This window comes from Lycorma delicatula, chromosome 6 (assembly GCF_047948215.1).
Source record: "Lycorma delicatula isolate Av1 chromosome 6, ASM4794821v1, whole genome shotgun sequence".
In the NCBI taxonomy this organism is placed as follows: domain Eukaryota; kingdom Metazoa; phylum Arthropoda; class Insecta; order Hemiptera; family Fulgoridae; genus Lycorma; species Lycorma delicatula.
The window spans coordinates 84783821-84855909 of NC_134460.1; the positions used below are offsets into that span (position 1 = coordinate 84783821).

General features: G+C 28.9%; 1 protein-coding gene across 3 annotated transcripts; it reads right to left on the reverse strand.

Moving 5' to 3' along the window:
• Positions 1-721: 721 nt before the first annotated feature.
• LOC142325987 (synaptic vesicle glycoprotein 2C-like) lies at positions 722-34113 on the reverse strand. Of its 3 annotated transcripts, none has more exons than XM_075368015.1 (11): positions 28420-28517; positions 25167-25221; positions 21760-21921; positions 19410-19572; positions 18113-18234; positions 17686-17927; positions 12736-12908; positions 9825-10168; positions 8046-8205; positions 2351-2478; positions 722-2224 (listed from the first exon to the last, which is right to left on the reverse strand). In XM_075368015.1, exons 2-11 carry the CDS (start codon positions 25213-25215, stop codon positions 2112-2114), a joined length of 1656 nt encoding a protein of 551 aa, XP_075224130.1. In that variant the 5' UTR covers positions 25216-25221; positions 28420-28517; the 3' UTR covers positions 722-2111. The 3 variants fall into 3 exon arrangements, with proteins under 3 accessions (XP_075224130.1, XP_075224129.1, XP_075224131.1); XM_075368014.1 differs by lacking the exon at positions 28420-28517 and adding an exon at positions 33821-34112 and having other exon boundaries at positions 723-2224; XM_075368016.1 differs by lacking the exons at positions 722-2224; positions 2351-2478; positions 28420-28517 and adding exons at positions 6247-6745; positions 33821-34113.
• Positions 34114-72089: the final 37976 nt, after the last annotated feature.

Genomic DNA, 72089 nt, shown 5'->3' on the forward strand with positions numbered 1-72089 from the left:
AATCATTCCAAAGTGCTTCTAAATTTTGTTTTATAAGCATATTCCTACTTTAGATCTTTGATAGTAATAATAATAGAAACACTAATAATATATTATTGACCATAAAATAAGTTATTACTTTTTTTTTATATTACCTTATATTACTTATATTGATGGAAGGGGATACAAGTTTTTAAAAAATTAGGATTTTAGCCTGTCACAGATAATATGAATGTATACTTCATAAATTCATTAATTTTAATAAATTAAAAATCCATATTTAACTATTAATAACCACTTTTTTAATTATTACAAAGTTGAATACATACAAATTAACAGACAATTTTTGTCTTTTAGTCAATGTAAATTTTTCACTCATATAAATCTTGATATATTATTGAGAAGATAATCAAATAAAGCTGAATTTTATATGATATTATATGTTCAAAATTTTAAATAAAATAAATGTCTATTAAAATTACAATGTCCAGGTTCATCTTAAAAGCCTTAATTACTTTTCATTGTTCAACATCTGCATTACATATTTAATTTTCTTTAAAGAATTTATAAAACAGAGAATTCATTATTTGCAACCATTTGATGAGATCGTATTTCATACAAGTTTGAAGAAATAATTCTATATGTGGATCAATAATAATCTATTCAGTACATTATAATAAAAACACTAGTACTTTATTTTATGATGGATTAAATTAACTAGACTAGAAATGATCAAAAACTTCTATTCAGTTAAAAAATGTATACTTTATTTTACTTTTATCATTAAATACTGTTATACATACATTAGCAATTTCAGATAAAATGTTAAATGTTGTTTGCAGATAATTTTTGTAATTTACAATGTATGCTTATAAAAATAAAATGAAGAATATATTCTTTTAATTAGGTTTTTTTTGGTCAGACATGCAAATTATATCATGTGATTTATTTATTTTGTATAAATTATTTCTTCATTGCTACATTACACGTGTGTGCAATGTATGTGATTTTTTACATGTAAGCCAGTGATGTAAACTGCTTTAACTAAAATATTGTGTCACATATTTTGATAATATAATAATAATAAAATAAATTACAGAAACTGGATGTTATTTGTTATAACACATTAAATTTGTTCTATGTGTATTGTATTGTACAGTACTGAGCATACTGATGCTCAATAAAAAATTAAAAAAGGTGGATGTAATAATTAATCTGAGCAAAATAATGCCATTTGTACTATGGACATTGAAAGGATTAAAACAAGAGAAAGACATAAAATAAAATAAGTTAAATGATAGAAAAAACTATTGAAAAATCTGATGTAAAAGAATATAAAAATCTTAAACATATGTATCTATGACATACAATTTTATATAATCTATGAGATATACTTCATATTATATAGAGTATTTGCTTTCTTTGATTTTATGTCTGGTTGTTTAATGAATTTTTACAATGTGTTAAATTTAGCTTTTGAATTAAAAATATGACTTTACATCAACACTATCAATGGTGCTCTGTAACTCAAAACAGGGATCACCAGGTTTCTGTCCACAACTATCCTCCAAATTATTAAATTTTCATTGTCAGATTCTTCTGTATGTTTCTTCTACACTTATTTCATGAAGTTATAATACAGTAATAATACATGGTATTTTTATTTTATATATGTTATAAATTTCTACTTAAAAATTATTCATATTTTATCCCATGAGCTAATTATTTAATAATTAATTTTAAATTAACTGATTAGTAGGAGTTTTAAAGTAATTCAATGATCAGTTTTTATCTAAGGTATTTTTCTTTTTCATTGATGATTACTTCACTACAAAAGTTTTAAGCTTGATTGTGAGCGTATATTCAAAGAATCAAATTTTTTTAGAATATGAAAAATGCCATGTCTGACCAAGATTTAAACCCAGGACTTTCAAGATGAAATGTTGATATTACCTCCCCACTACTTAGATGAGCAGAGTAGAGTATATTACCTTGTAATTTACTTTATTATTGTTTTTTTTTGTTCTGATTTTTACATATTCTGCTCTTAACTGATAAGAACCAATGATTGGTATTTAGTGGACTTGTTTTATGAGTTATTAAATATTTTCCCAGATTACAATGGATATCAGTTAAACTTGATTTTGTTCTTGGCTTTCACAACCTTCATTAAATTTTGGTTTTTTGCCATTTTCATTTGATTCTGTTGCAGATCCAGGTAAAAATGCCACTAATACTGTACATACTGCAACATAAAGAAAAAAAATCAGTGATGTTAGTTTTAAAAATAGAAAGTAGCTTCTATATGTATAACTATGTAAAACAATATTATTTTAAAAAATGTTATTAAAAAAAAACATATTTTACTAACCTGTTAGTAATGCTATGAAACAGTACACAATAATATTGCATTTTGTATCTAACACAGTACCAACTATTTGACTGGAAATTATTGTACCTAATCTACCTGACAGTAGAGATAAACACACAGCCATCGCCCTGTAAAAAAAAAAATTATAATGATATTTATTGTTTTATTTCATTAATTTAATCTCTGTTATTATCAGTAAAACAGTTATTACCTTATTTATTTTTATTTCAAGATTAAACTGCTTACTGATGGTATTGATTTCCTCTGTGATGTTTTTCAGTTCTTGAACTGATCTTGGTTTCTCTTCATAAAACTTTGTTTTAAAATAATTTCACAGTGTTAAAGAGACTACGTATCTATTTAAACAAGTAAATAAATATTTAATTTTAACTGATATATAAAAATACATAACACAGGTCAAATTAGAAATGGGTAGGTGTGCTACTCAAAAACTACTACTCAAAAATGGTTTGGTCTAGTGGTGAATGCGTCTTCGCAAATAAACTGATTTCGAAGTCGAGAGTTCCAACGTTCAAATCCTAGTAAAGGCAGTCACTTTTATATGGATTTGATTACTAGATCGTGGATACCGGTGTTCTTTGGTGGTTGGGTTTCAATTAACCAATCATCTCAGAAATGCCTGAGACTGCATAAGACTACACTTCACTTACACTCATACATATCATCCTCTGAAGTAATACCGGAAGGTGATTCCCAGAGGCTAAACAGGAAAAAAGTGTGCTACTCCAAATATAAAAAAAGATTGTTCCAATATTTGTCAGAATAGTTCAAGACAAACCATGGTAAAATCTCGGTAAAAGCATGTCACAAAATAAATATTTTTAAAATGAGAATTAAAGTCCACGTTAAAACTTAAAAATAATAAATACATAAACTAGTACTATTACTCAACAACGTTTAGAAAACGCACATTGTTGGGATGGATTGCTGGACCAGTAGAGAGGCAAGAAGAGTATTTCTGCTTTGTAAACATTTTAACATTACTTGTTTTCTGCAATTTACATTCTACATCTTATAATGTTTTACATTATCTCAGCGAGCATTGACAGTTACCAAGAGTTAGAAAATTTTGGTTTCCATCAGTTTTGCAGAATTAATTTTTCCAGCAAATTATTAATTCTCAGCATTCATGTTCTTCTTTCTGGCCCAATTTAAAAATCAAAAGTTCATTTGCAATTTCTCTTGGAGTACTGCCGGCATACATTATCTGCTTCAATTATTTAAATATGGGTATTTTGTAGCCAGCCATTACCAGAATCAGCAGTCCAGCCTTATCATTTTACATACATTGAACAAATGTATAACTCGTCTGAAAAAGTAATTGACTTTCCTTTCCATCCTTATAATTTCATTTGTTTAAAATAGTTTTTTTAAATCATATTTCATGTTTTCTACCAAAATTTTCCCATTATTTTTAGTTTTCTTCCATCTAAAAATCATAATCCTCAGAATTTTCCGCAAAATCTTTTGCATGCAATTTATCTGCTGATCCAAGTTTTCTGTTTTCAATACTGCTCATAACTTTTTTAAATATAGGCAATATTTTATGGTGTATTTGAAAATTGTATACATAGTCTCTTAATGTACATCTTTGAAAGTTATCAATGTTAAATTTTTTTTCATTCTTTTACAAGATTTTCTGGGCGTATTGAAATATTAATTTTCTCCCAATTTATTTAATTCTGTTGTAACTTTACGCTCAATATGGGCAGAGTACAGCAAAGATTAGCTACAAGAATTAGAATTTCTGAACTTAGCATTTCTGGATTTTCTTTATTTATTTTGTTCTAAACGTTCATTACCATACATTTTCTTTAACTTTTTAAAGCCACATCTTGTCCTAATTTGCACTTTAATATTAGCTGAAACATTGCAAAAGTAAGCATTATTGGGAGGACGGTTTAAAAAAGAAAAAGGTTAGTAAAAAGTATTAGTAAAAAACGTGGAAACGAAAAACACAAAATTAACAAGTCGAGTTCAACAAAGCGTCTGGCTTCTTGCTTTTACAGTATCCTGTCGCGGGTACACTACCTCAGACACACTAGGTAGAACTACTTACTTTTCATATGTGTGCACATCTCTTAAACTTCGACAGCTATAAATACATGAAAAAATAAACAAATAAAATAAGCTTTAATAATATAGTTTCGAAAATTCCACTTATTTATGGACAAGGATTTTAGGCACATATTTGTCCTCAAATATTTGTTAAACCAAACAAGTAGAAAATTCAGGTTCTTCTTTGTTAATTTAGTATTAATTAAAAAACCGACAGAATTATATTGGTTCCAAAAAAAAAAAAAAAGTTTAATTCTATTTTTATTAAATTTGTGGGAAGCTGTTTTAAATAGGCCAATAATTTACTAAAAGTAGTAATGCTTTCATAATATTTTTGTCTTATATTGTAGTACAATAATTTATGAAAAATATTAGTATAATATAATAATTTGGCGTACCAAATCAAATAAGAGAATTGCACAGTATAACACAATGATAATTTCATGAAAACCGTCCTTTTATCGATTTAATAGACTGATATATATATATGTCAGCATAGTAAAAATTTAATAATGATGACAACAAAGTTTTATAAAAAACTCTTCAAAGTAAACCTGTACAGTTAGATTTTGTTGAAGACCTTGAACTGTTCGTGGCCCTAAAAACTTCACCGAACTACGTAAAGAAGAGAAAATACGCAAAAAAGGACGTAAAGTACTTAGATAAGTTTACAAACTTACCTGACTTATAAATTTCCCTCTCATTTGAGTTTTTATAATGGTTAAACTCAACTCGTGCCGTGACTGAAATATTTACAAACATGTAATGTTTGAAAATGTTTAATAATTAATTTTATGGAATTCTACGCATTTCATCGGGTAGAGAACCATAAGAAGAGCTGGGAATTGTTAATATTTTGCGAATTTTCTTCCATCGAGAAATCATTTGCACCCACCAGCTCATTGCATCGACCAAACACTAGGGCCCCAGAAAAATGCATTCCTACTGTAATTTGGGTGTGAGCTTCGTTCACCATGCTGGGTGAACGAAGCTCATACGCGACTATTCTCCCAGGTCATCCACGGTCAAACAATTTCTTCCCAGTCTAAAGGATTGGAACGCAACAAATAATTCCATCCATAAATTAAACAAAATAAATGAAACCGCCATTAAAAAAATAGTTACCCGCCCAATAAAACAAAGATACAGCAGCAAAGGACTTTTGTCCAGATTCTGCGGTTAGTAGGGAGATACATAAATCTCCCACTGTTCTTGTGTTCCGTTCCGTTACTAATCTTTAGCCACCCACCCACCAGGTTGGTCCAGTGGTGAACACGTCTTCCAAATCAGCTGATTTGGAAGTCGAGAGTTCCAGCGCTGAAGTCCTAGTAAAAGCATTTACTTTTATACGGATCTGAATATTAGATCGTGGATACCGGTGTTCTTTGGTGGTTGGGTTTCGGTAATTCTCGGAGGCTAAACAGGTAAAAAAAAAAGGGAGAAGGAAAAAAGGGCTTAAACCCACTTGCCTTACTCGTTTACAATTAAAAGTTATAACTTGTGATAGCAGTGTGAAATTAAATACTTAACGAGAATTAACATGCTTACATACAACAGATAAGATACCGTAATAACAATGCTTAATTTATTTTTCATTGCGAATATGAAACTTGAAAAGTTATGTACATGAAACTTCTAGTTTGTAACTTACCTTGTAACTAACAAGATATATCTTAGCAAGAAAATTTCAGAATTAGCGTATTTTTGAACATACATATTTGTATATTTTATTTATTATTCTATGTATTTTTTTTATTATTATACTTCAAAAGAAAAAATTCAGGTAAGATAAGTAAAATTAAATTATTTGTCTTGTTGGATAATTTTTAATGTCATTTTAATTTTAATACTACTATAAATTATCAAGATAAAAACACAATGCCTGAGCTGAAAAAATGTACAGCTTTTCATTTACTCATTTGGAAGATATAGATGACTGCGGTGTAGGTCTACAAGTTACTGATTTGTTTTTTGTTGGCGTTATATCGCATAAACATTCAACTATTAAAAAAAATATATATATATCCATGACCTATTGCGCTTAGCATTTGTATTATTGTATACTATGTTTTAACATGCGAAAAATTCCGGTCCAGTTCCTATCATTGAGTAAAACATTCGTTCTCTTTGTATTTTATGCTGTCACCATTTTTTCATATTTGTATCTTACATAAAGAATTATTTAATCTTTTATCAAAAAATGTCCTTTGGTAGAACTGTACTTTGATGCAAAACAATGGTTCTTTGTCCTAACAACTGGATTTCACTTAGAGCAATAAAATCTCATTTGTTTTTTTGTTTTTAGAAAAAGATCTGCTGTAAGTAAAAAAAAAAAACAAATATTTTATAATGTTACTGTATATTGTCAGAACTGATCATTTGATTTCTTTAAATCTTATTTACATAGAAATAAAACAAGTAATCATAACACAGAAGTTGCTTGTAGCATATAACAGGGAATGATCAAAGCATAGCTGGTAAGGTGTATTACTACTACTCTTGTTAAAATGTTTACGCCTTGTTCCATTCCATGCATTTCTAGAGATTATCCAAAATGATCATGAACCATTTATTGAAATAGATGTTGATACACCATGCAAAATTTGTTCATTGTTTGGAGAAGATCATATAAATGTAGATTATGTAGGATTATGTAAGATCATGGAAATTATAGCTATTTTGGCTTGCAGACAGGTAGTTGATTTATCAAGATGGCATTTGAATACACCCATGAGTTATGCCTAGGTCAAGAAATAATCTTCAGTGGTAATGAAATGTTTAAAATCTGACTTGGTCTTTGCAGAATCTTTTTATAGCTATGGTTTAGAAGATGATTTAATTAGAAAGAAATGCTGGATGTAATTATACTAATTGTCGATAAGTAGTTTAGTTTCTGTTTGATTCTGTTATTTTAGATACCAATTGCAATTATTATTGATGTGTTATTGAATTCATTTATTTTCTTCCTGCCTTATGACAATTAATTTCAGGAATACACCTGATTACAAACAAGTAACTTGAACCAGCCTACTTAATTTAACACTGATATGAAAAAAGATGTTTTAAGAAATATGATGACTAATGTTAGTCAGCTTCATATAGTAGGTGGTTGAGCATGGCTGGAAAACACCCAACATTGGGTCTCTCCCTGCTTGGTTTAGGTTGGTAATTCTAACCTCTAATAGTTAGTAATACTACCTATAGTAGTTCAGCTGATCAGAACGATCAATTGTAGGCAAATTACTGTTCCAACCCATCAAATTGTTAAATATGTTCAAATTTATTATAATAAAGATGCAAATAAAATTGTTTTTTGAACTAATGACCATAACTGTTGATGCCTACTCTTTCATAATAAAAAAAAAAAATTGTTTTTTAAATTGTAGAAATAAAAATAACAATTTTTTTCCTAAAACTTTTTTAATATTCATGTTCTTCCAACATTAACTTACTATATTATGAATTCAAAGTTTGATCTAACTGGCTGAATATAACACATTTATTATGATGTTAAAAATTACTTAATTGAATCAATGATATACAGTGTTATAAAAATGTATAAATATTCTATATTAGTTTTTTTTTTAATCAGAATATTAAAATTGTTGATATTTACCTGAGATTTGTTGGGAATAAGTCAACTACAGCACTGGTAACAACAGGTATTCCTGAACCAGTTAATACTATCATAACTGTTATAGTAGTAAATACATAATCTATTTCATTTAATAGAAGTACTGTTACCGTTGTTAGAACACTGCAGAATGCAAAAGCAGCTGAAAAAATATAAGAAATGACTTAAAAAAATTAAGTTTTTACTTTTTTATAAGTTTTTATAAGTAGAATGATTTCTATTAATTACAAACTTTGTAGGTTATGGATTCCCTTAAATTGAGTTTAATGTTTTTTAAATATCATTAATAATACAATTTAATTCTTTTAAAATTTTTCAAACTTCATTTTTCAATATCCTAAAATAATCAGTGGCTTAATATAATTATTATAAATACTACCTAATAATCTAGGACATAATCCATAAATTATATTTTTCAGTTTTCTGGATATTTTTAATATCATCAAAGTTAGAAAGTTCTTATAAGCTCTTATTTCAATGTCACAGGTGGAACTGATGTTCTTTGAAGACTGTTTGTTATTTGTTTCAAAAACAATATTAAACATAGTATTATTGTTGAAAAACTTACCATAAACTTCCAAACTGTGAACAGTGTGATGTGGAGACAACATTATAGAGATAACATTGACCTCTAGCCAATGGTTACCCCTGGACCAGGTCCATTCTTGACAAAAATATGTTTCTGTGTGCAACCCCATGAAAGTTGAGAAACGTTGGTTCATACATACTCCAAGCAGGCTTAAGAAGTACTTGCTAGACTTTGAATAGTATCTGAAAATGCCAGAGGGAGAATAACATCTTATCTTGTACCCCATGAGAAAATGTGCATGGACTAAATTTTGTTAGCAGAAAGATTGGTGCATTCATCTGGTTTAGTATATGAAGGAATTCATGTAATTGCACTCAATGTTAGATGATTGTGATGATGCAGCCAGACCTAAGTGGTTATCTCATGGCTTGATAATGCCCTGTTGTGTTGGACAAGGGTCACCTTAATCTTATTCATTCACCATACTGTTACTTCACAAGTGGAAACCATCAAGGGTTGCCATCCTGTTGCGTAATATGTTGCTTGACTTTGCAGGTGTAATCATGTGGAGTTTACTTAGTAGGCACATAATTGGTATGCCAAACATATTAATATTGAATTTTTTTTTTTAATGAAGTAATTTTACCTTCATTTGTAATTATATATATATATATATGTTGTAATTAATTGAATCTTAAAAATAAATAAACCCTACCCTGTGAGTTGGGAACCTAGTTGCAGACTCCTCTCCTTTTTTTATTAAAAGTTCCTTTTTCTAAGAATTAGAAAGAAATTCTTGAAAATATTTGCATGGACCATAGCATTTTTGTATGATAGTAAAATTTAAACAAAAGGGAACACAAAGGTCTTTGAAACATGATCTCATAGGAGGAATTTCAAAATTAGACAGATTAATAAAATATGAGAAGGAGCTAAGAGAAATTTGTGGCAGAATATTGTAGAGACAAACTATGTTGTTGAAAAACATACTGAGACATTCAGATTTAGTTAATTAAATAAGAAAGACTGTAGAAGATAAAAACCATAGAGGAAGACAAAGATTTGAATAAATAAATCAGATAATTAATGATAAAGGAGATTGATTTGTTGAGGTTAAAGGATTAGCATAGAATAGAAGTGATAGAGAGTAACTCAAACTGCAAAAAAAAGCAGTCCAAAAAAGCAAAAAAACCAAAAAAAGCAGAAAATATATATTTAAAATTTTAACTTACCTAGAACAAGTTTTCTTGAAAATATTTTCATTAGTAATATAATACATATTAATCCAACGCCAGTTAATAATCCAATAATAGCTGAATTTATATAAACTGAGAAATCAATCATATCATTACAACTTGCAAAGTAACTGTTTTGTATTTTGAATTCATCATCATAATTAATTTTCTCAGAAAAATTGTAATATTGATTAGGGTCTGTTGTACTTTCACTTGAATTTTTCATTGATCTGAAATTCTCTACTGCTTTGCAGAATGTTCCTGGTTGATTAGGATTATTTTCTTTGTACTGTGCAATTCGATTAAATGTTTCTGGTACCCACAGAAACATACCATTGTTACTGAAAAAAAATTGATTGCTTTTTAGAAAATTTAATTAAAATTTGTTTGCATTTATGATTTTATTTCATTTGTGTTACAGGCAAGAATAAAAAGAAACACAAAAACACATTTTCCAATTTTTAGTCATTGAAAATGTATTATGATGAAATCTATTATGAATTACTTGTGTTTTACATGACATTTTGAAAGTTGTGTACATATTTTATAATGGTATTTTCATGATTTAAATGCTTGAGTAGATAAATATTTGAATTATTAAATGTGTTTTAACTTTTTGTTAACAATTTATTATATTATTATTAAAGAAGTTTGAGAAGTAAGTGTTTCAAAGGATTAAAATTTCTAATGAAATGGTTATTTAGCGTTGTAAAAGAAATACCACTAAAAATACAGACCAGAAAAATGGTAAAAATAAAGCACTATGTAATTAAAATATTCATTACCAATTTAACAAAACTTATGAGAAAATATGTAAATAATAAGTAAAGAATTATTATTATTAAATTTACAAGGAAAGATATTAAAAGTAATTTAGATGCTTTTTTACTACAGTAAAAATTTATTACAGTAATTTGTAGTAATTTACTACAGTAATGGGAAGGGTATAATGCCTAAGGCTTCTATAAGCCCAGATTTAACACCAATGGTCTATTTGTTGTAGGGGCTATATTAAATGTAGTGTATTTAGAAAAACATTACAGTGTAAAACATTTTCTTATAACACAATTCTGTATTACAATCTTCCAAAATAAAATATACTCTGATAAATTTAACTTACTTTTTCCAATTTTCTCTTTAAAAAGCTTTCTCTATAATTATCTTATTATACCTAATAGTAGCAGTTTTATATACATTCTTACAAGTGAACACCCAATGTTTCATGCAGATGAGTCAGATTTATAGTAAGGTAACCAAAAGGATACTTGAATAAAAAGAAGAAGAAAGGAAATTAAAGACATGAGAAGTAATTGACTTCACATAGAAAAAGCTGTTTTGAGATTATTTTCAGTTCTTTTTAAATTAAATTAATCTTCTTATCTAGTTTTAAAATTAGACATTCTTTTCTATTTGAAGAATTTCAGCATTCCTATTACATGCCATTAGTTAAATTATAATTTCAATATTGGCATGTTTTATAACTCATTTCTCGTGTCTAAAAAAAACAAACAGTAATTGTAATTGAGCTTCAGTTTGATGTTACAATATATTAAAAAAGGGTGAATTTTTTATAAAAATTAATTGATCATTTCTTTTTTTAATATCTTTTTGAAGATTAAACAGTATTGCCTAATAAGGTTAATGATAAAGGAAAAATGCTGCAATAATTAATAATATAAATAAATACATTGCACTGATATAGGTTGCTAAAATACAGATATTGGATAGAGGTACTAATACTGACCAAAAGAGAAATAGAAAGTAAATAGTTGTAAATGAATTGATCTTGAGGTAAGAGATCAAGAATGGAAAGTACCAAGACACAAAACATAAAAACATGTTGCAAGAAACATATACAATTAATGATATGGATCCCCAAAATAAAATGAAAGTGTGTAAGAGAAAACAACAAAAACTTATTAAGAATAGCAGAAAAAAGACATCTGAAAGATGTATTGGTAAGAGTAGAATGATTTATGGTAGAAATCCTGACCAGAAAAGAGAGGGAGAGAAAGATACTTTTATCTGGATGTAAATTTAAAATATCATAGTCCTTTTGCAAGAACAAGTAAATGGCTGCAGCAATGAAATAAGAAGAAATAGACATTACTGTTTTACAAGAGTTGTTTTACTGTTTATTTTCAAGGGATTTGGAAGCCTGACTTTACAAATAAGTACTGCTAATTAGTGATTAAGCCTCTTGAACAATCACTAGATAAGAATCACTTTCTAAAAAAGTTGATAGAAATCTACCCCTACCAATCTGTACAAAAAATACACTAGTTATATACATGGCCTCACATATTATAGCGATCTACTTGTTAAAAATCCAAACTGGGGGAAAAAGGGATCAAGAATTATGAGGAGTTGAATGAATTACCCTTGGAACAACCACAGAACAAGGCAAACCTTGCCCAAAGAGAATAGCTTGTAAACACCCTCATAGCAGGTACGTATTATTCTCATAACACAGGAAATTAGACAATTTTATAGAGGATGAGGGCAACATCTTACTGATGATTTATACATTAATCAGCTTAAATACATGCTGGAACAAAAATTATTTTTCTCCTAATGATAAATATCCAAAAACATGCTGAAGCTCCTTAAATAGAATCCTGCTCATTTCAATAATTATGAATTTTATTTACAGTCTAGCTATAAATTATTCATCCAGATTCTCAGAATGAGATAGAGAAACCATTTTGATTGTAAAAGCCAGTTGGTAATGATGATTACTGGTATTTGTGATTACTAGTATTAATGACTTGTGAATAGCTTTCTTGTTGCCTACTTAGCTAAGAAATTTAATTTTGTTTATTTTCTTATGTAAAGCTTCTGCATGCATGTGTTATTTGTGATATGTGTGGTGTTTTTTATGTTCATTATTATATGATTACATACCCACCAAAAGTACAGTATAAATTGCATTGTACATATTAATGCAAAATTGAAATTCAGAGGCTTTTTAAATAGAGGAACTGTTTGATGCCACATCTGAAGTAAAAATGCTGTTATTTTCATTAAGTCACGGTTAGTTTTTGTAACTTTTTCTCTTTCGTCAATTACTACATGGTTAACCTGTGAAAAGTAAATATTTTTATGTGTATGTTAAACAAAATAAAAAATTGTACTGGATTACAGTTAATTCTCTTGCTTCCATAGGGAATTAGAAAACGTTCCTTGTAATTCTTATAGATTTCAATAATTCAGTTTAACTAGTTTACATGGAAATATATTATATATAAAACTTATTTAATTTTTCTTTTTTTGATTTTTTTTAAATAGCAGTTTCGTATTATTCAAGGTCTGACAGTAAGTTTTTGAACCCATTTTAATAAATTTACTTTGTTTTGTTGATGATAATCGATAAAATTCCTGTCAAAAAAATCCTTTCCTTCAGTGTAAAAGCCCTATGTACTTCTCAAAGCAGTTTGAAAGTGGTTTCCTGGAATGCCTTTTAACAGTGCAATCAAATTACTTTTGTTGTAAAAATATTTCTTTTAATGTAGAAAAGAGATAAGTCCACTGTAGCAAGATTCATTGAATAGAAAGGTTGTCCCAATCTTTTTTTTTTTACTAACTATATTCCTGTTGCTCTTTTGCTGAGAAAAGTTTAGATTAAATTTTTCATAAAATATATTAAGTCTACTTGAGTGTGTCCATGTCTTATGAATTAATGGGAATGCATAATTTTTTTTGATATAGAAAAATTTACATAATATCTAAATACAAAAGTTAATAAAATTGTATTGTGAGGATTTTATTAATGTGTATTATGTTAAATGAAGAGATTTTAAGTGGTTTGTAGTTTTATAAACAAGAAAAAGACTAAAAAGGATATACAATTTAAAAGTGTATGATAGTAGTTTTTTTTTGTATGTTAGCGTGGTTCATTTGGATGGCAGCATCTAGATGAAGACTGATAAAATTAAATTTATAAAATCTGTTTAAGGGTTTACCAACTAGAAATTATTCTAGTGAGATCAGGAACATATTGGTTGAGAAAAACAGAGACTACCCTGGAGTAGTCATACAAGAACTGAGAACCTCTGTTAATGCATATTCAGGAAATTTTGGAAGAGAGAGAGAGGGATCTCTCTCTCTCTCTCTCACACTGTCTTTCCAGAAGAAAGGAGGATAAGATCTTTTCATTATTACCCAGTGGCAAGGTCTAGAAAAAAATGAAGAAACTGGCACAGGTACAGCTATTTTTGCAGAGTTAAATGAAAAAATTAATATTTGTTTATTGTAATTACACCTCTGGAATTGTCGCAACAGTATCTTTTTAATATACAAAAACAATAAAATATCCTCTTATCAGAATGGTAACATTGCTATGAGACAATTTGATATCTATCAGAAGCACAGAATAATGAGTTCAAAAACTTATGGGAGGCCTTGTATAATTCAAATACTTAAAAAAAAGAAACTTACATACACTCTCACACTTTACCATAAACTTACTAACAATTTATTAATATTCATATTTAATAAAGTTATTCCAACATCCATGGGTTGAAATCACTCTGCAGAGACAAAGCTAACTGAAATCATATAACATTCTCTAGAATAAGTTAGTATTTGTTTGGTGTAGTTTCTTAATAATTATACTATGTTTATAAATAATAGTTTTAACATGAAAGTTGTTTAAAAGATTTATAATTATTTCAAATTCTTATTTTCTGAAAATAATTGCATCAGTGTAATTTAGTTGCATAATGTATGCCATTAAAACAAATTGATTTTAAAACAACCATTAGCTGGAGTTTAAGCACTCAGTATTTTGCAGTACTCGTAATGATCTTATTATAATCTTCCTTAATAAGTAATGTCTAATTATTGTATATATTATAGATGATGATTAACTTTGTGAATGTTAACAAAGAACAACAATATATTGATCAGATTCATGGTAATGTCTTGCAGGGAAAAAAGGAAGCAGGTGAAGTATTCATTAACTGGAATTAGGATAGTCCAAAAGTTACATAGCAACAAATATAAATCTATATGAATTAAAGAATCAAATTTAGAAATATATAATTCTAGAATTCTAGATTATTTGATTTTAATTGTGTAGATCATTTTGAAATTGTTTTAAACAACTAAAAAAATAACATCTTAAGATAATTTTTACTGTAATTTTAAGTTTATTTTTGGTTTATTGAAGCTGCATTTTTTATAGGCAATGAGTAAACACATTGACAAAGACGTATGTTTTTTAACTGTGAAATAAAACAACATTTTCATTAACTTATTATTGTAATGTTGAGGATTATTTCAAGAATAATTCAGTTATTAAAATGGATATTTTCATTGAAATCTGAAAACCGATATTTTTCACGATCACAATACTTCCTTTACTTCGTACAAGGAAGTAAAAATAATGCAGAGACACAACATTAAAAGACTTGCTGAGTGTGAGATAAAGCTTTCTGAATTGAGGGAATATGCAAGAATGTATTATTTCCTTCATTTCAGAGCTCAATAGATGTATCTTTTATTATTTTTCTCATTATTTTTTTTTTTTATTTATATAAAGTTCAAGTTTTTTCTTCTCTAAAATACAATTTTTTTTCACCTACACAAATTTTAAATAAAATTAATATTTTAAAAATATTTTGACAGCAAAAGATAAAACGTTTGCAAATTCTGCTTAAACCATAGATTTTTTGAAGTTGGTGATAAATTAAGAATAGATTGTTGTAATTTAAATTTATAGCTAATTTTTAAGTTAGAGTTAAAAGAATTCAAAAAAATTTTATTTTTTACTATAGTAGCATACAAATTAATAAGAACACAGGGAATTTTTTTTATATCTATGTTGTAGGTACACTGCTTGACCACACTCATTCTTTAAGTTGCCTGTGTTATGTCAGGTTATTGTTCTTTGGCTGTTTAACAATTTTCATGTTATAAATGGTGTTTTGTAAAAGTTAATTTCGTTTTTTATTACAAAATCCTATTTTCTTATTTTTTTCTGAATATTAATATATATTAATATTAATCTGAATATTAATTTTTGTTTTGAATATTAATAATGGACATAACTCCAAGAAAACATTCAATAATTATTTCTCTTTCTGAGCATACCAGTATGATACGACATATAGCTTTTGAGTGTGGTGTTAGACTAGGGACAGTGAATGCTATTTTAAAGAAATTTAAAGAAACTGGTTTCTTTTAACCTCAAAGAAAAGGCAAATGTAGCCGTAAAAAAAAATTCTCCAACACAGAATCAATTATTAGTGAGAAAAAGTAAACTTGAACCAAAATTATCTGCTGTAAACTTAAATTGAGAATTAGCAGCCAGTGGAACAAATTTACATGTAACAACATTTAGACACCGACTTACTGCAGCTAGATGGAAAGCTCATAGGCCAGCTAAAAAGCAGCTTTTAACACCTGTAATGTGCAAAAAACTACTTTTTTGAGCCAAAGGACATGCTAACTGGGCCAAAGAAGACTGGACAAATTTTTTTTCGATGAGTCACATTTTTATGTTCAGAGGCAAAGGGTTCCATATGTTAAAAAAGCTTCAAATGAAAAATTAAAATACCCGAAAATACTCAACAATCAGTTAAACACCCCCAGAAAAAAATGTTTTGGTGTTGTTTCATATTTGAAGGCCCTTGTTCATTACTTCTGATAGATATTATATTAAAAATGATGGATATATCAAGATTCTGAAGTAAAGGATTGTAGTACAACTTCAAAACAAATTTCCACACACTACTGTATTTAGAAATTGATTTGAAGTTCTGTTATTATGTTTTAAATTATCTTATTATCCTCTGTGCAAAATACTGAGCCATTTGTGGATAATTAATTAATATTAAACTGAACACAAGTTAATATTATGATTTACTTCCCTGAGTGAGAGCTTTTGTAAACCTTTTTTTTTTTCACCTTTTCCTCCGATAATATAAATTTCTGATTTCTCATTTTACTAACTGAATAAACATTTCCAAAGAGAAATTGTTTTCAAATTATTGTCAATTTAACAAACATGGATTTCAACTTATTCAAATTTAACTCAATTTCTCTACTTTCTATAGACTGATGCATCCCTTTTTTTGTATAATTATTACAATTATGGCTTGTTATTTTCCTGGAACCACCAGGCTAGAATTGGTTGAAAATTAGGGTTAAATTAATTGATGGCTGTGAGATAGTATTAAAGATTCATTATCATTAAAATGTAAGTAGTCCAGCTTGGCCTTGGACTTCAAATATGGGAAGAGGTATCTGTGATACTCCATTATTTACTTTAAGTACACTCAATAGAGTATCTTGCTGCAGACCGATTTTAAGAGTAAAATCACAGACATATTACATGAGTTTAGAGTACTCAGTGCTGTTTTTGAGACCATGCACTGATAAACACTAATCAGTTTGGATAAAACTTTTTGCAATTGATTAATTTTGGAATTAATTAACAAATTCCATTGTTATATATGGAATTAAAATTTTTGATGGCTCTAACTCTAAAAATTAATTCATTAATTTAATTAAATTATAAGCAAATTTGTAAAAACTCTATATAGTAGCAGCAGCAGGGCAGATTGAATGCTGTATTATCCATTAAATTAATTTACCTACAATGCATAATTAATTTAAATTAAATAAATATATCATTAAACAATTACAGATTTAAAAAAAAGAGCTAACTGAGATCATTGTTTGGATTTCTGTCAATTTAGAAGTTACAAACTTTATTTTATATGTTTCTTTATCATTGTTTGGAGGAGGCAAATTCACATAGATGTGTAAACTATATGTATAAAATGATAATTTTAAAGTATTGACTATTTATTGCTAATAAATTATATCTTATTAAAAAGAGTAACCTTATTACCTCTAAGTTATCTGCAGGTTTTCCTGTATTTTCAGAATAAATGTATTGTAAAACTTGTATAGCTTTTTCTCTTTTTTCTACGGCTAATAAAAATTTTGGACTTTCAGGTAGTGACATCATTAGTAAAGATGTCAATAGGCTAGGAATGCCACATATTGTATAGAAAAGTCTCCATGATCTGAATATTAATCCAGGAAATATAGGTATATTAATCTTTAATGGATATATTAGCCATGCTAGACCTGAAACAATTATTATTTTTTTTTTAAATGAGCATATATCATAATTTCATTTTATTTTAATTAAATAATGTTAACTGTTGTTTATTTTAAAGGCTTGTAAATTAATAATTTAAAATTTTCTTCATTGCTTGTCAGTGATACAAATTGTGAGTCTATAACTGTTGTGTTACAGAATTAATTCTTACATGGTAAAAAGAAGTAAATTGATGAACCCACTACTGATGCAATCATAATAGCTCTTGTTCTATGTTTATCAGTATGAAATTCACCAATATAAGCCCATGCTGAAACAACTCCTCCACAGGATCTGTAAAACAATGAACAGTTATATGTAGCAACTAAAGAAACGTTTTTTATCTTATTTAAAAAAAAAAAACTGAAATACTATTTAATAGCTAATTTTTAAAAAAAACTTGAATTTTTTGCACCTTTTTAACATCAATATAAATATATGCTCAAATAATTTTCATTAGCATTTTCTGAATTGTTGTTACATTTAAGTTATTTATTATTATCATATACTTAATTTACAATTATTTTAGGTATTTGTATTTTTAATTATTAGTATGGACTTTAACCACTGTTATTTTTTATTTTACAGTTATTGTGTATTTTGTGGTCACTGCTCTGATCAAGACTTTACCATAGTTTTTCTTAATCCATTCAGGTAAATGATTGGGCAGTTCATTTTTTATCCATTGAGTAGCAAACCTACCCATTTCTGACATAATCTTATAACGTATTACTACGTACTGATATGAATTTTTTTACTTATTTGTATTGGTTGACAGATTAAAAGTTTATTTGGTGGCTAATTAGCTAGTTCATTGCCTGGAATTCTTGTGTGGCTAGGAATCCAATAGAAATTATTGAGATTTGTCAAGTCATCATGAAGTGTGTTTAAACATATGTATGTTTTAAATAATTTAAGATTAATTTATTTGAATAAGTATATCAGAAAACCATCTTGCAGTGCTTGGAATGTGTTTTAAAAATTATAGCATAGAATATGGTAACAACTATTATGAACATGAATAGGGAAAAGTATGGAATAGTGAAATACTGAATTAAAGTATACAATTTTGATGAGATAGAAAAATGTTGAATCTGTTTGATTAATCACAAATTTTATCCTACTAAACTCCCATGTTAAGATTCATCATTATTTATTACCTTGCAAAGAAGTGTGGAAACATATTGAAATTTGAGTTAAGTTTGACTTTTTGAAAGAAATGTAGTCAAAATGATTTGATTAAATTAGTATTGAGTTTTGTTGGAAAGATTCCTGTCCAGTATTCTTGTAATTGTTGAAGATATCACGTTTAAACAAAATAGATTTGTAATCAGAGATACTCACTAATAAAGACTACATGTTATAAACCAATTATGTTTTAAAAACTATTGCATTTTTAGCACTAACACCAGGAAGAGACTAGAAATAAAGTTAAATGTTAAATATTTACATATTACAGTAACACTTACGAAAATCCATTGAGTAATCTCATTATAAGGAATAACCAATAATTTGGCACAAAGCTTGTGCAGATGTATAATAGGCCATCAGCTAACAGACATCTTGTTAGAATATATTGACGTCCTAATGTGTCTGACAGGAAACCCCATAAATGACTGCTCAATATTATACCTCAAAAATACAACATACCATAAAAAACATCTTTAATATAGTATCATAAACTGTCATAATATTTATTTAAATTTTACCCTTTTTGTTGACATCTTTAGCAAAAACATACATATTTATAAAATTTAAAAAATCATCTGTAAAAGGGTATTTAAAAAAGTAAATAGTTTTCATCATCAACTTTGAACAAATAAAATAATAATGACTCAGATATTTTCCAGAACCTACCAGAATCAAACCTGAATGAGACCTTATAAGTAGAGAAATAGAGTCTGAATAAGTCATTACACCTGTACTGCAAAGAAGTCTATTTTTATTTTATTTATTTATTATTTTTTTTAATAATAATTTTTTCATATGTTCCTAACTGATGGTGATACTATTGTAAACTACTTTTTTATTTTTTTTAAAAGTGATAAATTTGATTGGACACGTCTAATTTTAAACAAACCCAAAAACAAAAAAATTTATACATTTTGTATAAATCTTATGTTTTTTTTAATGCAATATTAATAATGTTTATTGAAACAAAAATAACTCTAAATTTGTTTCAAATTTTTTAGTCAACCCAGAAGTGAATTTACTTTTTTATGTTTTTTGAGCTTATATTGCTTCCTGATATTATTGAAAGGTTTAAGGAATATTTATATTACATCAATTGTTCTGTATATTTATATTTACATTCATAAAGTACAGCAAATATAAATAGTATGTACATGGAGTGTGATGTGTTGTGTAGTGACTTAGCTGGACAATTAGCAACCTCCTGTTATATACCCAACACCCAATTTTGTGAGCAGTTGGAAATTTTGGTTGAAGTTTATTCGAATATAAGTTCATTTCTCTGATTGGGTTAATACAGTATCCACAAAATATCAACTTCAAAAATTGTTAAAAAATATTGATTTACTTGTTAAATTACTCATTTATCAGGTGTCACTGTTATGTAGACATTCTATGGTTTTCAGACTGAGTTCAAATAAAAATTTCATAATAACGTTGTGCTCCATATTTATTGTGCAATTATAAATACAATGTTACATAAGTTTATTTTATTGTGTATCTATATTTATTAGATTTTCCTTAATATAGGCCTATTAGATGTTCTTAAGAAAGGATAGATTCAAAAACAATTCTCTTCACATTTGATGTTGATTGGTGTGTTAATGAATAATTCTCCATTTGAATAGGTACTAAAACATAGTAGTCTGTTCATCATATCCATCTTACTAAACAACATTGTGAACACAACATGGTGTGTATTCTATGTTTGGAATGTTAGTATTGTAGTATCATTAAGTTTTCATTTTTTCTTACTGTAAAGTTTGACAGCTTTGTCGCTTTAATTTTTAATTTGTTAATTAGAAACTTTTTTGATGAAGGAATGAGATATGTAACATGTAAAAAGAGTTAAGCCTGATTGGCATGTACAGCTTTTTGGAACTAGAAACTTTTGCTCTAAAAGCAAAGTTCCTACTACTACTCTGCATGTAGGTCATCAGATTATTAATCGAACCATACAGAATTAAAATGCATTATTATTTACTGTTTATTTTCTTGCAAGAACATTGACTGCTTGATATTCATTATCACATGTTGCAATCCAAACAAATAGAAATTTCAGCTGATGTTATTTAACTTCAGAAAATTAGAGGAAGTTGTTAAAAAATATAGCTTTATCTGTTATTACCCTAACCTAAATCCTTGTATTATAGGGTACAGAATACTACTTCCTGAGATGTTTAGGGGAACTTAAGATTGTAAATGGGTACAGTTTACATCTTAACCAGATTTCATTAACAGTAGTGAGATTTATATTCTTAAAATATGCAATAGTAAATTAGCCATAAAATACAATATTCAAAATTTCTATTTTTATTTATTTTTTTAAATAAACTCTTGTGGTCATTAGTTGTAACAATTCTGGCGACATACAGTTGGTAACTTCATTGGTTTAACTTAAGCCACCAATATGCAATTAAATTTCATTGTGACTTCATATCCTTCAATTTCCAGGATAATTATTCTTGAAATTTTCCAGGCTTTACTAACCCACCAAGTCATAAGAGATCCAGTTTATGGTCTTAATCATGATCTTTTCATTATGAATATTAATGGATTTCTTTTATTTTAAATTTATCTTTAATTATTTAATAAAAAAAATTGATTATAACTGTTAGTGATAAATACCTATAAAACCAGATGCTATAAGTGTTCCTTTGCCTTTTGATGTTAACTCCAAATCACATTGTGATGCTGGTAATACAAATGATATCATACCTACTGCTACATACGAACACAATAAACACATTGCTCCGGCAAATGTGATTCTTTTTTGTAATTTTCCATAGCCTGCAAGTAAACAAAGAGTTTCATTAGATAATTTTTTTCTGGATTGACACCAGCCTCTGAGGACCACAATAAATAGTCCCACTTATTGGCATCTCTTTTTTTTGTTTCCACTACTTTTTCATTTTTCATGAGTATTCTTTGCTGGGTCCATTTTGTTCTTATTTTATTCTAGAATCTTTCACATGTTTTGAGTTTTTGTCTTTGTCTCTATGAGTTTGTATCTTTCTACCGTTGCTTTTTTTTAATCTTCTTTGGCTTGTTGAACTACTTGGTAGTTTGCCTTTCTATTGTTTCCTTGTCAAAAATTTTCTCAATTTACTGAAATTCCATAGAAGGCTTTATTTCCTAATTACATTTAATTATAATGGTCTCCTACTAAGCAGTAGTAATGTAAATAGTGTATGTTTCTTGATAGAAAGAGTACATTAATTTATTTCTTTATAGTATCTGTCCAATTCTATGTTATAGCTGTAATGTATTAAAGCACTTAAAGAGCATATACAAGATGCAAGCACTCGTTAGAATTGCTTTTTCTGAGAGTAACGATGTTCATTTTATGGCCAGTCCCTTTAGTGAAAAGAGTGAAGAACAGAATCTCTTCTGCTTTTTGGTGACATGTCAGTGTGCATCAATATATTTGCCACAGTGTAGAAGGGAGAAGGAAATCACTTCACTTTCTTTAATAAGCCTTGTATGAGTTGCTTGTTACGTTTGAGAAAGACAGTTCAGAAGTATCGATATCTAAATACAAAAAAAGATATATATATACAATCTAAAAAGTAAAACTGTTATTTTCTAATGATAGAAATACTTTAATGTAGAATAAATATATTGATCATATATAATAAAAAAGAGCAAGCAACATGGCTTCTGTCTCCAGATGAGGTTTTTATCTTTGATCCACATTATTTATATTTCAGTGTTTTTAGTTGATACATGAATAAAACATAATTAATAATGATTTATAAATCATATTCACTTCACAGCCAGTACCCATGTGAATAGAATAAAGAGCTGATTATCAGCTGGAAAATTGTGGGTTTAAATGCTAACCATATATTTGAAAACCATTAAACTAATCATTAAACTCCTACTTTCCCTATTAAGTCCAGCAAGAGTTGCTTGTTACTCTTAAACATTTCTAATCTAATCTGTCTTATGATAAATGTCTGTGTTAAAGGTTGTTTGTCATTTTTCGTAGTAATCTGTGATTTGTATCAGGTCATCCAGTGGTTCTTTGTTCAAATCCCAATCAAGCATGGCATTTTTCATATGCTACAAAAATTTCCATTTCATATTCAAGCTGATATTGAATTAATCATTAGAAAAAAAAGAAGAAAAAAAATAAAAATTTAACTTACATTTTTTTATGTTAGCGGGTAATCTTTTTGTTATTTGGACAAACTACTAAGTTTTATAGTCAAAAAAATAATGTTTCATAAGTTCTTATTTTTCTATTTTTTAGAATTAATTTATTTATTTTGTTTGACAATTATAGGCTGATGTGCAGTTTTACCTTCTTTCTTTTTTTATTTTTAAATTACATTACATTATTATTATTAATAGCTATAATAATAGATGTGATATAGCTATAAACAGATGTGATATTTATAACTAAGAATTTAAGTACATATTAAATTTGAATGTATTTGCAAAGTGGTTTGATAAAATTTTATTATTTAGTACATAAATACTCCAATGAGGACATTTAAATTACTAAAATGATATTGTTCTGAAATGAATTGAGTTATTTATATGAAACATTTCTTTCAACCCTGTTTAGTTATAAATCATCATTGAATACAAACCAATTTCACTTTTCATTTTTTTTTCAGGTACTATACAACTTAATTTACTAAGCATTTGGCAAATATTCATAAACATCTTACAAACATGACGTTACTGTCATATTGATGTACAAATTAATTTTATTCTTGACGACCGACTATTATAAACATAATAGTTTAATTTTAAAAACGATTATTAATTTGAATTTAAATTAACATCCCTGAAAATCCCTGAAGATGGAGTAACAGCTTCGAAAGTATTAGGATTTACATTTTTTAAATTGTTGCTAAATGAAAATTTCATTTATACAACTATACAAATTATTTAGATTAAAAACAGCCCATGTAAACCAATGCCTTAGACTATGGCTGTTTAAATATGATTGTTTAAAAAACTTACAAATTTTCATCTTTATATATATTATTAATGATTAGTAAATGAAAATATATACAAGATACTAAGATCAAGGTTAGAATCTGGTTACTAATTTATTAATTGATACTAATTCTATTACCAGAAATATAAACCTTTAACATGATTATTATAGTTAGTAGCTCATGTAATACATGTTAGTTGTCTTTTACCTAACTATAAAACAGTTAGTTACCTAACTAAAAAAACCTGATTCATATATTAAAGTAATTAAACTTTTATTTTTATGATTTTTACAATATTTATTTACAATTGTAAGTATAGGCTGACAGCCAAAGTATAGGCTTCTTTTCCTCTGAAATGAATTTTGTGGTGAATGAAAAAATGCCAATCATGACATCAAATTTTGCTCCATAACCTTCTGAATTAGGCAGAAATCTTACCACTTTGCCACAGGGGTCAGGCAGAATGGTACATTTTAAACTTAACAATACTGTTAAGTTGTAAGGTATTGTTAAAACCTATTTATTACCCAGTCAAAAAAGTTTCATACTATAACAGTTTTTATATTTCATCACAAAATGATAACAATAAAGCAGGCCTGTATCTCCAGTGATTTATCTATTATCACACTTTTTTCCAGTACTTTGAAATCTTTTATTTCTTTTCATGTCATCTATGAAAATTTATGTCATTTTTATTTTATTTTAAGTTTAATTTCTTGAAATTAGTTTTTTTTGCAAGGTAAAGTAAATTGTTATGTAATTACTTATATTAAATTCTAATAAGAAAAAGTAATAATAATAGAGTTCAAAAGAAAAATAGTATATCAAAATGTAAAAATTATTAATAATTGAAAAGGAATAAAAATAGACCTTATTAAACAATGAAAGAAAATAATTTGGAATAAAAAATACGGAAGAAACATCAGTGAGGCCAGGGACATGCTTATAGACAGAGTTTTTAATGAAGATGTTGGCGGTGATATTGTTTTCTGTTTTTCAATTTCTATGTTTTTTTTAATAACTTCAGTTAATTTATTTCTATTTAGATGTAGGATTTAAGTTATTGTTTTTCTTACATACCGCAACGTGATAGAGCTTCTTCATACGCTATTGGTTTATCTGCATACATTTATACCTGAAAAAAGATAATTTCATAAACATTATATTTTTTATTAATTACTTTTATCAATATTTTAATTTTACCTGATTTATGAACAATAAATTTGGCACTTAACCCTGACTGTGATAAGGGTTATCTTTATCATTCTATATATTGTTTAAACTGTTTCTAGAACAGTAGCCTTTATCTTTACCAATTTATAGCTGCATGTATCACGTGATACAGACCATTTCATGTTAGAAACAGACACAGTAACAGACTTGTATCTAATCAGTGATTACATTTTACACATATTTCTAATGCAATACGATCTTTTTTACTACGAAACATTAGTCCTTGAATCAGATTTATTTTTTTGTAATATTATAATTTGCTATTATTTTTATTTATTTTTCAATTCTGAATGTTAATAGTATTTTTGTCTAATCTATCCATATATAGCAAACAGCTGTTGGTATGACCTCAAGTAAACCTTTAAATAAAAGTGATGATAACCCTTTGATTTGTTGCCCTTTTACATTTATATTAAAAAATGTATTTTCTTCACGTGGATATTAAAATCTATTTAGTTATACATGTATGAAAAAATATTTAGCCAAACATAAAAATTTTGAATAAATTTTAAGCACAGTTAATTTCAAAGGAGCTTTTTATCTACTAAAAAAAATATTACAATTTCAATTACTTAATAATTAAATGATAATAATTTTTAAAAGATAATAATAATAATAAATTATAAAAAAAGAAAAGTAAGATTTTTTACTGTTAATTAAAGTTTGTTTTATTACTATTTTCTTTTAATTTAATTTTTTCATTCTCGAAAAATAACCGAGGAGGATTTCATAAATTCAGTCCATATCTGTTTTTACTTACTTATAATAGAAATTATTTATTTTTATTCAGTAAGTGAAAATTATAATAAATAATTTCTTCTCACTAAATAATTTTTGCGATTTCAGCCACATCTCAGCTGTTTATCACCAGTTTGAACAAATGAAATATTAAAAGGTTTAACGTGTTATTTGATAACATAATTCAATAAAAGTAATATAATAATTAAAAAGTTTTAATGATCATCATTTTGGAATCTTCAAAGGTAAAAATGTATTTATTTTGTAGATGAAATTTACATTGGAATTTAGTGCAAGTGTATAATTATTAGAAATTAATTTTAATCTTTCTTTAAGATTAAAATTTAAAAAGAAATACTTCTTTGATACATTATAATTCCTCATGAAAAGTTGGCAAACAAAAAAATTAGAAATACTTTCAAACAAAAATCAGATCCAAATTTTAGCAGTAAAAGAAACTGGGTTTTTAGATGAAAATGTAACATATGAAAAATTATAGAATTTTTAATGGTAAACCTGCAATCATAATTATGAAAAATGTGCCATTATTAGGTACCGCTTTTTATATAAACAAGAAAATATTAGATATTGTAGTAGAATTTAAATCCAGTTCCGAAAGGCTGTCTCTTCTCACAATTAAATGTAAAAACAAAAATTACTCCGTCATTAATTGTCCCGCCCCCATAGAAGAAGGCAACAGAAAAAATCCACAAAAAGAAGAATTCTGGGATCTTTTAAAAGAAGAAATATCTAATATTCCGTAGTTAAATATTTAAATACGTTTGGGTGATTTCAATGAACAAATAGGCAGAGAAAGAAATTTAAAAAATGTAATTGGTGAATATTCAGGGCATAATAGAACAACAAAAATGGTTCAAGATTTATTAATTTCTGTAAAGCTTTTCAACTTAATATGTCAACACTCTTTAGAAAACTTAAGTAAGAAATAATGATGAAATATATAAAAACATAGAAAAATTTTCGGGAACAATGAGAAAAATAAGATTGATTTTCTATGAGCGCGTATATACTCGTAGAATGAATTAGAACAGCTAACGAAGCAGAGTTTCAAGTACCTTTTGGATAAAAAGTTAACACCAAGCTGGATCCAAGAAATCAAAAAAGATCTAGAGAGAACAAGCATACCCATAAAAGAGGATCAATTAACAGAAAAAATGTGTTTCGTAGAAAAGTACGAAAAATAGAATTCCAAGGTAGAAGGATAAGAGAACTGAAACAAAGTGGTCCGAGGTAAGAAAAAAAACACATAGCGAAAAGATGAAAGAAAGAGTATTGAAAGATAAGGAAACAACGAAGGAGTAGATGAAAATTTTTCCTTACGTGGTCCTTAGGCGGCCATAATGGAAGAAGAAGTGAACAGAACAAATGAAGGGAGAAAGAGCATTCGGCCACGTGAATTTTTAATTTATTTTGATACCCGAAATCAGTTCTCTTAAGTTTGGTCAACAACTCCCAGGATATCTGTATTTATACATATAAAATGAATTTTTATTTATTTATGATTTTCTCATTACATAACCTCAAAGTAGTGTTTACAACTCTACACGTTGTTTTATCTTAATGGATTATCTTCTGATGTTCAAAATATTTTTGTGCAAAAATAAAAAAAAAAACAATTAAGGTTCAAGGATCTATGTATTAGGCCTAAGGACCACGTAACAATTTCATGGGTCTATTTATATCAATCATGTTTATCTATTTCGGAAGATCAATGTCTCAGCACTTGGAAGCAGTTACTTTATGTCGTTTTTATTTTTATAAAAATGCAGGTTTCATTTTTGAATATGTTTTGGTTTTTTTTCATATAGGCAGTAAAAATAAAATTAAAAATAACCGCACGTTTAATAAAACAAAAAATGACCGCAATAACAATAAAATAAAACTTGATCTTAGAATCTTTTTTTGTTCTTTAAATTTCGACTTTTAGAAGTTGGGCAAATTACCAAAAATCCTTAATGAGAATTGATATATTTTTTAGATTTGACAAAGAATTCTAACTTTTTTAAGTTTGTTTTATTTTAGTAACAGTTTAAAAAAATTTCAGTAGACTTCTTAATGATTCTAAGAAGATTTATTTTATCTTATCTATTTTAATAATATCTAAACATTTTATGTAATTATATTTAAAAATTTTCATGATAATTTATGATAAATAATACTTTTTGTTTAAATTTTTCACGTTGAATCCTATATACACATTAATTTAAAATTCGTTTCCCAAATAGTTTTATAAGTTTCAAGAAATTTTAATTTTTCTTTTTAATAAGAGAAAACGTATTTGGGTTTTCTTCAAACATTTTTCCATTTTGTTTTCTTCAACTCATCACTTATCCTATCTTACCTGATTTTAAGTAATGGTGTGTTCCTTTTTTTGCTAAAAATTGATGTAACTGTTCAATTGACACAAACGCACTATTCTAATGCCTTATACTCTTCTTGGCGTAATCAGGTAAATGAAGGACGAATAGTACATTTTATTTATGAATATTTTAGAATGAATTGCCAAACTAAACAATATATAATTAAACTAATATCATAATAACAAATAATTAGATATGTAAGGAAATAAGCGTCAGATCCAAATTTATTCTCTCTTGTTGAGAAATTTAAGGTAATCGGTATTTGATTTCAATGTGAAAAAATTTGTATTACTTTCAGAATTCTTTTTTTAATATACTTGTCTAAATTTTTACAAATGGTTTAATTTTTTTACACGTAAAACGATCTTATCTTAAAATTAGGAGGTTCGACCTCACCGTGACTTCAGTAAAAGTTTTCTTAAAAATATTTGAAGGAATAATAAAGAAAGTATTATATATTTATATGTTTTTGTAGAAAGTTGTTTTTGAAATGTTGACAAATGTTTTCTCACCTTATTAAATAATAATAACTTTTTTTATATATGCGAAAATATGCGAAATTTAATTTAATAATAATAAATAACTTTTTTCCCCGAACAAACGCTATATAATTCAGACAGTTCAGGAATAAATGTAGCTGTTTTGCAAAATACATGAACCTTAACTAAGAATAATTTTTTTTTACTAACTAGTAAATAATATTAACATTAATTTTTTCTCCGTTGATTTCTGTTACTCGTATTTTTTAATAGTATTTTTTTTAAAGTCAGATTAGTACGTAGCTATAATATATGTCGTAGACATAGAGGACAAGTCAGGTATAGTTTGGTCTGGTATTCCGCAAGGAATAAATAATTCAAACTGTTTTGATATTTACGTGACGAGAACAAGGAAAACTATACGGAAACCCTGATCACTGAACTGTTACAAATTAATACGATTCAGTTAGATAAATATTTATACAAAAATACGTATATACCGTAGTTGGTTTTTATTTAATATTTATGAAAATATGCGAAATTTAATCAGTTTATTTAGTTTAACATTATATGTTATCGTGAAAGACCGAAATTAGAGAAGTCAGCATTCTCCGGTGAATGTCGACATATACCAAATATGTCAGTGAAAGACCAAAATATTTGCTTATATTATTTATTTTACATTCCGACCTTCGCCGGTGTATATCGACAAACACAGATAAGCTCTGATGTAGGTCGAAACTGTATTTAGAAATTTAAAAATCACCCAATGCCAGTATCTTTCTCTACGCCGGACTCGCAATTAAGCATAGAATAGCGTAGGGGTAAATTAAATTGTGTGTGCGTGCATGTGTAACACTATCTGAGACTTTGATGGAGGAGTTTCTATGCATTAAACTTATTTTCTTGATGTTAGAACTAGCTTAAGTCAAATGCAAAAGTTATTTTTGTATAAACCAACTAAATCTTTTCAAAATTTTGAAGCTGAATTTCTCAGAAATGTATCACAGATTTTAATAGTTTGTAAATCAGTATGCTAAATCTTATGAGAAATATTAAACCATAATTTTGCTTGTAGTTTTGGAAGTTTTTAGCAGTTTTCAGCAAAGTATTTATTTATTTATGTCTCTTAAAAGTTCTAATTAAAATAAAAAATAAAAAAATATGTATATACATAATTATTATAATTACAAATCTTGATTTATTGCAAGTATTTTAATAAGAAGATGAAATGGATGATAAGGTGCCAGGTCCAAGATCAGATGATCTAGATTCTGGAGCAATCATGCTAACCATTATAAACCAATTTGCCAGCCAATTTTTCAAAACGAGTTTGACTTTTATAATATTTTTAGTTTTGTATGGAATACTAAATTTCTTCACATTTTTTCTTCTAGTAATTTTTATAAGATTACTATGAAGAAAAAAAACATTTTTTAATTTCCTATTATCATTTCAGACTTTTATTTTAAGAGTATATTAAATTTGATATTTTCTTTTAAAAAATACTGAGACTTAAAGAAATTTATTCAGATGAATTCATATACCCTCACTCACACACACACACACACATATATATGTATTAGTATCAAAATTTTACTATTCTAAGAACTTAAGAGAAGAGGTTTAAGATCTCACAAATTAATTTTATTTAAGCCAAACATAACCTATGCTCGCTTCACTCGATAATCTCGTCTAATTAACGTTAAATTTACAAATTATATATGTTATTCTCCAACACTGGAGAAAACTTTTATAAACTCAACTTTTTTTATAAACTCACCGCATTTATAAAAAAATTAATAAAATTTTCAGGATTTTATAAATTGAAAAGGCCATTCAGGATATACAAAATGTGTTAACTGCATGGATGATAACGATACAAATAAATAGTCAGATGGTTTGCCCTTTCTTAATTTTTTTATAAAAATATTTTTGTTCAACTTTCACTATCTGCATGTTGAATGTCGACATACACCGGTGAAGGCCCGAATAAGCAACTATTTTGGTCTTTCACCAACGTATTTGGTATGTGTCAACATTCACCGGTTGACAAATATCGGTCTTTTTCATGGCAATATATATATCATACACATACATATCAGTATACACACACTGAATTTTAATAATATTTTTTGTAATTACACTTGTTAATGCGTCTTGTTAATCGAAATAATGTAATTTTATTTTAATAATCGTTTTTGTAATTACACTTGTTAATGCGTTATATTTTATATTTTACACTTGCTTATTAACTTTTATTTGAATTTTACTTTTATTTCTTTTACAAAACGTATAATTTGTTATATTTATATTATTTGAGAATTACTGAAATTTGTTGGTTTAATTATTTTTTTTTTTTTAATTTTGAACAGTAAATATGATTATATATTTTTAGTTGTTAGTTTTGTGGTTAGCAATTTTATAATGTAAATTACATTAAAATGTTATTGTTACAGATATAGGACATTAACTTAACTTTTTTGCTTTTTTATAAGCAAAGTATGCATAATTGTAACGACTTTTCAGATTCTAATTTCAACAGAAATTTAATAATAACAACTGAATGAGTTATCTAAAAGTATCCATTATTAAACCTGATACATTTAAAGAATTCACTTAGAGACTTTTGAGCTTATCTCATTTAGTATGGAGTCTTAATTGTGACGGGCACAATAGCATGGCTTAAATCATTCATTCAAAATTAAAAAAATTACTAAAACTTATTACAGATATCAATCCATTTTACGCATTCACATCTGCATTTTTTTATTATTTTTTTTTAACCTCCGGGACCACGGTCAGAAAAAAATGTCATGCCTGATTGGGATTCGAACCCGGGACCTCCAGATAAAAGGCCCCGGGTTCGAAACCCGGTTAGGCATATCCCCATTGAACAGTGAAAAGATCACGTTTAAAATACACTGAGACAATTCAATCGTAACTGAAATATAATAAAATATTGGCTACCAGATTAGATACAGCCTATCACGAGAACCATGAAATGTGCAGTTCATATCACTAATATAGCAAGCAATCTGACTGTTATAATATTAAAAATATCTGTTACGATATTAAAAAATTACATACAAAGAAAATGTCAAAAATGTTGCAAAAGAAATCAAATGAATCTGGCATCAGGAAAAGTTTGCCGTCATCCCTACCCTTGGAAATGTATTACAGAAGTTATCTACAAATTCCTTTCAAGACATCCAAAAGACCTTCCACTACAATGATTCAGTTGTACTCAAAAAGCAAAATCGTATTATACTACGTTTTGATTACGGAATAAAACATTTTAAAAACACAATTTACAATAATAATATAATTTTTTCTCTGATTTGGCCTACCCCATTATAAAAGAACATCACCGTTGTAAACAAAATCAAAAATAAATAATAATAATTAATAAAATCATTAATCGAATAATAGAACAGTCTCCATCTTTTTATAGAACGACCTAGGGATTCTAAACGGTTGTCTAAGCCGTTATTGATGTTAGTTTATTACCAATAACAATTATCTGTTCTTTTTCGTTGATAAGATTCATTTATGATTAAAAACATAGTTACTTGAAAAATTAGTTATCTGAAATTAAACTCTTGTATTATCGATGTACCTTTCCAGGTGGTACAATTATCAGTATCAGAAGAGATTAAATTAAGGACTGAGAAATATCAACTGATTGTTGAATTAATATTATTTGGTTTCCTCAAAGAAAAATACATCATTTATAGTGTAAGTTTTGTGAAAACATCTGAAAAAATGTAATTCTAAAATAATTCCGAATATATATATATATATATATATATATATATATATATATATATATATAATATTTAAATACAGTTTTTTCTATTAATAAATAAATAAAACTCGTATGATGTTGAACTTAACGATGATAGGGGCTGATATGATTTATTATAAAACAGATTTTTTATTAGTTTGTTACTCTCTTGTATAAGGTGCTAATAATTGTAAAAGATAAATTTTGTATAAGTTTACAAATAAGTTAGTTAAAATTACTTAAAGTATTATTATATCATTATTCTAAGTAATCTGGCGTAATGTTGTTTGATTATGTCGGGATTAATAAAAATTGTTCTAACATTGATGTTTTATTGTTTTGTCTTGATCTTACTGCAAGATACTAACGATTGAAAGCTATAAATGTCATATGAATTAACAAATAAATTAATTCAAATAATTGCATTTAGATTCTTATATTATACTGAAAAAATCAAAGTAATACATTTTATGATGGATGGGGTTGAACAAATTTATTATAATAAATAGTTCTTGAAGTAATGGAACGTTGTCAATAATCGAAAGTAAATATTGATTAATTTAATACTGTTTTTCATATAAAAAATCAAACGTTAATAAATATTACATTATGTTGAAAAAAAATCTGATGCATGGTTCAATGTAACAGTGCGCAAAGATTGAAATTTATTTTTTTACTGATTTAATTTTATTTTACTTTGGTGGTTTATTTCTGCAATAATACGTTTAAGTTTTAGGTCTGTTTCATAAAATAATAGAAAAAAGAAAGATTTTATGTAAATTTATAAATGGATAAAGTAAAAATTTATTAAAAGTACGATTGTATATATTGAAGAAAGCTAAGTAAAATTTAATTTGACGCTGGACTAAAGAAATTTGTTTAGTCAAGTATGGTACTTTTGCCTTGTAGTTCTGATTATTTTTTTTATATAATTACGACATTAATTTTTTTTAGATAATAAATTTATAGAAATTATTTTTAAACAATAATTACATTTTTTTTATAAATACGAGTAACAAAATTTTTAATACCTTAACTTATTCTGCTCCTTTATTATCTCTTCCTGTTAAGGTAAAATGAAATTATTATTATTAATAAAAATAATTTTTAACTTACCTTTTAAAATTTACTATTGTTTCTTGTAATGTTGTGATTAAATTAACGTTTTCAATTAATAAAAAATCAATTTATTCTTAACTAATTTATTTATTCTTTTTAAATTGTATTTAGAACTACCGGATTTTGAAAACGTGTTTTTTTAATGTATGTTACAAAAATTATATTTAAAACATTATATAATGAATTATTAAGACAACGTTGCACTGTGACCGATCAGCAATACTACATACATTTAGAATAGAACCTTAGTTATGCCCGTTTAACGTATTGTAATAAAGTGATACACGAATTGATTAAGAGACTATATCATAGAAGACTGCGCTGCCTAATGTTTTTATATTTGTTAATAGTAGTTTGCCAATATTATTTTGTTAGTTAGTTTGTTGGGTACCCATTGGTTGATCTATGTAATGAATTCAAGGATTCATAATTATTATTACAAATATTTATTCTTATAAGAGTTAATAATCAACCCATATTATGCCATTATCTTTTGTATCGTGCAATATTATGTCATTCATCTATTATATTAACAAGTATTGATAATTTTAAATAACAATTCATTTTACGTGATCGTTTTTGTGTGTTTTTTAAAAAAATTATACTCTATTTTATACTGTATGTAAAAGCAGTAGTTTCCTTTTGCTCCAATAAAGTAAGTTTTCTGTAAATTTCTATTTCAATTACCTATGATTTCAGCAAAGATTTTCAGGATTGTTTCTGGTATTTACGTAGAAATAAATTCGATGAGAAGAATAAATTAATCGAGGTATAATTCACTATTTTTTTAAAAATGGCGTTTTCTTATCTGAATTTATTTTATTTATCAGGTGTTTTTATTAATAGTTTTTCTCACTCAATTAATTAAAATAAAAATTGATTCCTTATCAAAATAAGAAAGAATGAAACTCTGTAAAAAGATAATTATAAACGTTTTATTCATGTAATGGATCACTTTTAGTGATTACAGGGAAAAATATGGAGTATTCCGGGACGTATTCACCGAATTTCAGGTACTGATTCAGGAAACCAATATGAGCAAAAAAGTTCATATCGACATAAGTCCTATTTTAGTTTGTTTTCCTTCTGGACGCCATTTTGTGATTTTCAAAAAAAAAATTATTTTTAAATTTTTTATTAATTTATTATTATTATCTGTTATTAATAATTTTTATTATTAGTGCAGGAAATATAAACAGGAAAAAAATTATCAGCTTGGATTACGGTGCGCAAGGGTGCTGCCGGGTAAATTTTCTGCAATAACTCGATTATTTGTCAACGGATTTTTACAAATGAGGTGTCATTTTGTTCAAAATATAATTTTTAATAAGTAAAAATTTGATCAAACAAATAATTAATTACAAAGATATTGAAAATTAAAAAATAAAGATGGCGTAATTTTGAAATTTTTGAAGGTGTCGTTTTCAAATTTTTTTCCTTTTTTAGAATAAGTATTAGATTTGCCAAATTTAACTAAAGTAGATTTATCCGTTCCTGAGAAATAATGTTTTTGTTGAAAATCACATAATGGCGTCCAGAAGGAAAACAAAGTAAAATACGACTTACGTCGATATGAACTTTTTTGCTCAGTTTAGTAACCTGAATCATTACCTGAAGTTTAGTGAATACGTCCCGGAACACCTGTACATATATATATATGTGTGTGTGTGTGTGTGTGTGTGTGTGTGTGTGTGTTAAAATTTAACATTACAATAAGTTGAGAAATTCTTCTACTTAAATGAAATTTTTGCTAGGAATTTTTTTTTACTTCAAAGTTTTTCATGATTTTAGAACTGATTCTAAAGTTAAAATTATAAAACAAATTTCGCAATAAACAAAGATCTTAAAATGCGTTCTTTTCGAGTTACGAGTTGATAAAATACTTCTCTCTCTAATTTTTGTTGTACAGTTAAAATAATATTATACTAAAATTCTTAGGTTATAAATAATTGAGTCAACCTGTAATTTTAAATGATATGTTTGACCTGAAATATAAAAAAAGGTCCGAAATTGTATCTTCAGTAGTTCCCAAGAAAATTATTGTAAAGCATCAAAATGAAGTAAAAAACACTTTTTTTAGTTTAGTATTTTTAAATACAAGCAAAAACAATTGGAAGATTTAGTTCTAAGAAAACTAAAGCAAATAAAGTAAATTTATAACAAATATAGGTTTAATAAATTCGACTTTTATTCAAATCAACATTCCAAATATTTTGTATGGTTTTGGAATGAACATTTTAGAAATTAAAAATATTGATTTAACTTAAAGATACTATTTAAATTAAATTCTACCAATACTTACGTATTCTTGGTAATTCTTGAGATTATTTTTAGAAAATTTTAATTTGCCCAATTCTTTTGGTTAATTCTATTATTTTTTGGTCGTAAATGTTAAATATTGTTAATGTTACTAATAGTATGTATTTTATAGTCTTAAGCATATATTTTTACTCTTATTTTGGCATGAAATTCATACCAAAATAAGAGTAAAATATTATTATTAAAAAGAAAAAAGTTATCGTACGTAAAGATCTGTTTTAGTATCGCTAAACGTAATCTCAAATTTGTATTTTTACAACTGCGCTTTTAAGTAGATCTCATAAGAAAGCTACCTATTGTAATGGGTACCTTGATTCAACTTCCGGAAGAAAACCTGAAACTTGGGAAGTACCCCAACTTCCAGAAGTTTAGGGTAGACACGATAACTCCCGTAATTTTGCGCCAATCACTTTCAAATTGTTTCTCAAAAATAATTCGTCCCAAAATCTCGGTCGAGCTCGTTAATGGGCAAAATCGGATCATGGGGGTGGAAATGGGGGAGCTTTTTCGAGGAAAAAAATCGCTATAACTTTCATATTTAGTAAACTATCGAATTCGTTTAAAGTTCCTACTATTCTTTTGATAAGGGCCTAAAACTTATCTAAGTAAAGTTTTCTGATATCACCAACCACTGGCCCAAGGGGTGGAAAAAATGGGGTTTCGAAGAAAAAAATCATACCTCCTTAACAGTTACAGTATCGAATCGATTTAAAGTGGTTGTTAGTCCTCTAAACATTACCTAAAACGTTTGTCTCAACACCTTTTGATATGACCATCCCTTACGGCAAGGGTTGACCTAAATTTTGCTGGAATTTTTAGAAGATGGGACTTGTATGCTAAACATGTGAACCCTTTTTCTACATGCGACCATTATCGTATTGAGTAAATTTGAAGTTTTTCTTAACTTTAAGGTAGAAATCTTTTTTATCCCCCTACTTAGCACCGGTTAATCTACCTCCGCCATTCAGCTTGCCGAAAGGGATTTTTTTTAAATAAATATTTGCTATAATAATAATTAACAATAGATTGGGCTAATAAAAACTTTTAGTGAGAATTATGTATAAAAATATAAAGAGATTATGTATAAAAATGTATGTTTTACACACAATTTTTTATGCAAAAACAATCGATGTTGACAAAATAGATAAAGAAATAAAGTATTAAAAAACCAAAGAGTAGATTGGAAAAATAAGAGTAATTAAAAAATTATACCTAAATCAAAAAACAATAATAAAAATAAAGGATGCTCAAACCTTATTTTTAACGAACTTCCGGGAACAAAGGATGTTCCTGGAAAAGGAGTAAGGAAAAAGTGAGGTAATAATCAACAAACGTTTATAATCAGTGTAAAATGAAAGAAAATAAATTCTATAAGATTAAGACGTCATGGACGTTTTAGGAGATGAAACTCAGGATATTCGTCAGATTGCTTTAAAATTAGAAGGCACTAAGACATATTGTTGATGTTATAAAAAATTAAGGAAAATTTACAGGAACAATAATCCTAGGAATACCTGCACGAAAGAAGGAAGAATTGAAGAAATGAAACACTATAGATTCTACGGTACCGTGTTAATAGAATATTCTTGCAATGAAATAAAGACAAGTTCATCAGTGATTATAAGAAAGCATTTAACAGAATGAAAAATTATTTAGTACGATGGAACAACCGTTGAACTTGCTTATTTATACTTCCAAATAAATGTGAAACATGGGCACTAAGAAAACGGAAAAAGAAAGGATGAAGCCATTCGAAATACGGGCATGGAGAAGATTAAATGAAAAAACGATGGTGGGAGCTAACGAAAATATATTCTTAATCAGAACAATTGAGAATTAGAAAGCTAACTAGTTGAAATATACCCTGTGAGAGGAGAATTGAATAAAACAGTATTAGAAGAGCAAGTGAAAAATAAAAAAAAAGAGGCTGGAAAGAATAAAAATTATAGACGATCTAAAAGGAAAGAGGAGCTCTCATAACTAGAATGTTTAGCTGGAAATAGAAGAAAATGGAAACGGAGATGGTACAAGATATCAGTAGATATGATAATGAATTATGGTCATGTATTGCTACTGTTAGTTAGTTCTAGGACCAAATTTTAATGTTCAAATCAAATATCATATAAATCTACCAAAACTATTTTTCCAGATAATCTGCCCCAAGAATTTTAGGTTAGCATTCTTTATCTTAGTGCAAAATATCAGGATGAAATATTTCAGTAACTGTGTCTTGTAGACTAGGTTTCTACGGACGTATGTTACAAAACGTTTTTTCTTATATAATTACTCTAAAATTGGTTCTCGAAATATGTATCTTTCTCATTAAATGCTTCCTAAACTTTCTTATCTATAATTTGTCGTTTAGCAATCAAAATTCTCGAAATAACATTTCAAAAATATTATTATAAGTCAACATCGTTGCATGTATCAAATCTTTTATTTTTTTATTTTTTATTTTAACCCTGCCTCTCGGAACCAGACCCCCAATTAAGCATGAACACGGTTCTGGGAGGTGCCTTCGCCTCTAGCCGCCAGATGAGGGAAAAGCCAGTCCCGGCTATGCCGTTGCCGGCCTCCATCACCCGGCAACTGAGACTCGGTCCTTTGTGCTTCGTCTCTAACGGGGACACTCTCGAAGGGACGGCCTTGCCGGGACTCTGTCGTTTAGCTCAGGGGCTCGAGAGTCCTCGCACTTCATTACCACCGCCCACCCATGTAAGCACGGGCGAACGGCAGCTCCGTATGGAGCTGTCCCTCACCACCTCGCTTCCCGATATTTCATTTGCAGTATTCCCGACATAAAATCCGTCAGTGTCGAAGTCCACCGAACTGCGTAACATTGTTACAACGATGTCCCCACCTCGAGATGAAAAATCTTTTATTTTAGGAGCTTATAATTCTACTGATTGAGCCATTGAAGACAATGTGGGAGAGAACACTGTGATTTTTTTACCTTATCTTTAAGATTAAAAGTTCAAATCATTGGTTTGTTGGTTCCATCCACGGTGACTCAGTTTATCACTTTTCTTAAACGCTTTCATATAGATTTTATAAAATTGTCTTAATTTTATTTACTAAGTAAACACAAATAGCTCAAAATTTATCATATGATTTAAGTAATTTATTTTTAACCGTTAGGCTACATTTGTTAAAATTGATTTAAAATTTTTGATTTTCAAACTCGGCTCAAAATTATTTTACTAAAAGTTGTAATTGTTTTTTTTTTTTTTAACTCAAAATGGTTTTTTTTCATGTTTGTCTTCAAATCTTGCATCCTTAATTTAACATACTTCCCGACATTGCCGATTGATGAAATTTGGCACAGTTACTAAGGTTGGTTGATAATACAATATTCCAACATTACTTTTGCAAATATCCCCTCCGTACAAGGGTAAATCAAGGGTGCATGTGTAATAATTTAACATACTTTCTGATATTGCCTGTTGATGAAATCTTGTACAGTTACTAAGGTCGGGTGACAATACAATATTCCACCATTACCTTTGAAAATAATTGTATTTCAATAATAAAAAACTTTACTATTTCGTTACTTTGTATAGTAAATGTTTGACTGAAAATTTGTTTGGTATTTATAAATATATTAGGAATTTCAATATATGATGTTATCTTTTGAAATCTATATTAACCTACTAATTAAACTCATGCAGTGTATGATAATAATTTAATTAAAGTATCACTAAAAAGTATAAAGAAATTTTCAAATGTTTAGAAATTTTTGTAATATTATTTTTACTTCAAATCAATACTTAACGAAGAAAAAAAATTTGACCTCAGAATTCTAGAATCTTTATACTTTTCAAACATACATAGTACTTAGTTACTTTTGTAAAAATTTAAATATGTATGTATGTGTTAGTGTATTTGTGCACATTTTTATACGTTAGCGCCCGTATGTCGTTGTACACTTAAAATTATTTTCTTTTAATTTTCTATAACAGCCAGTGTAATGGTTTTAAAATATATATTTTATTGATAAAAAGATAAAAAATTATTATTAATGGAAAGTAATAATATCTGTTAATAACATTGTCGGATGACAATCTTATTTATTTTTATAAATAATTAATTAAGATTTATTTTTATAAATATATAGATTTTATATTTATTACCATTATTTATTATATCTGTCTAATTAATTATCTTTTAATTTTTTTAAAATTAATTTATTCGTAACTCAGTAATTTATTATATTACATAATGAAATTATTTCAAATTTCATAAACTAGTTTCTAATTTGAAATAAAATACTTGTGAAAAAATGACTTTAGTCTATGTAATCATTCCGCATAGCATAGTTCCTAGTTAGCCGATTGTGATATTGCTGAAGGCAAAAATGTACCCCAATGTACTACTGTGTACTAATGAGCTGACTACTGCTCATTAGTACACAGTAGTACAGCTCTGACGGTGCTGTTCAAAGGTTTGAGTATCGGGACTGTGAATAAATTTAGGCGAATTGAAAAAATAACGATTCTGAAAAACGCTGTTCAAGTATAAAACCCCTAAATCTTTTGTCCTGTAAAAAAAATAGATAATAACCAAAAAAAAACTGAATTTTTTTTATGTATTGCCGCTATTTTCCAACGTGGTTTTTGTAAAGTTTAAAAAGGAATGGGAAAATCTTCTCAAAAGAAATTTTCTTATTTCTAAATTATAGATTTTAAAATGTTTTTCCTTATTTGAAAATAATATACATTTATATATTAGGACTGAGTATCTATTGTTTTGATTTCCACAGAATGGGGTAAACGAATCAGTTACTTTATACTATCTTATCCTGTCTTTCTTGAATAACAAGAAAAGTACTTGAGTTACAAGTGGTATAAAGTTGCTCTAAAAACGGTCCAACTTGTTTTTTTATGATCGTAATGATGTTCAGAAAAGGTCTGGCTTGTAGGAATGCGTGTCATTTTCATTTTGGATAGGCTTGGAATGCTGATCAGTTACCAAATATTAGGTGAAGATACACTGGGAAACCCGGTTCATAACTCATTTTCCATAATAATAAGCCTAGTATGGGATACTTATAATTCACGAGAGTGGCCATTACATTCTCAAGTCGGATGTCACTACGCCTGTAAATATCTGATTGAGGCATTTCACATAAATATTCTTAGAATATAATATTGTACTGGCTGTGTTAAATTTTTGAAAGTTAGGAACGCGAAATTCATTTACAAAATTACGGTAGCTAATTTAACCTATTAATATCATATATTTCTTTTTATTTGTTATTAAGAATTATAGGTTAATCCTTTCAGAAAATTATATATATATATATACACTAGCGTACCCCGTAGGGACTTCGCCCACAATATAGATGTAGCTTCACTCGGAATACTTTTTTAATAGCAAACTTATTTTTTTATAAATAAAAAATATTTAATCAACAATATCATATTTAGATTTTCATTAAATCCTGTTAAAACAATAAATAAACATTTTTATGAAAAATACTGAAGGAATATACAATAAACAATGAATTGTTGCCCAAAACTTAAATAAAGGGAAACAAAAAAAAGGAAGATAAGAAAATTGAACAATATTTGTTAGACCCCTCCATTTTATGAATGAATTAAAATAGATCAATATAAAAGTCCAATAAAGATAAACAAAAAAATTGTTACCATCCCAAATCTAGCATCCCCATCGCGGTTTCACCCGTGCTCTATGGTTACTTGCGCTTCCCGTCACGATCAGAGGGTCATGGCTCGCTCCGCTCTCCCTTCCAGTTTTCTCCCGTTTCCCTTACTTCCTTTTCACCTCCCTCTTCCCCCATTTCCTTTTCACCTTCCTCTTTCCTCTTTTCTATTTTCCCTTTCCATTTTCTTTTCCCGTTTTTCCTTTTCTCCTTTTTCTTTTTTTCATTTTCCCCTACTTCCCTTTTTTCCTTCTTTCCTTTTGCCTTTTTCGATTTGTCCCTTTCTCCCTTCTTCCCCAACCGCGGGAAGAAGTAGTTTTTTGTCTATAGCGGACACACATATTGGAAGCATTTCTTGTTAACTCGAAATTTAATTTTATCTATTTGAACCCCTTAAAACCAAAATTTCGCAAAATCCTTTCTTAGTGCACGCCTACTTAAAGATACGAAGGTACCCTGAAAATTTCAAGTCTCTACCTATAATAGCTTTGGTTGTACGTTGTTTATGAGTCAGTGAATCAGTCAGGACATTCTCTTTTATATAAGAGATTTCCTTTTTATAATTAGTGAGTATATAATACACTATCCTCAAAAATTAAAGTTTTACCAGGGATTTTCGGTCATCATATTGTAGGACCATTTAATTTAGATAGAAATTTTACTGGCTTTGTTCATCGTGACGTGTGTCAATACCACCCGGAAAATGTTGGCAATTAATTACTATTTCACAAGATGGAGCGCCAACTCATTACACTTTTTTGTTTGTTTTTTTTTATAGCCGTCGTACTTGGGTCATACACGTAAAACAATTAAAAACGAAATTCTTCAAAATTCTAGATATGCTGCAAGTCCTTAGTAACACCAAGTGGGGAGCCGATCGATCATTTTATTGCGTTTTTATTATTCTTTAGTCTGGACCCGTTTAGATTATGCCTGCATCGCCTACTCTTCAGTGCCATACCGTGGTTAAGATGTGGATGCTGTGCATTACGCTTTCCTTCGTCTTCTTACAGATGCCTTTAGATCAAGCTCAGTCGCAAGGCAAGCAATACTTGTTGATTGCTGTGAATCATCACTTTGGAATAGACGTGACCAGCTGCTAGAATCTTATTCTTCCCGTTTTAAAGGACAACCGAATCAGCACCCGGTTTCTAAAGCAATCCTACGAACCTTTATTTACAACGGTATGAAGACCAATCTTTTAAATCAATCTTAAGTAAGATCTTTTACATTTTTATACACCTTCTATTTTCTAAACATATCCCTGATCACATCCTCCGTGGAACCTCGATCCCATAAAACTTAATTTTGACATTATTATAAATAATAAAAAAATAAACAACACCTATTGTCTTTCAGCAAATATTTTACCAATTTCTCTCCAAGACAAGACCAAACGCAATAGTATACACAGATGGCTCGAAACAAAATTACACCGTTGGATATATATTTGTCATTAATGACAGAACATGTATTTTCGGTCTGTCTAATATCACAAACGTCTTCATTGCCAAACTGTACGCCATCAATAAAGCTTTGAATTTCATTAAACCAAAGTATAGTCATGTCCTTATTTATAGCGACTCATATTGTACACTCCAAGCTTTAGATTTGTTTTCTAGAATCATATCTTCAGCGAAATAATGCAATCCCTGGGTTCATCCTTCGCAATATACAAGTGAGTTTCTGTCGGATCCCTAGCCACGTAGGAATTCCGGGTAAAGAACGTGCTAAAGATGCATGTAATAACCGTCTTTTTACATTCATAATACTACTGCCGACTTTATTAACTTTATAAAACACATTCTTCAAGCAAAAGTGGCAAGGTGACTGGACTGCTATCATAGGTAATAAACTCCGATACGTTAAGGATACCGTGCTGCCATGGGACTCTTCATGTAGAAAAATTCGCCGAGAGTAAGTGGTCCTCTGCCAGTTGCGGTTAGGACATACCAGAGCTACCCACGGGTATCTGATATCATCAGAAAACACACCCCTTTGTGTACGATGTAGCTACTGCTTGACTGTGTGCCATACCCTTGTGGATTGCATATGTTATGCAGCCTTGCGTCGTAAATTTAAATTACCAAGAAACATTCGTCGTATCCTGGGCGATGGCAAGGACATTTTAGACTTGGTGTTATTATTTCTAAGAAGTACATACTTCAACATACTTCATAAAATTTAATGTTGTTTTAACATCTGAAACTAACAATAAGTTTGATTCAATTTTTTTTACTCGTGTGTATATTTTGTTATGGTGCTGAAACAGATTTTATAAATGTTCCTTAATATTTTGTTATCCGAAAAGCGGCCCTTTTGGATTTACCGTAATATAGTCCTTTCGAACTACATTACATTTTATTTGAGTTTATCTAAATTTTATATTTTGTTTGCTTTTTTTAATTTTAAGTGAATTTATAGTAATAAATTTAGCTGTGATATTGACTGTATATTTTTCGTTTTTAATATTTAATTTCAGTGTATTTTTTTTTGTTCCATACGATAATAACGCGAAAAAGGTTTTGCCCTTCCAAATTAAAAACTCACTATGCTTCACAAATTTTAAATACATATATTTTCGGTTCGTCGATGACGTAGAATATTCGACTTTGAAGGTACCTGCCAAGTTTTCAGATCTATCTCCATTGAATCTTTTCAAAATATTTGAATCAGAATCTCAGAAAAGCTAAACTACTAATGACCGAAGTCATGTAATTGACGAAGTGCTCGTGCACCAGACAATATAATCCAAACTATAAACCGGCATCACTCCAATAATCCACTGTTTAGCTGCATAAGAGGAATTTTGAACACGTATTATAGAAAAATGAACTTTCCACATTTATTTTTTGTAAGATTTAGATAAGAAGACATTAACACAAATTTTTAAAACTTTAAATTAAATATCTTTTTACACCGCGTGAAATAAATTACATCATTTCATTTACAGCAATATATAATTTAATCTTATAATTAACCAAAAACCAAAAATTATCTGTAATTGTTTACAATATTAATAAGTTGTTGAGTAATGTATCGAATAGTTTTCGTAATTTTTGAGTTTTTTTTTATAACAGAAACTATCACAAATACGTAACTGAACGAAATCTTAAAGTGAATCCCCTAAAATTCATGCAGCACGTTTTCCGTTGATTAATTTACTTGGATGAATTTTCGTAATCACAGATTAAATTAAATTTTTATTTTATTAAACTGCGTTACCAACTTGCGCTTTTTAAAAATTAATTTTGAATATAAGTTGCTGAAGAGAAATTTAAATCTCTGAGTAAAATTATATATTTGTGACTGAACACAAACTGATTAGTTTTTATTATCATACTCATTTTTATAATACGAAGCCGTTAAGAAACTTTTTCAACACTCTTTATTAATTTAGCTTATATATAGAGAGTGTGTAGTTAAAACAGACTACTGTTAAATGTACTTATTAGCTGATTCGTTACGTTTATTCTATACTTTTAATTAATGAAAAATGATATTTTGTAGTTGTGGCATTATTGTATTTTCTAACTTCAGTTGATTTATAAAGTAAGTTACTTGTAGATGGAAAAATAATGCAAATAAATTACTTAAATAATGAGTTATTCTTCAAAGTTTAGAAAGCGTAAACACATAGATAAGTAGTAGCTTTACTGTTCGCATTGCTAATAGTATAATGGAGAAGAAAGTATACCGCAACAGGTGTTTATATGTAGATAGCAATAAGCCAGTTGCCGGTCCAGCAATCCATTAACTACTCTGCACGTTAAATGTGTTTTCTAAACTTTAACGAATAGTAAGTTATTTTAATCGATCAGTTAATGTTTTATCTTTGTAGACATAAAATAATTTTTTTTTGTAAACTATAATTGTATTTTAAGCAAATGATAAAAAATATATTACGAACAGATTTTAACCAAATTTAAACAGGTTTTAAGATGTGGGGAAGTTGTCAGTTGGACCTGTTTGATCATTTGCCTACTGGTAATTTGGGAAGCATAAACATGTAAATTTTTATGAATCGTTGAGTGTTTTTTGTAAGTGGCCAGAGTTGGAAATTGATATGTAAGAATACCAATAATTCTGATTTTTTCTCAGGCCTTTTTTCAAATATATATGAACAAAATATTTGCTTTCTATTTCCTTAAAACATAAATTTGTCACTAACGAATAATAACTTTATTGATCAAACATAAAATCTATTTCTTCCTGAGGAACGTTTGATATGTAACTTGTTGATGTTTCAGTTTGTTTTTCTGAGAAATCGTTAAAGTTATAAATTTCGGTTTGTTATAATCAGTGATGAATAAGTAGAATATTTCCCTCTCCTGAGTTTCTCTCTTGATAGTCTTGTAATTTCCTTTTCCAACAAATCGGTTAGCATTCTTTTTACTTTCTTGTACAAAGTAAAGGAAGTATTGTGATCGCGAAAAATTTTGGTTTTTAGATTACAACGGAAATATCGATTTTGAACATCCCTGAATCCATTTTGATTAGTTTCGGTGTAACGTCTGTACGGATGTGCGTATGTATCTCTCATAACTCAAAAACGATTAGCCGTAGGATGTTGAAATTTTGGATTTAGAACTGTTGTAACATCTAGTTGTGCACCTCTCCTTTTGATTGCAATCGAATGAACCAAAAGTTTCCAATAAAGTCCAAAATTAAAAAGAAATTGGGTTTTGGACTTTTTAAACTGCTGTAATAAGCCCTCATTGAGAGCTTTTCAACGATATATCATAACTGGTACTTATTTTCATTGGTTCCAGAGTTATAGCCAAATGAAATTTTAATTAATGAAATATTTGGATCTTACAAGGGGAAGGCACATCGGTTCAAATCCGACTTCATCTCCTTTTTTTAACTTTTTTCAAATTTAAATATACTGATTTATTAATAATTAATAACCTCCAACAGTAAAAACGTTTTTACGATAAATAATAATCAATTAAAAAAAATTATTAAAAAATATCAGAAGTTATTAATGAAATAAAATTTTATGTACTTTTCATTTTAAAAGAATGTGTATATGTAATTTAATAGGCGTACAAGAAGGTCATCTGGTATCCACATCAGACTTTTTTCAATTAGCTATTAGCTACTTTCATTTAGCTATATTTCTTTACCTAGCTATCTTTATATCTGTTGTTTTTTTTTTGTAAATATTCTCCTTTACGAAATATCTTATCCAAATGGATTATATTTTCATTATTTCATGTAGTAGATTTTTCCTTTGCTTGTTTTATTAAATACCACTAGATTAGTTATTTTATTTCTTCCATCACACTAACATCTCAAACTTTCTAATTATTTATTTTCTTTCTTTCTTGAAATCCACGTCTCAGAGGCATATAATGTTGTATTCATTTAAAATACTTTGTAAAAAGTCATTTTCTCAATTACGTATAGATATTTCTGTTTGTTATCAGATTCCTTACTTTCCAGAATGCTAAAATTCTTTACATTATTCTACTCTTTATTTTCTTTTTTCAATGATCCATTAGTTATAATAATACTCTCTAAACATTTAAAACTCTATATTTATTCCAACTATTTATTCTTTGGCTCTATATTTATCTGTTTTCAAATTGTCATGAGTTTAATTTTTTCACTGTTTATTTTCATTCCTAATTTATCTCCTTTTTCTTCAGTATTAATCTCTTTTACTTTTTAAAATTACTACTTGCTCTTATGTAACTTAATGGATGCTATATTCTCTCTGTCCGTTAGAATACCACCGAATTTAATATTATATCAAATCCTATTAAATATTGAATAGAAGGAAACAACCGGAGCATAATTAGGCAGCAAGTCGGCTTTTTAACCAAATGAAACAAATGACATTGCATTCTTGTACTGACGAATATTACTTAGGAAGTTCTGTGATTTTTCATCGGAATCGTAAAGAACTTTTCCACTTTTTTGAGTACAGTTAAAGATGAAAGTTTGATTTCGCCATAATAGCAGCAAGGTATGTAACGTTCTACAGTATTTTCTTCTACCTTAAAAATATAGTACGGAGCAATAGGTACAAACTTCTTGCAGACTACCTACACTAAAAGGATTTATAACTGGAATGACGTTTGATAAAGGACATCGGCTGGTTCTTGAACGCAGTACCTTCATCAAACTTTTTTTTTCATCTTTGTCTCACGACAGCCAGTCAAAGTAGTCTTACGCTTAGGTACGCGCAGGTTCCATTTTTCAACATGTAATTTTCATACTCCGCAACCAAGTTGACCGAAATATCACACAGGCCAGTATTTCAAATAATCATAATCAAATTTGAACCCAATTCAGTTTAACATGATTTGTTGTCAGGCTTTAATGAAATAAGAATGGTTTTTGTATTTACAGAACGACAGTACTCGGGAAAGACAGTTTTTATCACCTTTCATACATACAATAGAAAGGGTTAGCTCTCCTTAAAAGTTGAAAAAATGTAAATATTTCCTTCGTCATTGAAGTGTGTCTTTATTTAAGAACATCAATAGCAATAGTGTCAGAACTTGAGCCTCAATTTCGTTTTCGCAATTTGAACTTCTTCCACTACGGTTGGCGTCAATTTACATATAACCATAACAGATTATTAATCTTTGTTGAGGATAATTTTTCTTGAATTCCACGATTGGAATTTGTCACAGAAGTACTTGCAATATTTATTTGTTTACATGTTACTTTACTCGTTATTTGTCGTCTCTTAAAAAATTTAGTATCTTTTACCGTTTTTCTACCAAGAGCCATTTTAAAGTTCTTTATAGAAAAAAAATAGATTATTACAAAATTGGAAAAATAAGAAAAATCAGTCAGCAATTTCAACAGACAACTTCATTCGACAACGGCAAGATCACTAATAAATGTATTTATAGAGATGTTCTTGTTCTGTTATTCAGTGCGTTAAACAAATCAGAGAATAGATATATTTGCTTTGTTGTTGGTTAATGCGGTAATTAAATAAGCGTACGTAGATGAGTTTGAGAGAAAATTTAGAGATGCTATGGAAAGCTCATTTAATTTTATATACTTTTCTCAGCGTTTTATGATATGAACGCAGTCTGTATCTTAATTTGTTGCTGAGATATCGGTTTAAGTATATATTAGAGTGCGGGAAAAGCTATTTTCCTTCAAAACTTTTATCGGAATTGAGTGGGCGAAGTCGTTTTGAGCTCATTTGATATGGCTTGTCGTGATGAGTGTTTTAAACTTCAACGCAACTTCTATCTGAATAAGTTGATTAGATATCTAGTTTTGAATGCCATTGAAGTAAGAATTTAAGTATGAGAAAAGCTATGTTCCTTTAAGCGTAGTCGGTGCATGCTTATTTGTTATGGCCTCATGTAATAAGTGTATAAAATTCCAACGAAGTCTGTAACCTAATTAATAACTGAGAAAGTGCAGAAAAACTATTTTTACCAAATTTCTTAATGCAAGGGAAGATTATTAAATACGTTTTAGATAATTAATCTGAGTTCATATTAATTTAATATCGTGAATAGCCAATTTAAGAGAAAATTAGTATGGATGTAGAGAAATTTAATTTTTATTTCAACTTTGCATTAAAATTTTGACTACATATCTAAACATAACTCAAAAAACTAAACGTTTTTACTAATTTTTATATGATTCTTTCTTTTCTTGAATGTAGAAAGCATTCATAGTATATTTTCTTAGTTTAAATTCTTTCGCCTACTGAGTTGAAGCAATATATATATAATGTATTGTTTTAAAATAGAAAAGAATACATTAATTTGTTGCTTTGTACAATCTCTTCGTAAGTGTCACTTATAGATCTAAATGCCATCTGTATTTTGGTAGGTTTGGCATACTGATATGTAGTTTAATAATGGAGGCAGCGGGAAAAAATTTAATTTCTCACATTCCTTAATAAGCTTGGCATGAAAGTCTTGAAAGTTCTTCAAGTGGCTGTCATTTTTGTGAATGATTTGTGACTCATATGAACGCTGCAATCACTAAGGTTATGTCATAAATACACTTTGAGATATACTGCATCGTGCATACGCACGATTAAATTGATGTTATTCCTTCACATCTCTGAAAATTGATTTTCCTAAATGCTGATAAAATATTTTGCAAAATTCACTGATATATATGTCTATTTAAAAATACCATTTTGCATAACTATAGTAAGCTTAATAGCTAACTAAAGCTCATATTACCCGACCTTGAATTACGTTATAAAAGAAATTTGTTTGTACTTTCAACAAATAGTCATCTGGTTTTATTTTATTATTTTATCTTTTTAAATATGATATATTTTATTTAAGTACAGAAAACCATATTAATAATTATAAAAAGCTAAACTAGATTATATAGATTAATCGATATATATCGATTCAAAAATGAATATGTTGAGAAGTTTTTGTTGAACAGTGTGATGATCAGAATAACTCATTGTTTATTAAGAAATCCGCTGCATACTCAAGCAGGTCAGCAACTGGTAATGACCTCTAATTGTACAGTAGAATATCACTAACGCACGTCTCTTAAAAGTATAGAAATAATATTCGATCGACGTACGCGAATTCACGAATCTAGACATCACGGTGCTGGGACGTTTGCCAACGATTCCAATCTAAATTTTTTTATTGGGTCTAGCTTAATCTTGATAGTTGGATGAAAGTAGCTGTAATTTAGCTATAAAATTATTCCTTGTATTATAAGTATATATCATATAGGGATAACTCTTGTATAGAGCATTAATTCTCTGGAGTAATTTAGCGGTTGAGGTACACGGCTCAGTTATTATAGACTTAAGATAATCGATATGTGATTTAATATCGGTATAACTTAACAATGAATTCTTTGTAATAAAGTTAATTTTTGTAAAATAATTGTTCGTTTCGCGCATATAAAAATAGTTGAGATTTTTCCATATGTACAAATGTACACATTTTTGTCGTATAAATATACGTATTTATGTATTAGTTCATAATTATTTCAGTGTATGTAATAAACTATCTGTCATGATTAGTTGAACTGGTCAAGTTCTCTCAATCTATTTGTATTATAAGACAAACAGAGGTCATCGCTGCAAAATACTATTTTTGGTTCATTTATTACAATTAGATTTCAACTTTATTTAACGAACAGGCTCAGACTATTAGATATTAGACTACCTACCAAAGACGCGATGTCTTAAATTCTGCTATTTACCAACGATCAGATTTCAGAAATAATTAGTACCAAAATTTTTTCTTGTATTAGAAATTTTGTTCCGCTACAGAAAGGACTACATAAATCTGTTGCTTTATACTACTTGTCCCTTATGATTTATTATTCTTACATTACTTAGCTTCTTTTCATTATGACATATGTAAAACACCCTGAGGAGCAAATGGCACCAGTCGGAATTACTTTCTCTGAAAGTGATTATGTTCACCATACAGCCAATTCATGAACGTGTCACTTGTAGTGCTGAATATCAAATGCATTTTGATGAGGTTGGAATGCTGATACCCAATTTTATAGTTCAAACAGCGACGAAGGTAATGTAAACCACTTCACTTGTTACTTTTCCTATAAGCTTGGCATGGAATGCTTGTTATTCGTAGGATAGATTTGTCATTTGGAGAGTGATTTATGACTCGTGAAGTCGCCTACAACCGAGTTCGTTACGATTGAGACACTTAGTATGCGTTCGGAAACCCACCGGGTTGGTCTAGTGGTGAACACGTCTTCCCAAATCAGTTGATTTGGAAGTCGAGAGATCCAGCGTTCAAGTCCTAGTACAGTCATTTATTTTTACAAGGATTTCAATACTAGATCGTGGATACCGGTGTTCTTTGGTGGTTGGATTTCAATTAACCACACTTCTCAGGAATGGTCGAACTGATACTGTACAAGACCACACTTCATTTACACTCATGATGATATGTATATCATCATCATTCATCCTCTGAAGTATTATCTGAAAGGTAATTACCGGAGACTAAACAGGAAAAAGAAAGTATGCGTTCGGAAATTTGTCTTAAGATTTTCTTCTTTTTTATTCAATGTTTTAGTTGTACTGTTTTCTCCTAAATGGTTGGCTATATATAATTAAATACAATAAAACTAAAAATAGCATTATATAATTTAAAATATATGTATATTAAATATATATATTATATATACATACATACACATATAATATAAATACATTTATAGTGACATACTAATTTATTTAATGATTATCATTGTAGAATCTAGATCAATCTGTCTCCGGCTAATGTCTGATTTCCGGTAATTTGATTTGATTTCCGTCAAATGTCTGGGACTTCTTCACAAATATTTTCATCCGTTTCACCTTTTTCGTTAGAAGAATTTACCGTGATAAGTTACGGGTAGCTATGAAAAAATATCAGTTCTCAGGTAAAGAAGATAAGATTATGTGGAAAAAATTATTTGGACGAAGCTTATTACGTGGTTCAAAATGAAAAGGAGTGAGACCGTTCCCATAAATGAACTCTTTTTGAAAATTCAGGCAGAAAAATTTGCTGACCAGCTAGGATGCAAAGGGCTTGTTTGTAGCGATGGTAAGCTGTACCGATTTAATAACAGACATCAAATCGGCTTTGCAAAAATTAGTGGTGAAGAATAATTCACCACTAATTTAGAATAATTAGTGGCGTAGATAATTCTGACATTAGCAATTGGCTGAGTAAAAAATGACCACTAATAAAATCGGTTTGTAAATAGGGAAACATATTTAATGATGATGAAACGGCCTTATTTTATAAATTACCTTCGGACAAAATATTTAAATTTAAAGGAGAAAAATGTGTCGTCGGAATGCACTCAAAAGTAAGACTTACTGTTCTGTGTTCGAACATCAATGGAACTGGAAAATCAAGAAACCCCCTTTTTCTTTAAGCACATCAAAAACTTCCATTTAAGTACTTAGACAGTACAAAGGCGTGGATGAGTTCTATAATTTTTGAAGCTAAAATTCTTAGTTGACTGCAAAATGAGACAAAAAGAAGAGACAAAATTTACTGCTAATTGATAAATGTCGAGCTCACACAGTACTGGAAAACCTCACAAAAATAAAAATTGTATTTTTGCCTTTAAACACTATTATAAAGCTACAACCGATGGATCACAATTAAACACACTGTATTTTCACTGAGAAATTATAGTCACAAAACACACTAGTCACACTACATTTAACATTTCAGATCACTGTACTACTGTAGTTTTGCCACATCCTGCACTTAACTTCTCTACTCTCCGCATGATGTCACCACTATACATTTAGCATGGTTGTAAGTACCTTTCTTTTTCCTGTTTAGCCTCCGGTAATTACCGTTCAGATAATAGTTCAGAGGATGATATGTATGAGTGTAAATGAAGTGTAGTCTTGTACAGTCTCGGTTCGACCGTTCCTGAGATGTGTACTTAATTGAAACCCAACCACTAAAGAACACCGGTATCCACGATCTAGTATTCAAATCCGTGTAAAAATAACTGACTTTACTAGGATTTGAACGCAGGAACTCTCGACTTCCAAATCAGCTGATTTGGGAAGACGCGTTCACCACTAGACCAACCCGGTGGGTTAAACATGGCCGTAAGTAGTCGTAACAATACGTAACACCAGCATGCGCAACGGCTTCCTCCGTCGCAATGAAATGAATGTCCTTGACACTTGCCTGTAAGTACCAACCGAAATTGTGAACGGAACGGAGTCCAACCTCCGTGCACTGCGCTATAGATATCTCCCTCGCCGGCTAGTCCCGAAACGAAAATTTGCGTGTATTTCAAAATTACAGTACGTTGGTATGATGGGGTTGGTCCTTAGGACTTAGTGGAGGAGTCAATGTAGTCCTTACGCTAAAACGTTTGGTGACCTCTGCTCTAGAATAAACGACTATTGAACTCCTGCGACTCTTCCTTATGCATTGTTGAACAATGCATCTTTAAAAAATAACGTTGGAATTTACGAGTAGAAGTCTTTATACTTTTATACAAGAGATAGGTAAAAACATATTTTACACAAATGACGAGCAATACGTGTATCAGCATTTTCATGGATATCTGAATGAGTTATTCGAAATATAAATAATATAAATGCAAATAAATTAAAACTTATAATAATTTAATATAAAAAAAATCTCATTTTTTGTGAGATCCCGATGATTCTGATGCCAATCAGCCGATACTTAGAATTGATTGCCCACTGAGGTAAGTGATGAAGAGAAGTGAAATGTTGTATTATAAGTACCCACTATTGGAACGAGACGAAACGAATAGAAGTTATGGTGATTATTCAGAACAAATGATTTATTCTTTTATGAGTGGAATTCACTCGATAATACCCAAATCATCATATTTAATAGTAACGAAGATTAAGTATCTTGAACTATAAAATCACCACCTACTGAATCAAAGGAAAAAAGACAAGGGAAGCGATGTCTGTTGTTTTCTTGACTTTTCTTATAAAGTCAAGAGAAGGAGATTTGCTCCCTCTCCGCAACCCGTATCCGTAGGCTGAGTACAATTTGATTACATGTAAATTTTCCTGGTAGAATAAATTTTCTTCGCTTTATTTCAAATCATTAAATACATTTTTTTTTTTTTTGTTTTTTTCTTTAATGCTTTAATAAATTATAAACAAAATCAGTGCTTGAAGATTAATAAAATATTTTTGTACGTGATCTATGTCAGTATTTTTGTTGCAGATTTATTTTGATTAAATATTATTTGGCACTAATTAATTGATTGAAGGCTGAATTCAGTTCACAAGTTATAATCAATTGATGTGCTGTCCTTTTAAAAATCTTCCGCTTCTTATTTATTTTTTTTACAGTAACAATTGTTTATTTTGATTTTATAGGTAATAAAAATAGTATTTTTTGTTACACTCAAATTATTATCATCCAATTAAATTCGCTTTTAGTTAACAAATATCATGTAAAACTAATTTCAAGAAAGATTTTCGTGCGTACTTGGTCTTAATTATTGTAATACTTTTGTATTCTTTTAAGTATTTTTACTAATTAATTAATTTTTTAGTTTATCGTTTATCAACAGCATTAAAAATTTTAATAAAACTTGTTTAACAAGTTAATCGTAATCCATGATTGATATACGGGGATGCATTTCTTCTCGAACTGTGTTTAGTGATGAACATTTTATCTTAGTGAAAAAGTTAACACACACAATGTCCGTATCTGGGGGTCAAAAATCCTCAAAAACGATGTGAAAGGGACTCCCCGAAATAAATTTTTTTCTGTGCTGATATCCCAACGGCAAATTTACGGACCCATCTTTTTCTCTGAAGTAAGCAGAACAGGAGTTGCTTATACGGATATGCTGATTACACGGTTCTTTCCTCTTCTGCAAGATGGAGAAGAGAATTTTATTTGGCAACAAGATGGCACACCTCTTCATTGATATAACTCTGATCGGTTGAATGACGTTTTCCCCAAAAGTTGGATCGGTCGGCATGGACTCTAAGGTGGAGCTTAACTGCGGTGGCCTCTAAGGTCACCCGATCTAATGCCGTGTGATTTTTTTCTCTTGGGATTTTATAAAGGATGTTGTGTGTGTGTGTGTGTGTGTGTGCGTGCCTCTAGCACTGATCTACCCGATTAGAGGTGCAGGATTGAAGCAGTTGTCACTTCCATTACCTCAAACATGCTGGTTAAAGTATGGAACAAACTGCCCTATCGGTTGAATATGTTCCGCGAGACGAAAGTCAGCCACTTTGAATCCTTGTAGGTAAAATCTGATGTGGACACCACATGACTTCCTTTTACGCCTATTAAATTACATATACACATTTTTTTCTAAATGGAAAGTACATAAAATTTTATTTTATTAATAACTTCTGATATTTTTTCATTCTTTTTTTTTATTGTTATTATTGAATTATTAATTATCGTAAAATTTTGTTGTTTACGATCAGAGGTTAATAATTATTAATAAATCAATATAATTAATTTAAAAAAAAAAGTTAAAAAAAGGAGATGAAGTCGGATTTGAACCGATGTGCCTTCCCCTTGCAAGATCCAAATACCTCAATTAAAAGTTATTTGGCTATACGATTTTATTTAACTAATGAAAATACGAGTAAGTACCGCTTATGATATATCGTTGAAAAGCTCTCAATAAGGGCTTATTACTGCAGTTAAGAAAAAATTCAAATTCCAATTTTTGTTTTGGATTCTGGGCTTTTTTGGACACTTTTGGTCTAGTCGATTGCAATCAAAAGGGGAGGTGCACAACTAGATGTTACAACAATCCTAAATCCAAAATTTCAACATTCTGAGGACAATCGTTTTTGAGTTATGCGAGATACATATGCAGTTACGTAAGTACGTCACGCCGAAACTAGTGAAAATGGATTCATGAATGGTCAGAGTGGATATGTTCGTTGAAATCTGAAAACCGAAATTTTTGCGATTAAAAACTGTAGTAGATACTCTTCATTTTATTTGTGATTTTTCATTGCACTAAATCAAAGTTAACAGATATTAAATAGCTTACAACCCCGATATTCTTTCTTGCTTCTGTATATATTTATATACAAAGTGTACAGTATATAGTATATATATAATATATTATATATATATATATATATATAATATATATATATATAATATATTTAACTATCATTAATATATATATATATATAATATATTATATATATATATATTATATATATATATATGTATAAAATCGCTTAATATGAAATATTTATGGGAAGGGCATTCCCCACATAAAAGTTTTCAAATAAGGAGCGTTTTAAAACTGCGTATAATAAAGATTAAGAAACGTTAAATTTGTTATGAATTTTCTGTAGTAATATATTACTGCTTCTATGAATAAGTGATGGTATGACCACTGTCTGGATGAAACTGGGTACTGCTAATAGTTTACGATGATTTATGTGGATGTGAACTAATCTATGAGAAAAAAACATGTTTAAATTTTTAAGAAGGTTACATGATGTGAGGGATTCTCTCATTCAATAGTAAAACTCTTTCATAGAATGAATAAACTGGCAAAATTTTACAATACAATTTTGTAACGTTTTACAAGATGCATCCATTTTTTTAAACTGAAGATTACCTTAATGTCTTTTTACTAGAATTTCAGTATCTCCGCATCCGTGAACAGATTTTCATAATTTTATTGAATAAGACAGGATGGAATTACCTCCACCATATTAAATCACTTTAACATTAAGGATACAAACTGATTGTTCCCTCAGAAAATTAGCACTCTAATCTATTCTTGGCTCGAGATCTTTGCCGAACTTAATAACTTGTTTCAAAATTATGACAACAAAAGTTATTGGACAGACTTGTTTTATTCACTAGTTTTATGTTAACCAATCCAGTATCATTTCAATACTGAAATTTACCTTCAAAAACTGAAGGAAGACTAAATAAGATTGTTTCATTTTTACTACTTTTTAATCTAATACGATTTTACTCATCGTGAAACGCATAAAAATTCTTCAAATCTGACTTATTTACTATATAAAAACTATTCTTTTCTAATATTTCTCGACAAATTTGTACATTTTTCGACCAAGGGTTTCTCACTTACCGGGCATTATTCATGTAATGTCTATTTCACTCTAGAAGTGGTTATTTTTAAAAGTAAAAATATTTCATTAGCCGATAAAAAAGACATGAATCGACTAATCATTTTCTTAAAGACTTATTATACTTCGCCCGCATTGGTAGGAAATATTTTTCATAGTTTATTTACAAACATCAATTGTTTTGCAACATAATAATTTTTTTTTCATTACTATTCACATTATTTCACTCAATTAATCAGAAAAAACATACTTTCTTAAGAACATTGCTTCTGCAGAAATAGCATTTTCTTGAAAAATGAACAACTGTAAAAAATGATTGTACAAAACCTCCCAAATTTGACGAGAACAATGAGAAAAAAATAGAAACAATTAGAAACAAATTTTCAGTTAGAACAATTAGAATAGAATTATAAAAATAATATTATATTTATATTTAATAATATTACTTTTATTTCTAAAAATAATTCTAGAAATTAAATTTTTAAATATAATTTTTAGAATTTTTCGCGGGTTTAAAGTCAACTCAGGTTCAAAAGTATTTAAAAAATGGTTTATTCTTCATTTTTTGAAGGAAAATTTCTGTAATGAAATCAAATGGCATTGGTTGAATGAAAAATGACTGGGAGGTAATATAAGACCAATCGCGATTTTTTACTATCATTAAGAAGCGAGTTAATCTTCAAGCTCATCGCCAAAGATTTGGCGTGCTTAGTGTTGTTTTGCATAAATATTCTTTCAATGTTTCCACCACATTAATGGTCATCCATAATTATACCCAGAAATTAACATAACTTACTGAATTCTCGAAGTAATAATCGGCGCAATTTTTTGTCCATGAAAAATGTTGTAGTTTAGTCTACAGAAATTTGTTTTTCATTACTAATGTAGATTTATTAATTAATTATTATTAATAAATCTAAAATGAATAATAATATATTAACTATAATTAATTATTATTATTATTGTTGGTTTATTAATTAATTGGTAGCTGTGTATGTTGGCAAATCGGAGTATGATTCGTAAGTCTACAAATATCTCGGCGAAACATTCTTAGTTGGAACATATACAGTTCTCATTGCTCATGAGCAACCTCGTGTTGCATTATTATATATTAAGTTTAAAAAAAAAGTTCACTAAGCCAGGATGTGTTATTAATCAGAACTAACAAAATTATTGTGAGCAGAAGGTAAATTTATAGATCTGACGTGATAAAATTAAATTGATAAGTTTAGATTTCTATCTGTCTACCTTCCTCACACGGAAACCCAAATACACATTTTTTACCATTTCAACTCTTATTTCTAGGCAAAATACCATAATCATATACACTATAAAATTATAGTTTCTTCTTATTTAAAAATTAAGCTGAAGAACAATTAAAAAATACTTAAAGAAGGAAAATACTTCTATTTCTCTGTTAATGAAATCTTTACTGATAGTTTTTCTGCGTAAATTTTGATTCAACTAGTAAAATAAAATTTTACAAGTTTAGTGTTAAATAAATTAATTTGATTCATAATGTATATTTTATCAATTTCCTCTTTTAATTTGTAATAATCTATGGATGTAATTTTATTTCTTACGCCTTGAAATAGAAATGATTAATTTTGAAAAAACTGTATTTCAAAATTTGTACAGTATTTAATGGGTGAGTCAACACATGGTTATCATCTGTTTTTTTTGCGTATTTTCTCAAATATTTTATTAATTAATTGCATTTAGATGTGTATTATATACTACGTTTAGCAGCGTATGGAGTATATTACGAATGAAATTTTAAAAGAAAGTCGCCAGACAGCAGAGTAGTTTTAATGTATATTTGTTTTATATTAAAAAAACCGGCCACAATCTACAAAATCCTTGCCACACATAAATGAAAATTTGGCTGTAATTTTAGCATAGGTTATTTTATTTCACTTGTTTGTAAAAATAAAATTATTATTCTAATGCCTTTTTTTTAATGAGACTACATACTTGTCTTTTTAAATGTACATTTTTTTACGTCGTGTAATTAGTCTTTATTTTTTGAAAAATCTGTGGTAGATGGTATAGTTTATTACAACTTAATCGAACAGTTTATTGCAATGTTAGATTTACACGAACAAGAATGTTGATTACAGCACGATAACGCAACGTGTCACTCTGCTAATGAAACTCTGGATATGTTACCGGAATTTTTGACCATCGTTTGATAACAGCTGTGGACTCCGAGATCCGCAATCTTAAACCAGCAGACTTTCTTTTCGGAGTATTCAAAAAGTGTAGTTTTTAAAAACAATTCTCATACACTTGATAAATTGAAGGCTAACATTGAAAGTGAGATTTCGAAAAGTGGCTTTATTATATGATTAATTATTATTTTTATTTCTCTTTGTGTAGTTATCTGGGATAAATAAGGTGCCGTTTTAAAAACATTGTTCACTACTACTGTAGTAGTTTTTAGGTTATGTACTTATGTTAGTTATGTTGAGATAAAACAAATATGTATAGGTACAGACATATTTGTTTTTCCTTTTTTTTTACATTTGTTATAATTTTATTTGAATACTTTATTAATGTATAAAATAAATTGTAATATGGGACCGACAAAACTATATGCTTCACAAAAACAAAATGTACCAATGAAAATAAATAATTCAAATTATGAACGAAAAAAGTTTGACAAAAAGTCTAGCTGCCGTGATAGCTCCAAGATAATGAACCAAAGGCTGACCCTTCTCAAGTAAGTACAAGTGACATTACCACAGAAAATGTTAGTATATGGCTGTCTTATTTTCAAAAATCAGAAATTCATTATGACCAGACCTGAATCAATTAATTGTGTACTAAAAATGTTTTTTACATTTTCTGTAAATGTTTTTCCAGGATTTTAAAACGCTAGAAACCTTATAACCAAACTTGTATTCATGATATTTTGTTTTTTAAATTGCACATAAATTCTTGATCTCTGATGTGTAGAGGTTATCTTAAAATAATTCACATTACATTAAATAAAAAATAAAATACCAAGGAAATGTTACAATTTTTGTTAATTTTCGGAAAACCGGTTTTTTAGACAGTGAAACAGGTAAACAAAAACTATCTCTACAGTTACTGTCAATAAAACTGTATATTAGGCAGAACTATATTGTGTATACATAAAACAGTGTGTACAAATTGTGTATATACTGTATTCTATATTAAGCAAATCTTTCTGTTTATTTTGGTTAAAGAATTAAGTTTCTAGGGTAAATCACATCTAAGATAAAGCATTTTTCATAAATGATGATTTTACTCCCGCCCTCAATTTTAGGAGTTGTAAATCAAATATGAATAGGATTTTTTGTAGCTTAATTTCAATTTAGATACTAGTTCATTTTCAGACCAGAAACTCGAAAGAATCCCAAAAACAAAAAAACAAAAAATTGGTTAACTCCCCTTAACTAAAATGATTATCATATTCCTTAGTTACATAATCCAAAAGGTTATCTTTACTTTCTTAATAATTAGATTATGCATCCAGTAGGATACATATTCTAATTGTGTAACATGTTATTTCGTAGTTGCTTGCTGTCTCAAATTTAGTTTTTATTCCTTTCCATTACACTGATTGTTGTTTTTTTCTGCAAAAATTAGTCCATTTTTCATATATGTTGAAATAGAGGAAGACATAATGAATACTTTAAATTAAAAGAATTATAACAATGATATTTTAAACAGTACCATCAAGAAAGCAAAATACTCAATCCATTGCAAATAAAAGTAAGGAGCCTGACTTATCTTCACAACACAAATGTCAGTGAGCCAAAAAATAATCCAACCTTTCCAGAAGATTTGGAAATGTGAAGAAGTCACACATTTAGTAGGTTAAGCAAACAATTTATGAAATTGGTGGAAACAAAAAGATTTCATTGATAGCTTACTTCATCCATAGAAACAAAGGAATTGGAAAATTTAAAACTGCAAATTAAAAAGAACTTAAATATCAATGATCTAGAAAAGAGAATAGATTTTTAATTTTCTCATAAAGAAGCTTGAGGGACCAATCAAATACAGTGAAGCATATTGACCAAAAACACATCATTTATAACAGTTATTCATCAAACCATGTGACTTATTATAAAGTATAGGAATATTTCCAGTTTTCATGTTGTCTAGGTATGTAAAGATAGGTTATTAAAAATTTATAATTGTTGCTGGGATTATGTTGACATCAAAATATTGTTAGTCTCCCCTATGAAATTTTTTTTGACGCTGATTTTTTTTTTCTAAACAAGTTGCTTCTTTATTTTATTTCAGTTTATGAACATATCTCATATATAGGTTTATTTTTTTACTTTTGTTCACCTGTAGTAATAAGAAATCATACTGCATAAATTCCTAAACTCTGTGTCCGTGTTTGAGCTGTCAGTATTAATTTTTGTTTAAATAAAATATAAAAAGTAAATAAAAAATTTCTGTTATAGCTATCACTGATTAGTTGGATGTTCTTAATAAAACCAGACAAACACTGGTTATAAATATGCAAAGTTTTGAAATTAGATTGTCTATTTTTATTTTTAGTATTACAACTTTGGGCGTGCTATATATATACTTTAACATGAAAGATTTAGAGAGTATGTAGTGAGATGAAAACATATAGGAAAAATGCAGAGTTGCCAGGAACTGAATCTGAAGTGCTTCTAGCCAGCATGCAATCTACTCCTTTACCTAGGTGAGTATTATTAAACAATGAATGCTAAAGTGGTAAGTTTTGTTTCTTTTCCTTTCATTTAGTGTAAGAATCTCTTATTTAGACTGGTTTGCATTTTTTTGTAGATTATTGATTTAATTATCACTTTTAAACATTCACTGAAATTAATATAACTGGATCTTAGAAGTTTATTATCTCTCATAAGTTTCCTATGTATTTAGAAGTAAATATCATACTTACTGTTTGATTATGTTACTATGCTTTCATTTTAATTAAACTTCAGGTGCACTGTTTATCACACTTGCATCCAGACCTTTAGAATTATGTATGTAAGGCTACACAGGCAAAAGGTTGATAAACCTGATATGTTAAACCATGAAATATAAACCTTTTTTTTAACCACTGGGACTTCTGTTAGATATTGCTTCACAGGATGAAATGAATGAAATATTTGTAGCGTGTGAAAATGCCATGCCTGATCGGGATTTGAACCCGGGGCCTCCAGATGAAAAACCGTGACACTACCACTCATGCCACGGAGGCCAGCAATATCAACCTTAATGATGATAAATCTTACATTGATAAACTTCACAGTAGTCACTCTTGAATTGAAGTGGCAGTTCTCAAGAAAATAAGCATCCCACACTAGGTTCATTAAGTAAGTTAGGAGAAAAGTGGTTGCTTTCTTCATTGATCCAAATACTCTGTTATACATTGGTATGTCAAGCTTAGCCAGTTGCAGGCGTTTGGCTCTACAAATGACATCTTCTTTCTCTTTACTGCTGGGGCTGGCTGTGAACATTATTGCTTTCTGAGAATGCATTTTTGACTATGGGTTTTTTTTTTACCTCAGGTACTTTCCATATATCACACCCATAAGAAAGACTGAAAAAGATAATGTAAGATAACAAATTAATGCACCTCCTCTTTCTAGAAACTATATATTTGTGCCTTTAAGTAGAAGAAAGAATATAATTAAATTGCCAAAAATTAATAAAATACTCAATGGATAATATGTAATTTAGAATTACCAAAAAACCACTACTCATCTGAACATAACAAATTATTTCATCATCTCAAGGTAACATTACATTTTTACATGCATGCACTATTTTATTAATTTGTTTTATCAGTATTATGTGGAGCATCATTACATTAAGAAAAGCCATTATCAATTTCACTACTGTACTTTGAAATCATAATTACCATTGTTTAAAAAATATGTCAGGAATATTGTGGTTGGAATAAAAAAAATTAAGGAAAAAAAAGAGTGCATTGTTACGGTACCATTTTCGTAAATTGTTTTATTGAGGATTTTTTTTACACTGTAATGTTAGTACCACACAGTAAAATCTCAATGGATTATTATTTTTTTAAATCTCTGACTAACTAGATTGAATTTAAAAGACTGCTATCATATTTTATGTATAGTCTATCAGGTTGGTACAATGATCACGCTTTACATCTCCAATGGTCACCAGATTATTCTATGTGATAAATTTATTTATTAATAAACTAGTAATATTTTATTGCTACCAGTTCCATGTTTCTATTTCCATATTATTTATTCTGTTGTAAATAACAAGACATCCTGACCTTGCAAACCTACTTATAAAGGAATCAACTCATAAGTAAGGAACACTGAAAAAGATAATGTAAGATAACAAATTAATGCACTTCCTCTTTCTAGAAACATTATATTTGTGCCTTTAAGTATACCTCTGATAGCAAATTAAACAAAACTGTAGCAGATAATCTGGAGACTTTCATATTAATCATATTTTTCACATATAGATTTTATATATAAACAAATAGGTATTATTATTTTTAAAATCTAATTAAAGTATTTTAATGATTGACAGAAAGTTTTAAAAACATATATCACTTGTTTTTTGTTTTGTTTTTGACTATATCTTCTCTTTGATTACCTTAAATTTTTATCCATGTTAGTTGATTACTCACTTTACATATTTACTAATTAATATATGTTGTATTTTTAAATTATATGTTGGAAATGTCTGCCGAGGCATTTGCATCAGTGGCACCCTGACAGAGGCCAAACTGATAATTGTTGTGTTATCAAGTTTAGAGTCTAAAAGACGACCTCCGGTAAAGCCCATGACGGCTAGGAACAGAGGGGTTGTTATGGTGACCAGGATCGTCACAAGGTGGGGAGGAGTGTCTTCCCATACGGGGACTGGATGTATTTTTAAACTATAAAAAGTTTTAAAGCTCTATGTATACCCTGTTAACTGTATTTGTATAACTGTTTCGATAAAACTTTAAAATTATAATTTTGTTCTTTTTTTCCTTTATGTTATTGTTACACATTATAAACAGTAGTAGGTTTGAACATTTTTTTTTAATTTTTAAAATGTTTGAACTATCCACCAACTGAAACACAATTCAGTTTTACAACAATAATAATCCTGTTGTAATCGTAAGTAGTGAATTTTTATTGTATTGAACTTTAATCCTTTGATCTTAATGTTATGACATGATTTTTATAGTAAATTATTGGTAAGAGTAGATTTCTTATTTATTCATTTTTAGGTATACTTGAATATAAATTTAAGCCTTGTAAGATAAGTCCCAGCTGTGTGGGTTCTCTGGACCCATAAAAAACATAATGTATCCATGAAAAGACATAATGTGGATGTGGAAGCCCATAAAAAACAATTATTCTAATTTTTTATCATTATTTATCTATAATTTTTAAAAGTTCTTTTCAAAGTTCACAGTTCAATTTATGAAACAGTGATCATTCTGTGTATGGTAAATTTATTTGAAAATGAAGAATTCTATTGACATCATATAAAGTACACTGTAGATGATTTTGAATCCAAATGGAACTTTGGTTTGAATGATAATCTGAATATAATAATGAATGTGTGTTTGCTGGGATAAAACAGAATTATGACAAAATGAATCAGCTAAAAAACAAAACAAAGTTAACATACAAATAATACTACCACATCTTTGACATGACTGTGGGACCGACTGCCAGGTTAGCTTCAAGAATGTAAAGAAAAAGAAAATACCTTTCATTTTTAATAATGTTCATTATTATTTTCATAAAAACTCATAGATTAAAGACAAGCTACGCAAAAAAATATTGACCCACTGCCTCTAAGTTTTATTGCATCTTGGATATAATTAACCAATTGTATCCAATAATATACAAATGATATCCTGCTCTCCTAATTCATTTGTTCTGAACTAGAAGAACCTAATATTTCCTAGAATCTAACATGAACCTAGATAGTGTTTAAATGGTTTGCTGCTTTTGAATGTTATGTAGGAAGCAATGTGCAATCTCCCAATATGGCACACTGTTTAAGGATAGCAGTCCAGCTCTTACTCTGAATTCCACATTGATAAAATTGTTATGATGTAAGTCATTTATGTAGATCTCTTCACCCAAATTTAAATTTAATTTATGGTATATATCTTGATACCACATAATTTTCTTTTATTCTCTTGCACTTTACTTGATATGATTAGGATACTTCATTTTCATGATGAATGAATACAGAAAATACTCAGCTCAGTTTACTGTGAAATAATCCACATGAAAAAATGTAAGATAAAATTAAATTTGGTTCAAACGAACAATTTATTAAATAAGACAAGTTATTGTAAGAAATTCTTGACATATTTACATACATTTATATATTATTCACACAATATTTTCTAAAGGTTCTGAAAATATGAAATATTTTTGCAGCAACAGTAACTTTTATTATTATTACTATTATTTGTGTTCTCTTGTCATGTTCGGTTTTCATGGAATAGGAAACTTCATGAACATGATACTAGATTAATAAAGTAGCCTCAACTGAGGAAACTGCGTACCACATGACAATAGAGAGATTGCAAAAATAGAGGATCAGTAGTGGATGTTAGTAATAGGTCTACAATCACCAAAATTTGTTTTGTAAACATTTTTAATTTAACTTGTAGTTGCAGTTTAATTTTTTTTTTTTAAATAATCGTAATAGATTTTTGAAAAATTATTATTTTCATTATTTTAAGTAGACACTATGTTTGTACTAAACTAGAAGAAAGATTTATAATATTTATCCTTCATACAGAAAGAAATGTCAGTTATGTCATGAGAAATATTAGAATAAATGATATAATATCATATATTGAATGATACATCCATTTTTTTTTTTTTTTATGAAAAACACTTTTATCTATGTTTGCCCCAACAGGGTCTTACTCTTTAAGATTGAGGGGGTTGGTCCCCCATGGCCCTAGCATATGCAGCTTTTCTTCCCACTGCACACTGTGTTGATGAACCTCTTACAACATACACATACACCACACCATAAACACTACATAAATTACAACATACACAACAACAACACCTTTCACTGTTTTTTCTCACACATACATTCAGTGGTGTTGCGACACCTTACAAAATGCAACCACAACCCAAGATGGAAACTATCATACTAGTGGGTGGATGGCTCTATGTAGTGAGTCTCAAAAGATTTACTCTAGTCACCTGTGCGAAGCCAGTTGCATTTAGCTCTAGCCCCTATACGCATGGGCTCCGCAGAGATGGTCCTGTATGTCCGTAGCACTCATGGGACCAAAGTACTAGTCTCAGAAAAACCTCACGATGATTGGTGGTCCATCTGAAAATACCACCAACATTAGTCTTATGAAAAGACCTCACTCAGCATTGCCTGACGAGGATAACAGTCCCAAAGATTATAATAATTTAAATGGTGGCAAGTCCCACCTACAATATACAAACATCATTAGATTTGTAGTTTTTCAGTATAATTAGGAAGGTTCATAAGATCTCACCTTTCCTGATAAATAAGGTAGTAACGGAGTTCAAGTGGTTCCCCCAAAAATGGCTTCCAAAAGCGGAGGTCCACCCTGGACGCTATAGCTGCTGTTTGTGACACAGTGAGAAGGGCCACGATGTGTAACCAGTGGGGAATGTGTGTGTCTTTGTTGTCTTAAACGTGAGGAACGCATTCAGTTGCATTTCTCATGTTGCCATAATGCGGTCTGTAGAAGAGCATCGGATTCCTTCGTATCTGTGCAAGATGGTACAATCGTATTTAACGAGATGCTGGCTGGTGTGCCAACTGCAAGATGGACAAGTTGAAAGAAGTCTACATAGAGGAGTGCCACAAGGGTGGGTCCTTGGACCGATCCTTTGGAATTTGGAGTACAATGAGGTTTTTTTAAGTTACTCCTCCTGCTGGATGGCTATGCTGATGATATCGCGTAAGTGGTGGAGGCGATCACTAGATGGAAAGTCATTGACAAGATGCAAGACTCCTACCAACTGATTAAAAATTGGATGGCTGCGGCTGGGCTTATGCTAACCCCAGAGAAGACAGAGGCGGTGGCGATATCTTTTGTGAAAAAGAGACCGGTGTTGAAGTTTACACTTGAAAACAGAAGGATCAAGACCGGCAATAAAATACTTTGGCCTTTGGGTGGATGCAAGGTTGAGGTTTGTAGCCCAGGCCATAGAGGCTGCAAGTAAGGCAGAGAGTACTATGAGGCTGATCCTTCCTAATTGTGGAGGGCCCTCAAAGTTGTGGAGGAGGTTGCTGGCTGGAAAGGCATACGCTACGATGCTATATGGGCGAGTGTGATTAAATATGCTAAATACTTAGGCAAATTAGAGGCATTGCATAGAAGTTAAACATATTTACTTTTTCCTTTGATGAGCTAAGGCATGCTTTCAATAATTCCCTTGACACTTCCACCGAAAATGATATCAAGCTCAGTATGTTATCACACCTTCCAAATACTGCATTAGGACATCATTTGTGTGTCTATAATATAATATTTTATGACTAGATTTTTCCAGATTCTTGGTTGGAACCATTGATGATCCCAGTACTGAAACCTGGTAAATATAAATTTACTAATTTATCACCTATCTCCTTGACTAGTACTCTGTGCAAGGTTATGGAAAACCCTGAACAATGCGGTTTCAGCCAAGGTAGATCATCCATTGATCTGCCATTCAAAATGCCTTCCTACATCGCCAATACCTTGTTACTGTGTTTTCTGATATGAAAAAGGCATATGACACAGCTTGGAGGAGGGGAATCCAAAATAAAATGCATAAATGGTATGCGTTTGCTTTTCACGCCTGAAAACGTATGTTGACTCTCAACATGATGGACCAATTGAAGCATGCATGCGGGTTTACATTTTTGGGTTTGTGGTTTGATTAACTTCTAACGTGCATAACACATTTAAAAGAATTTAAGGTAGTGTCAAAAAATTCTAGACATACTGAGAGTTCTAATAGTCATTGCGGAGCTTATAGTGTATACATGTACTTCTACTGAGCTCTAGTCCATTCCTGTTTAGACTACAGATGCATGACTTATTTGTCCACATGGTCTATCGCTCACTCTAAAGATGCTCGACGCAGTCCATCATTTATTTATCCATCTTGCTACAGGTGCGTTTCGCTCAAGCCTACTAGTGGACAATAGTTATCCATCTGTTTGGAATAAATGGAACCGAGTGATATGTTCCTATGTAGTTTTCATTAATGTGCATCCAAACCTCTCTCTCCTCACTCTCCCGGTTACTAGAATTAAATTGCAACCAAATCATTCAACTTTGATTGGTATTCTCTAACCAGCATGTTAATTGATATGAGGAATGGCTAAGATTTACTGCTCCGCTAGCCACCAGAGCTCATCAGCTTTCCTTATCTTTAAATATACAATTATATCTAGTACCTCTTATTCAACATTATTACCCTGCTTGGTGGCCTTCCCTTGTGAAATTTTGCTTTAGTCTCAGTTGATATAAAAAACGGGCATAATTCATGGTATCTTATGAGAAAAGGTTTTTATAATTATAAATAGCATGAATCCTGATGCTATAGTTTATAAAGACGGCTCTAGATAGGATAATTCTTTTGTGGTTACCAATAAAACATATGTTTGGCCTTTCCAGCATCGCCAGTGTTTTCGTCATGGAACTCTATGCTATTAACAAGACTTTAGTTCAACATTCCAACATGTACTTGTTCAGTTTCCATGAGTGCCTTGTAAGTGATTAGTGACATGTACTCCAGACACCCTGAAAGATATCTGCGGTATGCAGTCTTTATCTATGAAATGATTCAGCATTTCATAACCATGAGCTTTTGCTGGATCCCTAGTCATACTGGAACACTGGACACGTAATGAATCAGATTGATGCACCTGTCTGTGTTGGCTGCAATTGCCAACTAACAATACACCACATCCTTGTGGACTTTACCCGTTTGCGGTATTGCAATGGAAGTTTAAACTAGGAGTTAAGATCCGAAACATCTTAGGCAACAATGTATTAATGTTATCTAATGTCTTACAATTTCTTAAGGTTGTGCCGTGCATTAATTATTTGATTAAAATTGTAATATGTTTTTACCTTTTGACCTATGGCAATTTTGTTGTTATATGTTAGATTTTTAATATTGTTTTATTTCACACTTAGTGTATCACATAGGCCTTTTAATCCTTTTAATATTTAAGGTAAATTTTAATTGTTAATTCTTAATTATTTACCATAGTAATTTTGTGTCCAGGCACTGATAACGACACCTTGTTCTGGCCCCCAGGAAAAAAATCTGTATTTGTATACCTATATTAATGTTTCTGTTACCAGTAAGTACAGTAATTTATATATAAACAAAAATAAATTTGCATAAAAATACAGTAACTTAACTTCATTCCATTTCAAAAATCTTTTTAGAGTTTTTATGTTTGAATAATTTTCACTTTCAAAATATTTGCAATGAAATCGATTAAAGAACCTCAATAATTTTCATAAATCTACACTGATTATTGTTATATCTACATTTTCATTCTTCTTTTTATGAAAACTTATTCTGCTATTAATTTTGGAATAAAAATCAATCATACAGAGGAAACATCATACAGAGGATGTGATACATACACAGAGAGATGTGATATTGTTACATAAATTAACAGTATATCATAGCCTTATAAACAGTTTATGGTAAAGTTAAACACATTCTCATTGCCTTTTTTTCTGTTTTTTTACCTCTCGTAAGGTGTGTTGAGTATAGTAAGAATCAACACTGAAATTAAATAGAGAAAATATTACAGTATTTAAAAATAAGCTGTTATTTTTTATATTTTAATTCTTATTTACAAAAAGAAAACTAGGCTTAACTTGGTTGTTTTCAATGTTGCTTGGTTTGATCACTTACAATTCTGTCCAACCACTTGCACTACATAATATCATTAAATAATGACACATTTTTAATGCTTTTCAAAGTTGCAAGCAAAAGGGTAAGTGATTAATATGCATGACTGGCAATCAAATAGTTACTGATGTTTGTTTGTATTCCTTGGTGTAAACAATCCAGATTACACATTGTATAGCTAGCTACAACCAGTATAATGGATTTTTTGTTTATGTATTGTCGCTTTAATATTATCATGAGACTTAATGTGAGGTCACAAGTCACTACCAAAATTGTCATTTTGATTTTCAAGTATAAATTCCATAAGGCTTTCAAGTATAAATTCCATAAGGCATGTTCAGGAAAGTGAGATGTAAACGTTTGTTTTGCTTTTATACAAGGTATCTAATGTTGCAACCCCAGTCAGTATGCTAAGCCCACAAAAGTGCAAGTGATACTCAGCATTGCAAGTGACCCTGTCACTGTTCATCCCTGCAATTTACAATTCGTGATCATCAATTCTCTCAAAGAAATCAGTTTTGATGGTGCCTGTTCTATTAGTTGCTTTACATGTATCATAGGCATAAGAAAGACTAAGATGGACATGTAAAACAACAGATTAATTACCCTTTTTTGTGGGAAAACAATGCATGAATAATAGATTAATGCATGTGGATAATGTATTAATGAAGAAAAAGAAAAAGACATAAAGAACTTGGGTAAGTTTACCTGATCTCTGGGTAGTAATCTCATTAGCAATAGTCCAATGATAAAAGAGAGGCAAGGCTTTCATTGCTATTCCTTTGTTATCAATTGCTAAAATCAAATAAACCCACCCGGTTGGTCTAGTGGTAAACTTGTCATCACAAATCAGTTGATTTTGAAATAAAGAGTTTAAATCCTAGTAAAGGCAGTTAATGTTATACTGACTTGAATACTAGATCAGTGTCCTTTGGTGGTTGGGTTTCAATTAACCACACATCTCAGGAATGGTCGACCTGAGACTGTACAAGACTACAGTTCATTTACATTCATACATATCATCCTCATTCATCCTCTGAAGTAATACCTTATGGTGGTTCCGGAGGCTAAACAGAAAAAAGAAAATGAAGTAAACCTGTAACAAGAGTAGCTTATTTAATGTAACTACAAAAGCATTTTAATTAAGAACGATTTAATTTATTAATTACCAGTAATGCTTATGACAAACCCTACATCTTACCCACAGATTTTTTTCTTTAAGTGAAGCTTGTTGAATCTTTTATTAACTTTTATCACTAGGATCTAAAAAATTGAAAAGGTTAACACATAATTCACATCTTTTGAATTGATTTTATTTTTAAAGTTATATTTTTACAAAAATAATTAACTTTCAAACAATGGAATTGGCTATTATTCTATGTAATTTCTTATTGACTTTTTTACTTTCTAATATCTGATAAAATACATTTTTTTTTTTACATTCAGTTTAATTGAATCAAATTCAGAATTATGCTAAAAAAATCATGTAAAGAGAATAAAAAAAAATGCATTTAAATTAACAGTGAATTATGATAATAAGTAGTTATTATATCACTGTTATAGGACAAAAATAACATTTTACTACTATAGATAAATTTTAAGTTATCATTTATATTTACAAAACTTTTATTTATCTGCTTGTTAAGTGCTTTTTTTCTACTTTTAAATGTACATTTTCATTATAAACTTTAGGGTTTTTTTCATATTTCCCAGTTCTTTTTCCTCATAAAGAGATTCTATCCAGAATGTTCATTTTTTATGGCTACTGGTTTTTATTTCTTATAATTTATAATTTCCTCTATTTCTTTTTCACTGCTTATTTTTGTAACTTAG

Bases quoted from the DNA above. Each gene is read 5' to 3' on its own strand.
- LOC142325987 (XM_075368015.1), bottom strand. From the start codon at position 25,215: ATGTATGCAGATAAACCAATAGCGTATGAAGAAGCTCTATCACGTTGC. The intron at 17,928-18,112 runs GTAAGAATTAAT...TAATTGTTTCAG, and splicing joins AATTTACTTCTTTTTACCAT to GTCTAGCATGGCTAATATAT. The intron at 10,169-12,735 runs GTGGGTATGTAA...ATTTTTTTTCAG, and splicing joins CAATTTATACTGTACTTTTG to TAACAATGGTATGTTTCTGT.